Here is a 71,918-nt window from a genome sequence, read left to right as displayed (position 1 = left end):
ATACCTAGCTACGATCTTAGCTCGAAAATTAATACCGCGCAACAACTTGGAGTGCCGCAAGTTCTAATTCAGTGGTCCCACTCCTCGCCGAAGCAGGCGACGTGGGAGGATTATCAGGTGGTCGCTGCAAGGTTCCCTGGTTTTGATCTTGGGGACAAAGATCTAAAAAAGGAAAAGGAAATATCGTGGTTTCAAGGCAAAATGCAACTTTAGAAGGGAATAGTTCGATCTTGAAGACAAATATAGATGGTTCGATTAAAAGGGCAAAAGAAATTGGGGGGAAATTAAAATCCCTAAGGGTTGACGACGTCGTATTAGAAGGATTAGGGCTTAATCAGTCGAAGGAGGAAATTGGGGATTTTGCACGAGCTGGTCAATCACTAGAGGGCTTATCGCATGACACGTGTACGGTGAAGGATGCGCGTGAATTAAATTGGTTTCTAATTTTGGCCTGTCCTTGCACTGCCATTGGAGCCACCTACGTCAGCTGGAGGAAGGACAGACAACACCCTTTTTCTACTGCTGTTTTTAATGTTTTCCAGCTTTATTTCCTTGTCTTTTTTGTATGAAATTTATATGTATTGGCATGAGATTGTTTTGAGGAATTATTATGAATGAATTTAGTTTATTTCCTTCCCCCCAGCTCTCTGTTCTTTCTCTTTCCCACATCCCTCTTCATCTCCTTTAAAATTCTGCAACTCAAGCATCACAATTCAATACACAAATAAGCATCAACCCATGAACAATCACCTTCATTTTGATTCGAATATTTGAATTTTCTCTCCTTTTTCATCGGTTAAGGAAAGGGACGAAAGAACACATCCCTGCCCAAGCTATGATTGTGGAAGTCATGTCTCATTGTGTTTCGGACCTGGACGTCATTCCCGACATCTTAGTGCGGCTTCCCATTAAGTCACCTTTGCGTTTCAAACATGTTTGCAAAGTCGCTTTGTCGTTTATTTCTAGTTTGGTGTTCATGAATATGCAGTTTGACAAGTATTGAGCTAATCCTAATAATGAATCATTCATTATTGACTGCCTATCTCCTTTGTTACACCATACATTTTCTGTCATTAATATTGAGTTTGGGGAGCTACCCCTGGAGCTTGTGCCCCCTTCTCCTGCATCCATCCAAGAACTGCATCTTGTCGGCTCTTGCTATGGATGGCTTGCTTGGCTTTGGATGATGACGGTATTCTACTTTCGAATCTTGCCCTGAACATGCGAAAATTTGTTGAGGTTTCTCATTTATCCCCTGAGTGGGTTTCTTATGGCTTGGGATATGATTCTAGGGCTTCTAATTTTAAAGTTGTCATAGTCCTTTATTTGACGGGGAGAAAACACAAGAAGATATCGGAAAAATACAGAACCCCTGGGGACAAAAATAGGGTCCAAGCCTACTCCGCTAATTCGAATAGTTGGAAAATACTCGACTTGGATATTCGATATAACGTGTCACCGAACAAAAATGATGTCATTTTGCATGGGAATCTGTATTGGCTTGCGGCCATCGATGAGAACGAGGTTGTTATGTATTTGGTGTGGTTTGATGTCTCCAAATCATTGCTCAAGACGGTGTCTCTCTCCTCTCTTAACTTGGAGAAAGAGACAACAGTGCGTTTTATGGATTTTAATGGTGATCTGGTGGCAATAGTGCATGACGAAAATGATGAAAGCGAGTTGAAAATAATTTATTTTTGGGTATATGATAATGTGGAAAAGATGTGGAGGCATAATTACAATTGAGTGGCCATTGAGAGGGAAGTGGATTTTGTCTGTATCTCAAAAAATGTACATGTTACAATCTGTACATGCACATTAGAAATATGTATATGAAAAAAAAAACCTTAAAATATATATGAGAGCTAAAATGCAACTCTCCTAAATTTGGAGAATAGGGATAGATTAAAAGATGTTGACGAGATGAACAAAAAAAAAAGAGATAGAAGACACTTGGAAAAGATATTAGTTTATCGCTTTATTTTTCTATATATTTTTTTCATCTTCCACCAAGGTCTATTTTATACTACTTGTTGGAAGATTCTTGAACATATATCTACGGTTGTAAAAATTTTTTTACTCAAGCTATGACTGCGGAAGCCATGTCTCAATGTGTTTTGGACTTGGACTTCATTCCCGACATCTTAGTGCGGCTTCCCATTAAGTCACTTTTGCATTTCAAACATGTTTGCAAGGTCGCGTTGCCGTTCATCTCTAGTCTGATGTTCATGAAGATATACTTTGACAGATTTTATGCTAATCTTAATAATGAATAATTCATTATTGACTGTCTCTCTATTTTATTACATAATATTTTTCCTATCATTAATATTGAATTTTGGGAGCCACCCCGGGAGCTTGTGCCACCATTCCCTGCATCCTTTCATGAAATGCATCTTGTCGGCTCTTGCTATGGCATGTATTGTTTGGCTTTGTATGATCATGGTATTCTACATTGGAATCTTCCACTGAACATGTGGAAATTTGTTGAGGTTTCTCATGTATCCTTGAGTGGGTTTCTTATGGCTTTCGTTATGATTCTAAGCTTCTGATTTGAAATTGTCGGAATTCTTTATCTGACGGGGAGAAAACACAAAAAGATGTCGAAAAAATACAGAACCCATGCGGATAAAATTAAGGTCCAAGTCTACTCCACAATTCAAATAGTTGGAAAAGACTTGGGGCTGGTTTGGTTGTGTTTTTATTTTCATTTTCAATTTCCAACTTTTGGAAATGGGATGGAAATGCTTTATTGGTTTTTGTGCGAAAATTGAGAATATGTTTGGTTTAGTTGTTTCCAAATGTATGTATATAGGTGTGAGAATGTTGAATATAGGTATATGTATTTTTGATGTGACAGAAATTAGTTATGAGGGTTGACCTAATTGATTGAATGTTTGTCTCCTTTTTATATTATTTTAATTCTATTTATATTAATTTAAATTTATCTAAATTAATTGTCATGAATAATTAACTAAATCATTATATAATAAATTAAAATAAATTAATAGTCCAGTAAGAAAAACCCAATTTCAATGGTGCAAATAAATCCAAAAAATATGGATGAAAAACAAAAGAATGAATTGAACAAAAAAGAGATCAAAAATTGTAAAAATATTTTATTAGATATTTAAATCATATGAGTGATTAACTGTGAAACGGAAAATATTGAAAGGCATGTAATTACAATATGAAAAACTTTAGAGAATTGAAAGTATTGTTCCGTGTCAAGATGACTTATATTATAATTTATTTAGTTCAATAAATCATAGACCATCTGTTTGGAAATGAGGCGAAAAACAAATGCAAATAAATTGATACTTTTTATTGTTGCAAATTACTATGGAGACATTTTCATTATTGCAAACTTCTCTAATTTTATTTTAAGTGAAACAGTTTAATTGTTTATGGTGCAACTTATATATCTACTATATCTACTAAGTTCTGTAAGATGAAATCAAAGGGAAAATGGCCTCAAGAATGCACCAATTTATAAAGTTTACTAACTTCTGGTATACACATCACCTGTAATTGGATCTTTTGTTTTGTTTCTTTTGTTTTTAGTAATTCATGTAATTTATTTACATTAAAGAATAATATCAATTTCGATCGAACAAAAAAAATGATCAAATGATAATTCAATTTAATTTGTTGTGATGTCATTTTATATAAATGTTATAAAAAAAATATCTATTTCGGTCATATGAATTACTGTTCTATATATTAATAGAAAAAAAAGACGTGAATGAGACTAAATATATCTTTTATACTTACAAGATTCATGTAAAAGACAAACAAATTTTATTATTAAGCATAAAAGAAGACGTGAAATGGGACTATATTAAGCATCAATGCCTTGCATAAAAATAAAATCCTCAAATTAAAAAAAAAAATTACAATCATTTTGGTGTAGTAGGGGGTTCCTCCATCTCCCTTGTCCACCATTCACGATAGAAAACCACATCTTGAAATATGTATCCGGATATCACCATATTGAAGGAGAACAAAAATTTAGATGAACTTTTGCTCAAAGAAGTAGAAGGAATTTGCTGCAAGTTTCTGTCGAAGAAGGTAGTTCAAGTGGTGCACAAATAAGTTTGATGTGATTATATATATATGGTGTTAAATTGGAAGGTTGCATGGAAATTACACAAAAAAATATGGACATATTAGTAAAATTTGATGCAAAATACATCATTATATAAACAATTTTGCTGCAAATTTCTTGAAAAACTCTCATTGCTTCCTTCCACAAGCAATTGTCATTTGATTTGATGTGTATTTAATTTATATAAAATTATAATTCTTTGTAATAATCTATATCATTCTTTCATTTATATATTTTAATATAAATAAATTATTTTTATATGTATATATTTTAATATGTATCAAAAAAAATTTTAAGTATCAACATTATTTTTATATGTATATATTTTAATAATCAATTTACAGATTATTTTGGACCGTTTTAATTATATAAAAAGAAGTTATGTATATTTTATTAAAATTGATGCAAATAGATCATTGATGAGCATAAACATTTTGCTGCAAATTTTCTTGGAAAACTCATTTCCTTCCACATCCAATGACATTTGATTTGATGTGTATTTAATTTATATAAAATTATAGTAATTTTTTGTATAAATCAATATTATTTTTATATTTATATATTTTAATACAAATGGTGACTCCCTTATTTAACCTATTTGCATTTATATAAAATTAAAATTTTTTTAAGTATCAACATTATTTTCATATGTATATATTTTAATAATCATTTTACAGATTATTTTGGACCGTTTTAATTATATAAAAAGAAGTTATGTATATTTTATTAAAATTGATGCAAATAGATCATTGATGAGCATAAACATTTTGCTGCAAATTTTCTTGGAAAACTCGTTTCCTTCCACATCCAATGACATTTGATTTGATGTGTATTTAATTTATATAAAATTATAGTAATTTTTTGTATAAATCAATATTATTTTTATATTTATATATTTTAATACAAATGGTGACTCCCTTATTTAACCTATTTGCATTTATATAAAATTAAAATTTTTTTAAGTATCAACATTATTTTCATATGTATATATTTTAATAATCATTTTACAGATTATTTTGGACCGTTTTAATTATATAAAAAGAAGTTATGTATATTTTATTAAAATTGATGCAAATAGATCATTGATGAGCATAAACATTTTGCTGCAAATTTTCTTGGAAAACTCGTTTCCTTCCACATCCAATGACATTTGATTTGATGTGTATTTAATTTATATAAAATTATAGTAATTTTTTGTATAAATCAATATTATTTTTATATTTATATATTTTAATACAAATGGTGACTCCCTTATTTAACCTATTTGCATTTATATAAAATTAAAAATTTTTTAAGTATCAACATTATTTTCATATGTATATATTTTAATAATCAATTTACAGATTATTTTGGACCGTTTTAATTATATAAAAAGAAGTTATGTATATTTTATTAAAATTGATGCAAATAGATCATTGATGAGCATAAACATTTTGCTGCAAATTTTCTTGGAAAACTCGTTTCCTTCCACAAGCCATTGCTTCCTTCCACAAGCAAAGTCATTTGACATTTGATTTGATGTCTATTAATTTATATAAAATTCAGGTTTTATAATAATTTGAAACTCATTTTTCGATTAAATATATTTAATACAAACAATACATTAATTTTATACCGTGTTGATTACATTTATATTGATTATATGTTGATTATTGTTATTTATATATTTTGAAATTATATTTCACCCGGCATATTGAACATATATATATATATATATGTACATAGATAGATAGATATAGGTGGAGACATATATATATATATGTAAAGACATATAAAAATATAATTGGCCATTAATCCTCAACCCCATTTGCAAATACAATAATTTAATTAGTATTGTCGTTACCGGTATCTCGATCAGACCACAAATGACCGGCCATTGCATCGCGGAATGCCGCTTGTGTATCAATGTCTTGTTGCGATTGTTGAGGCAAACGACGATACTGGTCATTTGCTTCATTGTCGGGATCGTCAAACTCTCCCCGTTCCCCACGTTCAAAAATTGGTCATCTATGCCAAACTTCCGTATGAAGTTGTGGATCACACAACATGCGATGACAAGATCTCGTTGACGATCTAAGCTGTATGGCGGCATAGGTCCTTTCAGAATTGGGAATCTGTTCTTTAGCACACTGAACGCCCGCTCGATGACATTACGCAACTGTGAGTGACGTTGATTAAATAACTCTTTTGGTTATTCTTTTTATTGTAATAAAAAGCAAGATGATTTCATTACTGACTTTTGCTTCATCCATCTCTAAATTCTTTTTATTGTTATAGATCTTACAAGTGAAATATGTATGACTGTTGCCTCATCCATCTCTAAATTCAAAAGTCACAACATTAATCTATATATGTTAAATGCATTATACCTTTCTTCTAAGGTTCTTCCTGGATTTTTCCCAATAGTTGTTGAGGTTGTATAAAGTTCTTTTATCTATGATTTTTCAAATTATGTATAGTACCATATAGCTGTTAGTACTTGAGAAGTGAATGAGCTTCAGTCCAAATAGACACAATTCGAACTCAAGTAACAAGTAAAAATACTTTGACAATTTTCAAAGTAATGAGCAAACTTCAATTCAGCACTAAACTTTATCGAACAAGAAAATTACTCAAGATTTGATCTTTTCTATGTTAGTTTATGGGAACTGAAAACGTATCAAATCAAAAGCATAGCTACAGCCTTCATCAACCTCATTCAAGGTTTGAGATGTAAGATATGAATTAGAATGTTGTAGTATAAAAGAGAATATGTTGTTAATCATCCTCTCTCTTCCTTCCTAATTATTACTGATGGAGAATATGCGGTTAATCTATTGTCTTAATGTAATCTAAATGTGATTTTGGTATAACTTAATTCACAAAATAATCACGACAAAAGGGGCGAATGGATTAAGAAATTGCATTTATTTACCAACAAAAAAAAAATTACAAGTATGCTTAATCGCAGCCGAAAACAAGCACTAACTACTACATGAAGTTTCTCGCAGCTGAACACTATACTAATGGAGAAGAAAATTCCTATCAGCATCTCGATCACTACTACAGATTTCATATTTCTGTTTCTGCACTGAAGAAAACAACATAAACAGACGGTACGTGGTACAGAGCTAACCTTCGTTCGAGTGCCGCGCTTTCTCTTCCGGCAAGTTACGTTGTTCGAACCACACGACTCGACGTTCGTAAAAAATGGATGGATCCGTGGGTGAGTTTCAGGGGAAGAAGAAGGAGGAGGAGAGCTGGTTTTGTTTGAGAAGTCCATTAAAAGGAATGGTTGAGAGAGAAAACCAATTTTAATTGATGGGAAAGAAGCAAATAGTGGCTGACAAGAAAAGACAACTATGACAAGCCTATTTGACCTATTAAATTTGAAATTGAGAAATGAATTGGGAATGCATTCTCACTAAAAAACGTACAAAACAAACACATTCCCACATTCTCAAACAGTAAAAAGTGGGAAAAATCCCATTGAAAACACAACCAAACCATCCTTTGGATTTTCGGTATAAGGTGTCAATGAACAGAATTGATGTCATCTTGCATGTGAATCCGTATTGGCTTGCGACCATCAACGAGAACGAGATTGCTATGTATTTGGTGTGGTTTGATGTGTCCGAATCATTGTTCAAGACGGTGCTTCTCTCCTCCCTTAACGTGGAAAAAGAGGCAATATTGCATTTTTGGATTTTAATGATGATCTGAAGGCTATAGTGCATGACGAAAATGATGAAAGCGAGTTGAAAACAATTTATTTTTGTGTATATGATAATGTGGAAGAAATGTGGAGGCATAATTACAATTGAGTGGCCATTGAAAGGGAAGTGGATGTTGCCTGTTTCTCAAAAAATGTACATGGTACAATCTATACATGCATATTTGAAATATGTATATGAAAAATACCTTAAAATATATATGAGAGCCAAAATGCAACTCTCCCGAATTTGGAGAATAGGTATAGATTAAAAGATGTTGACTAGATGAACAAAAAAAGAGTTAGAAGACACTTGGAAAAGATACTAGTTTATCGCTTTATTTTTCTATATATTTTTCAGCTTCCACCAAGGTCTATTTATACTACTTGTTGGAAGATTATTGAACATATATCTACAGTTGTAATAAATGGTTTACTCAAGCCATGACCGCGGAAGCCATGTCTCAATGTGTTTTGGACTTGGACTTCATTCACGACATCTTAGTGCGACTTTCCATTAAGTCACTTTTACGTTTCAAACGTGTTTGCAAGGTCTCGTTGCCGTTCATCTCTAGTCTGGTGTTCATGAAGATGCACTTTGATAGGTTTTATACTGATCTTAATAATGAATAATTCATTATTGACTGCCTCTCTATTTTATTACATCATACATTTTCTATCATTAATATTGAATTTTGGGAGCCACCCCGGGAGCTTGTGCCACCATCTCCTGCATCCTTCAATTAAATGAATCTTGTCGGCTCTTGCTATGGCATGTCTCGCTTGGCTTTGTATGATGACGGTATTCTACTTTGGAATCTTCCCCTGAACATGTGGAAATTTGTTTAGGTTTCTCATGTATCATTGAGTGGATTTCTTATGGTTTTGGATATGATTCTAAGCTTCTGATTTAAAATTGTCAGAATCCTTTATCTGACGGGGAGAAAAAACACAAAAAGATGTCGGAAAAATACAGAACCCATGCTGACAAAATTAAGGTCGAAGTCTACTCCACAATTCAAATAGTTGGAAAAGACTTGAATTTTCGGTATAATGTGTCAACGAACAGAAATGATGTCATTTTGCATGTGAATCCGTATTGGCTTGCGACCATCAACGAGAACGAGGTTGCTATGTATTTGGTGTGGTTTGATGTATCCGAATCATTGTTCAAGACGGTGCTTCTCTCCTCCCTTAACGTGGAAAAAGAGGCAATATTGCATTTTTGAATTTTAATAGTGATCTGGAGGCTATAGCGCATGACGAAAATGATGAAAGCGAGTTGAAAATAATTTATTTTTGTGTATATGATAATGTGGAAGAAATGTGGAGGCATAATTACAATTGAGTGGCCATTGAGAGGGTAATAGATTTTGTTTGTTTCTAAAAAAATGTACATGTTACAATCTATACATGCATATTTGAAACATGTATATGAAAAATACCTTAGAATATATATGAGAGTGAAAATGCTACTCTCCCGAATTTGGAGAATATGGATAGATTAAAAGATGTTGACTAGATGAACAAGAAAAACAGCTAGAAGACACTTGGAAAAGATACTAGTTTATCGCTTTATTTTTCTGTATATTTTTCATCTTCCACCAAGGTCTATTTATACTACTTGTTGGAAGATTTTTGAACATATATCTACGGTTGTAATAAATTGTTTACTCAAGCCATGACTGCGGAAGCCATGTCTCAATGTGTTTTGGACTTGGACTTCATTCATGACATCTTAGTGCGGCTTCCCATTAAGTCACTTTTGCGTTTCAAACGTGTTTGCAAGGTCGCGTTGCCGTTCATCTCTAGTGTGGTGTTCATGAAGATGCACTTTGACAGGTTTTATGCTGATCTTAATAATGGATAATTCATTATTGACTGCCTCTCTATTTTATTAAATCATACATTTTCTATCATTTATATTGAATTTTGGGTGCCACCCCGGGAGCTTGTGCCACCATCCCCTGCAGGCTTCCACGAAATGCATCTTGTCGGCTCTTGCTATGGCATATCTCGTTAGGCTTTGTATGATAAACGATATTCTACTTTGGAATCTTGCCCTAAACATGTGGAAATTTATTGAGGTTTCACATGTATCCCTGAGTGGGTTTCTTATGGCTTTGGATATGATTCTAAGCTTCTGATTTAAAATTGTCAGAATCCTTTATCTGACGGGGAGAAAACACAAAAAGATGTCGGAAAAATACAGAACCCATGCGGACAAAATTAAGGTCGAAGTCTACTCCACAATTCAAATAGTTGGAAAAGACTTGAATTTTCGGTATAATGTGTCAACGAACAGAAATGATGTCATTTTGCATGTGAATCCGTATTGGCTTGCGACCATCAACGAGAACGAGGTTGCTATGTATTTGGTGTGGTTTGATGTATCCGAATCATTGTTCAAGACGGTGCTTCTCTCCTCCCTTAACGAGGAAAAAGAGGCAATATTGCATTTTTGGATTTTAATGGTGATCTCGATGCTATAGTCCATAACAAAAATGATGAAAGTGAGTTGAAAATAATTTATTTTTGTGTATATGATAATGTGGAAGAAATGTGGAGACATTATTACAATTGAGTGGCCATTGAGAGGGAAGTGGATTTTGTTTGTTTGTCAAAAAATTGTACATGTTACAATCTATACATGCATATTTGAAACATGTATATGAAAAATACCTTAAAATATATATGAGAGCGAAAACGCAACTCTCCCGAATTTGGAGAATAGGGATAAATTAAAAGATGTTGACTAGATGAACAAAAAAAAGCGCTAGAAGACACTTGGAAAAGATACTAGTTTATCGCTTTATTTTTCTATATATTTTTCATCTTCCACGAAGGTCTATTTATACTACTTATTGGAATATTATTGAACATATATCTACGGTTGTAATAAATTGTTTACTCAAGCCATGACTGCGGAAGCCATGTCTCGATGTGTTTTGGACTTGGACTTCATTCCCGACATCTTAGTGCGGCTTCCCATTAAGTAACTTTTGCGTTTCAAACGTGTTTGCAAGGTCGCGTTGCCGTTCATCTCTAATCTGGTGTTCATGAAGATGCACTTTGATAGGTTTTATGCTGATCTTAATAATGAATAAAATTATTATTGACTGCCTCTCTATTTTATTTCATCATACATTTTGTATCATTTATATTGAATTTTGGGAGCCACCCCGGGAGCTTGTGCCACCATCTCCTGCATCCTTCCACTAAATGCATCTTGTCGGCTCTTGCTATGGCATGTCTCGCTTGGCTTTGTATAATGACGGTATTCTACTTTGGAATCTTGCCCTAAACATGTGGAAATTTGTTGAGATTTCTCATGTATCACTGAGTGAGTTTCTTATGGCTTTGGATATGATTCTAAGCTTCTGATTTAAAATTGTCGGAATCCTTTATTTGACGGGGAGAAAACACAAAAAGATGTCGGAAAAATACAGAACCCATGCGGACAAAATTAAGGTCCAAGTCTACTCCACAATTCAAATAGCTGGAAAAGACTTGGATTTTCGGTATAACATGTCAACGAACAGAATTGATGTCATTTTGCATGGGAATCCGTATTGCCTTGCGACCATCAACGAGAACGAGGTCGTTATGTATTTGGTGTGGTTTGATGTGTCAGAATCATTATTCAAGACGGTGTTTCTCTCATCCCTTAACGTGGAAAAAGAGGCAATATTGCATTTTTGGATTTTAATGGTGATCTGGAGGCTATAGTGCATGACGAAAATGATGAAAGCGAGCTGAAAACAATTTATTTTTGTGTATATGATAATGTGGAAGAAATGTGGAGGCATAATTACAATTGAGTGGCCACTGAGAGGGAAGAGGATTTTGTCTGTTTCTCAAATAATGTACATGTTACAATCTATACATGTATATTTGAAACATGTCTATGAAAAAGACCTTAAAATATATATGAGAGCGAAAAATGCAACTCTCCCGAATTTGGAGAATAGGGATAGATTAAAAGATGTTGACTAGATGAACAAAAAAAGAGCTAGAAGACACTTGGAAAAGATACTAGGTTATCGCTTTATGTTTCTATATATTTTTCATCTTCCAACAAGGTCTATTTATACTACTTGTTGGAAGATTTTTGAACATATATCTATGGTTGTAATAAATGGTTTACTCAAGCCATGACTGCGGAAGCCATGTCTCAATGTGTTTTGGACTTGGACTTCATTCACGACATCTTAGTGCGGATTTCCATTAAGTCACTTTTGCATTTCAAAAGTGTTTGTAAGGTCGCGTTGCCGTTCATCTCTAGTCTGGTGTTCATGAAGATGCACTTTGACAGGTTTTATGCTGATCTTAATAATGAATAATTCATTATTGGTTGTCTCTCTATTTTATTACATCATACATTTTCTATCATTAATATTGAATTTTGGGAGCCACCCCGGGAGCTTGTGCCACCATCTCCTGCAGCCTTCCACGAAATGCATCTTATCGGCTCTTGCTATGGCAAGTCTCGCTTGGCTTTGTATGATGATGGTATTTTACTTTGGAATCTTGCCCTAAACATGTGGAAATTTTTTGAGGTGTCTCATGTATCCCTGTGTGGGTTTCTTATAGCTTTGGATATGATTCTAAGCTTCTGATTTAAAATTGTCAGAATCCTTTATCTGACGAGGAGTAAAAACAAAAAGATGTCGAAAAAATACAGAACCCATTCAGGCAAAATTAAGGTCCAAGTCTACTCCACAATTCAAATAGTTGGAAAAGACTTCGATTTTCGATATAACGTGTCAACGAACAGAATTGATGTTATTTTGTATGGGAATCCATATTGGCTTGCGACCATCAACGAGAACGAGGTTGTTATGTATTTGGTGTGGTTTGATGTGTCCGAATCATTGTTCAAGACGGTGCTTCTCTCGTCCCTTAACGTAGAAAAAGAGGCAATATTGTATTTTTGGATTTTAATGGTGATCTGGCGGCTATAGTGCATGACAAAAATGATGAAAGCGAGTTGAAAATAATTTATTTTTGCGTATATGATAATGTGGAAGAGATGTGAAGGCATAATTACAATTGTGTGGCCATTGAGAGGGAAGTTGATTTTGTCTGTTTCTAAAAAAATGTACATGTTATAATCTGTACATGCACATTTGAAACATATACAATTAAATGAGTTCCTTCATTTCTAATGGACTTTCCTAGACATTTGTAAAAAAAAAAAGTTCTTTCTTTTACCAATTTAATAATTTTTAGAAAATATCACTTAGAAAACCTTTGCTCTTTTATACACAGTCAGACTAGGGTTTTCAAGTTCGCTGCTCTGGAAAACAATTCACAAGCAAAGTGAAAATAATGCAAAATTCCACCGACGACATATTGTCTCCTCCTTCATATGGGGGTAGATGCCATAGCCGTCCAGCACAAGATTACAATTACGTAACCATGCAAAACATGCTAGGTTTTTTTTTTATTTCATTTTGTTTTACTAAATTGCATTTTTCGTCTAATAACTAATGGACTATATATGAAAATGCAATTAAGACTCCTAATTGCTCGGTTAATTATTGAAAGGAGAATGCACGAGAGGACTAAAATTAAGAAAATTTGAACTTTTGGAATGCAATGTGAGATAATTATAATAAATGCGACTAAATAAAAAAAGACCTTAAAATATATATATGCTAAAATGCAACTCACCCGAATTTAGAGAATAGGGATAGATTAAAAGATATTGACTAGATGAACAAAAAAAGAGCTAGAAGATACTTGGAAAAGATAGTAGTTTATTGCTTTATTTTGTTATACATTTTTCATCTTCCACCAAGGTCTATTTATATGATGCTAAAATACAACTCTCCCGAATTTGGAGAATAGAGATAGATTAAAAGATGTTGACTACATGAACAAAAAAAGAGCTAGAAGACAATTGAAAAAAATACTAGTTTATCGCTTTATTTTTCTATACATTTTTCATCTTCCGCCAAGGTCTATTTATACTACTTGTTGGAAGACTGTTGAACATATATCTACGGTTGTAATAAATGGTTTAACCAAACTATGACTGCGGAAGCCATATCTCAATGTGTTTTGGACCTAGACTTCATTCCCGACATCCTAGTGCGGCTTCCCATTAAGTCACTTTTGTGTTTCAAACGTGTTTGCAAGGTCGCGTTGCCATTCATCTCTAGTCTGGTGTCATGAATATGTACTTTGACAAGTTTTACGCTGATCTTAATAATGAAACCTTCATCATTTACTGCCTCTCTCTTTTATTACATCATACATTTTCTGTCATTAATATTGAGTCTTGGGAGCCACCCCGGGAGCTTGTGCCACCATCTCCTGCATCCTTCCATGAAATGCATCTTGTCGGCTCTTGGTATGGCATTGCTCGCTTGGCTTTGGATGATGACGGTATTCTTCTTTGAAATCTTGCCTGAACATGTGGAAATTTGTTGAGCTTTCTCATTTATCCCCTGAGTGGGTTTCTTATAGTTTTGGATATGATTCTAAGCTTCTGATTTAAAGTTGTCAGAATCCTTTATCTGACGGGGAGAAAACACAAGAAGATGTGGGAAAAATACAGAACCCATGGGACAAAATTAAGGTTCAAGTCTACTCCGCTAATTCGATAGTTGGAAAAGAACTGATTTTCGGTATAACATGTCACCGAACAGAAATGATGCCATTTTGCATGGGAATCCGTATTGGCTTGCGACCATCAACGAGAACGAGGTTATTATGTATTTAGTGTGGTTTGATGTGTCCAAATCTTTGTTCAAGACGGTGTCTCTCTCCTCCCTTAACGTGGAGAAAGAGGCAATAGTGCATTTTTGGATTTTAATGCTGATCTGGCGGCTATAGTGCATGACGAAAATGATGAAAGCGAGTTGAAAATAATTTATTATTGGGTATATGATAATGTGGAACAAATGTGGGGCATAATAACAATTGAGTGGCCATTGAGAGGGAAGTGGATTTTGTCTGTTTCTCAAAAAATGTACATGTTACAATCTGCATGCACATTTGAAACATGTACAATTAAATGAGTTTCTTCATTTCTACTGGACTTTCCTAGATGTTAAGGGAGACTAAATGAGACTAAATTGAAAAAGACATTTAAATATATATGTGAGCTAAAATGCAACTCTCCCGAATTTGGAGAATAGGGATAAATTAAAAGATGTTAACTAGAAGAACAAAAAAAGAGCTAGAAGACACTAGGAAAAGATAGTAGTTTATTGCTTTATTTTTCTATACAATTTTCATCTTCCACCAAGGTCTATTTATACTACTTGATGGAATATTCTTGATCATATATCTATGGTTGTAATAAATGGTTTAATCAAGAAGTCATAAACTACCTAGAAGTTTTCTTAAAAATTTCTAGGATATTTTTTATGTTTCATCAAAATCTAATATATTATTAGAAAAACAAATACTTTTAATACTCCTCCTTAATGTATATTTTTGGTAGAATCCGGTCTTTATGCAAAGTTCTTCGAACTTGTTACATAAAGTGCTTTAGTGAATATATCAGTAGTTCTTCTATACTGCATTACTTGAGCTGAATGTCTCCCCTGATAATTGATTCTCGAAGATAGTGATACTTAATATTTTGGTTTCATCCTTAGTGGACATGTGCCATAATCTTGTATCATTAGTGGACATTTACCATCATTGATGATCCAGTATTAATACTTGACTCTAATATCGCAAACCAAATATTTGGTTATGCATGAAACAAACCTATCATGCATAATCATACAATCAAACACCCTCTATGAATATTCTAACATATTGGAGGACAATGGGATATCGAAATTTTTTAGCATCTATCAATATAAATTTGATGTGGAAAAAATATATATATATTTATATGTGTGTGTTTTAGGAACTATACATATATGTTTTATTGATGTTATTGCCATTTTTGGCCCCACTCTCCCATTTTTTTTCAATCGTACGCATATGGAACGACGTCGTTCTGATGAGCATTGGGTTAAAATGAGGCCATTTTCTATGTTTGGGCCCTTGTAGCAATGCACATCTACTAAAGTATCACTTTTGTCCTAAAAAAAAGAAATTATTATAATATATTAAATACTAAAATGATGTTCATTTCTTATATAATATATACACATGCAATTTATAATACATCAAAACCCATATCATATATATTAAAACACTACAGTTTCCAAAAACGAATAGATGAATGACTTTGCACAACACCCTTCACATTGAATTCTTATCAAACATGTTCTAACATATATTCCATCCTACCAATGATGTCTTTTAAATTCCCAGCCTATTCAACATGTTTTCTTTAATATGACTACTGAATATAATTTTAAAATATAATATTTCCTTATAATTTGCTGATACGATACGAACAGAATTATACACAACTTTTATATTTTTGAGAGGCTCCGATCTTGGTGCATAATTTGTTACCTATCAAGCTTCTTGTTTGAGGGATGGAGAAAAGGAGTGAAGTACTCATAGAATTCTATCCCATTGTTTTGTTGATTATTTTGTGGATGTTTTCTGATTGTTTTAGTTGATTTTATTACATTAAAATTCAACATACATCTGAGCACAGATGAATCATTCATATCATCAAAACAATACCAATGTCAACAAATTTCGCCCCAATGCTAAATAGACTCTTACTCACCTATCTATGTACACCTTCCATATTCTGGGCAACTAATGATCCATCGGCACTTTCGAAAATCACGAAAAAACGAGAAATAAAATATAAACTGGGAGAGGGGTCAAGATTCCCGGTTGCAGAGGTCGTAACCAGATATGACAGAGCTAAAGGCGAAGGCGATGAAAGCCAAGAACGACATGGCGATTGATGCACTGGCCATCAAGGTGAACTCGTCTTTGCCCCAGTTAAGAATCCAATCCATGACCCTAGTAGCAGCTGACGATGATGCTGATATTAGGAGATAAGCAATAATCTGCAAGAAAGGCGAAGACAGACGACCGCTGTTTATCTCAACATCAGATAAAGTTTAGACAGTACGTTTTATTTGATAAAGCAAATATGCATGTCGTGCCCATTTCTCCAGATCTCGTAACTTGAGGGAAGATTTCAGATCTAAATATGTTCAAGATAGTTTGAGAACCTGGAGGGACAAACACCGAAAGTACAGATCCCCCTTCAGAATCTGAGATGTAATTATTCAAACATTCTGTTTTTATAATTTGATCAAAGTTGAGGGAGTGTTACTGCAATCATCTCTAGCGATAAAAATGCTTGAGAAGCTAGTTTAGATTGGTAAGAGAAACACCATCTTCCCCAAAATCCATCTGGACGAGTGGAAACATCATAATGGTAGAATGTAGAAAACAGAACATGGTTTCAGAAAATCCTGTTATTGATAGTTGTGGGAACTGCAAAACGGCAGGCAACATAGTCCGGTTTCCAGAAAATTGTGGCCTTTAGATAAGTAATGTATTGTGAGTGAGAATGATTAAAAATGTCTCACCCTCATATCTTCACTGCTATCATAAGCTCAACGACAAATCTATAACTTCATATGCATAGAAAATTTTTAAGTAGATGTTGCAGCTGAAGATAACTTGCCTGATCCATTGAGAAAGCAAAATGGTAATGTAGATGGTGCGAGAAAACATGCTTCCCCGTGCCCAAATAATAAGCCAGATCGTATGCTTGAAAACCAGAATATACAAATCCGATAACATTTACAGCTAGACAATATCTGCAATAAAAGTAGAAATGAAGCAATCCGATTAAAGGGAAAACAGCAAGAGGATCTCTAGCAACAAGAACCTGTAAAATTTTAAGCTCGCCGAGTTTGGTATGTGAAAAAGAGGAGAACCGGAGGCTGAAATTCAATTGAAAAGTTCATTTAAACAAAAACGATACTCAATTATCTTCAATCACACCAAATCCTCCCAAGCATTTATTGTAATACAAGGAATCAAGCCAAATGGCAAGTACTGTAAGCTTCATTTAGAAACAGCAAATGAACCTAAAATCAAAATCCACAATTTGGTTATCTCAAGCATGCTACGCCAGAGATCATTGATTCAGACAGGAACTTCAGTGACATAATCCACACGTAGAAACATGTGAGCATCTAATTTTGAACGCATTGAAAAATCCATGGACTTGATCGAAAAACAGAAGATTTATACCTGTACTCCTTGTATCGATCAAAAGAATCGCCACTCCAACCTTGTGTCTTATTCGCAGCCATGACTGAAAACGATACCAAACACGCGATTGCCTCAAATACTCTAAAAACCAACGCCGCCTTCCTTACTGCCATGCTCCTCTCCGACCTCCTCAATATATTTGCCACCGCCGCCCTCGACCGCCTCTCTCCGCCCACCTCATCCTCCTCTCCACCACCGTACCCCTCCTCCAATCCAGCACCACGGCGGCTGCCAACCGGCCCCACCTTTTTCACCCCAGGCGGAGGCTCCTCCCGCACCAACCTGTCAAGCCCCAATACCACCGGAGAAGTCCCCTTCACATGATTCTGGGAGACGGGCTTCTCTCTCCGACCACCCTTCCCTCCGGCAGTCGGACTAGCTGGTAAATCAGCTCCCCGGGAACTGGGCTTCTCCGAATGGGGCCAGGGGCGCCACCCCTTTACTCCGGCGCCCGGAGAACTCGCCTGGAAATTGGGTTTTCCGGGAGACGGCGAAGGAGAGTAGTACTTATCAACCGAGACAAGTGATTTGTTACTTTTATTACCGAAATTATCATTTCCCTGCTGAAAAGAAGGGTCGTCTGACCGGAGTGGCGAGTCTGATCGAAGAGGGGAGTGCCAAGAATCAACCTGACTGGTGGTTGACTCCGTGTCCGACATAGATATATGACTGTTGCTGCTTCTTCGCAGCGTTTTCTTACTACGATCACTGGGGTCTTGATTTTCCATCAAATTCTCGAATCAAAAACTCAAACACTTATGCTGCGTTCTTGATATTGCAATCAAATGCGAAAACAAGGAGTGGAAACAGAAAAGGAAAAAGGGGCCCAAAAATTGGAGAAAAGAAATCTGAAGGAAGCTTTTTTGAATTGGAAACTTTGGGAAAGAAAGATTAAAAAAGTGAAGGATTGTGGGGTTACTATGTTTATTAATTATTGGTAATGCAAATCAAAAAATACATACATGCACGAGGAGGTTATCCAGTGTGGAGACGAGCACGGCAATAATGGTGGCCTTTTCTGGGATTCCATATGTGGTACGGCAACCGGGAGAAGCGAGTTCTGTTGGGACGATCCCGAATCCATCGCCGTAGTGAGAGGATGACGGCGTGACGACGTCGTTTGCACACAATTATAATAATTTCAAGAATTAATCCCCTAAAAAAAAAAATCAAATTATTCGATATTCAATTTGAGATTGATTATTAAAGACTTGTTGCAATTTGATTTTTAATTAACTTGAACTTATTTTTTTGTTGATAAATTTTCAAATTTCCGATTGAGCTCAATTTAATCATATACAAATATGCTAGTTATGGTTTGATGAAAATTTTCATTAATAACTTCTTAGATTTAATTCTTAAATTTTTAATAATTTAAAATTATTACACTATAATATCAATTTATTTATTTATTAATTTAAAATGAAAAAAAAATGACTAATCAATAAAGTTTCAAAAATTAATCATTCATTTTTCAATTATTTTTCTCATATCAAATAAATGAAAGTGTTTAAAATTAACTTTCCGTCAAATCATACTAAACAATTTAAAATAAAAAAATGTTATCCCTTTTGATCCCCTCGCTTTTCATTTTTCCTCCAATGTTCTCATATTGAACCGAACGAATTCTTAAATTAAAAATAAGAATATATATATTTCTATTTCTTAAATTAATATTTTTCAAACAACTCAATGGCATAAAAAATAAATAAATAAACTACATGGATATTTCATAATTTGATTATGGGCCAAAAACTTTAGTTAATTAGACCAAAATTAGTTGAATTTTGCACTAGGAAAGGACAAAATGGACTTTTACTTTAACCCTTCTTGACCAAGAAGAAGGGGGTCAAGGGGATGAAGTTCCTACTTAAGAGCTAAGAATTACCACTATTTCCCACTTTGCCCTCCTCAAATTATTTAATGTTTTTAATTATCTCACAACAAAATTGTGACTATAGGAAAATAATTCATTTCCATCTTTTTGAGATACACAAAAAAGCTGTCTTCATCTTCACCTTTGCTTTTTGGTCACTTTTAAGCCACACTCACATTATTTATATTAAACAAAATGCATAGCCCACCACTAACAAATATTTCCCCTTTAATCCTCACAATATTAATTGCTTCCTCAAGAATCATTTTTCCAAATATGGGCAAATGTGTAAAAACCTTTTCTAAAGCCAAGAAATCAGTTCTAATCTTTTATTATAAATTAAAATTATATTTTGTATTTAATTTTGTATATGCATTTCATGCGTATAAAATTAACATTACCTGTTACACTTAAAATCCCTCTAAAAAAATAAAATATTATACTTTTTTTCAAAAAAAAAAAAAATAAAGCTAATATTGTATTTGCATCCTTTTCGTAAATCCTCCATTTACAATTATATCCCGTCTATTAAAATTTTTGGACTGGAAATACAGACATTGGCAAAAAATTTTACATAAACTTTGTTTCAACATTTCATATAATTTATCGACAAAGATAGCATAGTAATATTTTTATACTTGAAAGAAGGTAAATATAATATGCATACATATAAAGTCAGAGGGTTTTAATTGAAATAAAATATTATTCCAAATTATTGTCATTGGACGAAAAATAGTCATTGGTGGATGAAAAAACTAGTCATATTATCAATAATTCATACGAAATGCTGAATGAGGTATAAACTTAGAAGATTATGTAATTTGTTTTGTTGACGTCGGTATTGTCTGTTCAAACCACTAATAGGGAACAATTGTAAACAAAGAAATTCAAAAAGGGTTCAAGTATAATTTCAAAAACTTTTGAAAAAAAATATATTTCGTATTTTTAGAGAAGCTCTAAGTGTAATTAATCATTTAAAAAAATACTTTATACATGCAACCTATATATGTAGAGTACAATACAATATTATTTTACAGAAAATTCAAATTGTCCAACAGTTCAGATCTTCTATCACAAATTAGTGCGACATCTGGTGTCTACTTCAAACATGCATCTCATATCAAATTTATTTAAAAAGCTTATGAAACACACACATGGAAAGGTACAATAGCCAAAGCAACCAAAACCACTTTTTTTTTAAATGATCTCTTTTTGGAATGCATGCAAATTCCTTGCTCTTTCCACTCTCACTTTCACTTTATTTGTGGTCGTTGGATCTTTCTCTCTCTTCCAATCATCAATTCTTCTCATTTTCTTTTGGACAAAATTCTTTTTACAATTTAGAGGGTGTTTGGCTAAGTTTATAAAACTTCACAAAATATTTTAGAGTTTATAACCTTTTGAAAATTATTTGATACTTTTTTTTGTTGAAAAATTTATAAGATTTTGAAATAAAATGTTTTGAATCTTATAAGCTCTTTAAAAAAAAGTTAATTTTAACCTACTTTTTTTAAATAATTTTATAAACTCTTTAATTTTAATATCCAATAAACAGAAGTACACACATAGTTATAATTATTTTACTTTCACCCTTACGTTTTTCCCTAAAGAATAATTATTCATTTATATGATTTTGAATTCTAATAGTTGCATGTTTTCTCAGTCATTATTGCAATATGAAGAGCTTATTATGTCAAACATTCTAACATCTTATTTATTCGAACTCTTTAAATTTTATTTTTTAGATAGAATCCGACATTTTTAAACTCTTAAAATATCTCATAAGATGTAGAAACTTGTAAAATATTTCAAATAAGTTTAGCCAAAAACCCTGTTAATTCCACTATGAAGCCTGTGATTCGTATAAGCTCAATCTTGTAAATTTAAAATTTGACAAGATTAGTGAAAAAGTAACAAAAAATATATAAATTCAATTTGATTAAAACTCGTCCAGTGATTTGTATAAGCTCAATCTGTAAATTTAAAATTCGCCAAGATTAATCTGAAAGTAATAAAATTTATTGATTCAATTTGATTAAAACTCGTCTAGATTCAACTCAGTTAATAATCAAATTGAATTCAAACATAATTTCTTAAATTTTAAATAATAATAAATTTGACTCGATTCAATTGTTAGATAATAATACATTGGAGTCGATTCAACTTATTTAACGGTGCTGGAAAGAGGCGTGAATGATCAGAAAATCTAAAACAGTTTCAAGTCTACTTTTAGGTTTCATTCGTGGGGGGTCATGGACATGATGTCTTCCACTAGGATTTCTGTGTCTTTAGGTCAAAAGCTAAAAGAGAAGTGCACTACTTCCGCCTTGTAGATGGTCGAAAGTTGTGCATGTTTTTAAGCTGGATTACTGCTTTATGCTGCATGACAAAAAGTTGCCAAGAAATAATCTGTCTTCAACTTTCTTTAAACACAAAGAGCCCTTTTATGGATGTTTTGCTTAGCATTCGAATGGTTTCGTGCAATGCTGTAAGGCTCCATTGCGTTTCATGGGATTGATCTGTCTCGTACGTGTGCCAAAATCCTCGAGCCAGCATTAGCCACAAATTGCGAGCCAAGGGATTAGTCTCGAATTTAATGGATTTGAGGACAACTAAGTGAGCAGATAAACATAAAACCCTATCATGAACACATGCAACGGTATTTGAGTTCGAAAGAGCTTCAAGACTTTAAATTCCACCCATACGCATAAATTTGGTTTCTCCAAATCAGATTTAACCGGACCGAGCCAATCACATGGCTGAGCAATACAGTTGTGACTGATGATCACACGACAGATATATATACTTGTCATATGATAATAATCCAGGTCTGGCCAGAGAGAGTCCAGGTCGGAATTTCCCTGCTTCTAGTCAGCTCACAGAATTCTCTACTAAAAGGTCACTACCCTTTAAAAGCAATAACATTCAGATAAAGAAATCAGAAATTGGGGATAAAATAAGACCCTGGTATCTTTGCACTACCTCAAGTGTAGATTCTTACAAAACTTCGGGGTGGGATGGGGTGGGGGGTGTTCAAGGGATGTTTCATGCATAGTATCATAGTATAATAATCCCTCAAGTCCTGGGACAGAGATAAAAAGAAACAAGACAACATTCCAAAATAAAAAGTAAAACCTCCACATTTCTGCTGCAAAAACTTTTTAAGTGGTTTTGTAGGCACGGCTCAGTCTGGTAGTTTCAGACGATTGAACAGCACAAGAAAACTTTGTTCAGGGACAACGTATAGGAAACCAAGGTCCGCACCTTTGACATACGGCCCCAAACCCTGTCTCAACCAAGAGAGGTTAATCAATGTGCCAGGCATAAAAGCTAGATTTGAACAAGAAACTTTCGACAAGATTGACAGCATGCCAGCGATTTGTGTTACCTTGCCGTTCATTTGTAGAAGCTCGCCCTCAACCCACTTAGGATTCCGGAACCCAAATTCCGCAATCCTTCCTTGACCTCTGTAACTTGCAACCTGGAAGAGAGGGACATCACTGTAACTCGTTCTGATGAAATTGTTATTGGGGGAGAAAATAAATAAATCTTGGCTTGAGGGCGACTTTCTATTGGAATTTGGGAAGAGTTTGCCAGAAAATTTCCAGCTTCATAAGAGATTAGCTCTCAACTATTTGCTACTTTTCCGTTAGTTTAGCCAAAGTAAATGCTTTTGTCATACTACATTATGACCCTTCGGGGAGGAAATAGGATCACATACCACTCCTAGTTCATGCGGGTACAGTCCCCGGTTCGCAAGACGACTACCCTTCCCTATTTTAGCACGAAATGTTACCTGGATAGATGCAAAGCACAGGATTAGTAGAAATTTAGCAAATAAACAACAAAGTGCAAAATGAGCCAAAACCTACATACCTGTCCAGCAGGAACATTCAAATCCCCAGTCAGCTTGACTGCCTCTACATACTCAAAGAATTCCATATCAGAAGATTTCTCGTCATTATTCACATTCCAGTTACCGTACTTGCGTTTTAATTGTACGACCTCAGTGCCGTAGGGGCCGAAAGCACCAACATAAAGACCTGCATTGACAAGAAGGCATCAAAAGTGACACGGATGCTATTTCTCTGCAATCCATGTACAAATTGCTGGCATGCTGTCAATGGGGGGTAAACTCACCATCAAATGGATCTAAATCACCTTTGGAGGTAATAATACGACTAAAATTTGTGTACTCAGATAGTCTGTTCCGCTTCTGTGCCTGACTGACTGCCAGCTTTACTATTTCACGCACATCTCTGGAAACCTATAGGCAATTAGAATAGATGAAATTTGAGATTAGAAACACAGAAAATTAAGAGCTGATCAGCTGAACTATTCTAAAGAATAAGCAATTCTGCAAATCACAGTTCTCTGAACTAGACCTGCCATTCATGATGGGAGCCTCTTTTCTGGTAGAAAGCACCGTCAACCCATTTTTAAAATTTGATAACCTAATAATGTATGACTAACGACAGTAAAGACTCCATGAAAAGAAAATAAGACCAAAAACATCCCAAGAGCTGCTGCTTCAACCAAGATCATTAACTTCGAAAACTATCTAGGTGGTGTTGCATTAGGGTAAAACAAGACTGTTTACTTCAATAAACAGAAAATAACATGGAAGTCAGATTGATTGGTGTCTGAAGGCAGCTCATTTGCGTAGCAATACTTGGACACTTTTCCCTCCCTCAGAAGCACAAAATTCTATTTGGTTATTTCCATTGTTATTCAAGTACATGCTAATTCTTTTTAATGTATACCTTAGGAGAAACTTTATCAGAACTCCAGAATGCCTTAGCAACTTCAGGAGGCATAAGTTCAGAAACACCTTGGGCAGCTATTGCAGCCACTTTAACTCGAGCTGCAACATTTTCTTCAGTGTCATTATCTTGATAGCTCTTAGGGATATGCAACACGAAAGAATCCCTCTCCATATTTTCAATATCAGCTGGGACACGAACAAATTCATCCTTGCTAGGAGTATCCTCTTTATTATGCACAACCCCTCCAATGTAAAGCTTCATGTCTAAATTATTTTCATCTTCCATCACATCATTATCTCCTTGTGCAGCAACTCGATCTGGCTGATTGTTACCCATATCAGTAACTTCCTCTTCGGTGTCCTTGCTGGTTGTGTTCTCATTGTCTTCTTCGATAAACTGCTTCACAGTATCCTCATTTATATTCTCAGTAACATCAACTCTCATCACTTTAACCTTTAATTCTGGGATTTTTTCTTTAAGAAAATTTATCACACTTTTTATTCCTTCTTCAGCAGCTCCTTCCAAGTCAATGTTCTTCCCTTCGCCCTTTTCAACTTCACTCCCTTCTAGCTTAACGTCAACCACAGATGCATTCTCAGTTTCACTTGTTGATGGCCCCTTGGTGGATTTATCAGATGAAGAACTTGAATTTGCTGAATTACCTCTAAGTTGTTTTAGAAATACAACCTGGAAAGTCATAAAATATCAAAAGTACATATGAGGAGATAATTCATCTTTAAAATCAGCAGGCACATGGTGACAGGCTTCACAGGCATTAATATAGTGCCCAATTTAAGTACTTATTATGGGACCTTGAACAAATGAAGTTAAATATATGCTTGATATAAGTATTCAACAGTCTGTAGAGAATTATTGAACCAGTACTTCCATTCCATCACCCTGAAAGTAGATGGCGATAACCCTGCTCGAGGATAAGTCAAACCTTAACTTCCAGATATAATGAAAATAAGGAGATTGCATATGTATAGCAACATGAGTATCTTAGCCAGAATTTAATGCTACTGTGTTGTGAAGAAAAATTCTTTTCCGTTGGTCCACTAGAAATTGAGAAAATAGGAAGAACAATAAGGGTAGCAAAAGCATACATCAGATGCAATACATCAAAAAGTTTCTTGATGGTAACAACAAAAATTCTGGCTGTTTACCTGAATGAATGCCTTCAACGAAATTCGAGGGAATTGCATCTTTGGCACCACAATATAGGGGTCTTGCAAGTTTGGTACCATGCTCGTGCAGTTGACAAAGTTTGGTACCATATGGAGGGATTCATTTGCATGGTGCATACCATTGTTAATTTCTTAACGGAAGGGCCATATGGCCATTAAAAAAATCCAAAAAATTGCATTTTTGGTACCATACTACAGAGCTCTTTGCATAGTTGGTACCATGTTGTTCTAGTTGACAAAGAATGATACCATATATATAGTTTACATGAACCTGTTGTCTTGACTTTGTTCAAATGGTAGACTCTATTAATCAATCACACCAAAAGGGATAGGTTATGGTGCCCAAATGTCAAGTCAGCCACACGTATTGGAGGTAGGGTTAGGTTATAAGGTACTTTTTTTTTTTTCCTTTTCCCCCTCCAGCAATAACTCTATTTCACGTCTGAACCTAATCCTAGCTTGAACATATTAGGTAGGTCAATGGGCAAGCAATACCCACACTCAAACCCATTATGATAGCTATTATCCAGACCTAGACCTAGTATTTTTACATTAGACCTGCACGGCTGCACCCATACACGTACACGTACTCATAAATATTTTGGGTATGGATAGGGCCTAAACCCTAAAATACCCTTGGGAATGGTTATCAATATGGGTAAAATTTGTATTTTTTTGTTAAATCCATTAACTAGATTTACTTTACATCTAAAAATTCTTAAATTTATGCATATTTTATTAATATTTTAATACGTATTGGTGTTTTGATAAAATTTGCAAAGTTTTCAATTTTATTTCCCTAGTGACAACTCCAAATTATGTTTCTAAAAAACAATTTGAACATAACGCTATACTTTAAAAAAAATCATAAGAAAATTAAATTAGTTAAGCTCAACTAATATATAGAATAGTTAAAATTTGTTTGAATTTGAATCATAAATAATCATCAAATAAAATTTGAACACAAATTCAGATATATAAAAACATTTATGCCAAAGTTAAATGTCTTTTATGCCTAACTTTTTCTTACTAGTTCTTCAATTTTAATTTCTACTCGAAATATCCCTATTGCTTAATGGATTAATGAGAGTCTATCTTTTGAACAAAGTCAAGACAACAGGTTCCGGTAAAAGATTAATGAAGGTATCTTCTGTGCAAATAACCCCATTAATATAGTATAATTTTTGGTCAACTAGAGAAGTATGATACAAACTATGCAAACAGCCCCATAGTATGGTACCAAAAATGCAATTCTCTGGCATTTTCTTTTTACAGCCACATGCTCCTCTTGCGCGTTTTCCGTAATAAGTTAATGGCGGTATTGTGCAACTGAAGGCTTTTATATGTTACCAAACTTGGTCAACTAGAAAAGCAGGGTACCAAACTTGCAAGATGCCATATAATGTGGTTACCAAAAATGCAATTCACTCAAGAAATTGATACACATTTGTAAGTATAAATTGTATGAAAAATATCAGAAATCATTTTAAGCATCATTCATGGGGTCAGGGTGAAAGGTTCTTATATAGGACTATTCTTTTTTTTGGTTTCATTCTCATTATATTCATGTACTCTAGTTAGCAGTCAACATATTATAAAATGAAGTGTGTGAAAGCACATCAGTGCTTGGAAGCATGTAGATGAACACATCTGATGTCTAAGTCATTCAGTCCCTTGAAGAGTTACAAAATATAAATCGCAAATAGAAACTTAAAGCTTGATATAATGCTTAAGTTGGTGCAAACTAAGCTAATTAAGCTTTTTTCCGGTAATTAGCTAATTAAGCTTGTAACATCACTGAAAAATACTCTGATGTAGGATTCAAAATGTCAAGAGATAATAATTAAGAAAATAATTAAAACAGAAAACTATGACTACTTATAGTAATATATTTAAGTTACATAAAAGTCACCTGCATGTTATATGTCTCGTTGGCATCTTTAACCACAAATATTTCAAATAGTGGAGTTCCAGGAGATGATGTGACCAACTGCCTGCAATAGTTACCATTACTATAGACTTTATGCTTGTATAACAGTGAAGGCACAGACGAATATATGTCCTCTTTTCAATTTAATCACCAATACCTTGGACTATAACTTTTGCCAATAAATCTGCCTGTTCCTGGAGTAATCCGAATTAATCTCCCAAAAGGATCATCTGAATCCTTTGAGTAGCCAACCCACCAACCAACCTACAGGCATGCTATGAATTAAGTGACAAGAACTCATTTTCAGGCAACAAAATGTGATAATGATGCGGAAGAACAAGTGAAAAAGGAATAGCTTCTACATTTAACATAGGGCTTCACCACAAGATCAAACTCAAAGAATACAAGCGGAGAGCTGTATTGAAAGAACAGAAAGAAAATTGACATGCCAGATGATATCCAGGGGAAAATAATAAATGACAGCCATCACAAGTCATAAATTGAATTTGATGTTGGGAGTACTATGCCAATCAAATAATGAAGCAGCCTTCAACTATAATCTATGCTGATTAATTTGCTCTACAGCAGAATATGATTGCTGGAAAGGAAAGTACCAGGATCAGATATCAAACATGAAAGCAACTTAGAATAATCAAAGTAAGAAGAATGACACACTGTTGCAATCAATAAGTTACCAGCCCACTTGCTGTACTTCGGCATAATCTTGAAGCATCATGGTAACGTTCTTCATCAATTGCAATCTAAAAAAAACAGCAAAAGATTAATATTTGCAAAATTTACAAGTATAATACGACTCACATCAATCATTACTTTTACCTTCAACTGTGACATAATTTCAGCAATACAATCTTTTGATGTTGCCTCTGCAATCGCTATTTTCAACTTAGCAGCTTCCTGGAAGTCTTCATTCTCTATTGCATCTTCTAGTTGAAACTGTAAAAGTGTAAAACGTAACAATCAGTCATGAACCACGAGGATACAGCATGACAAATAAACTACTTCATGGAATAAAAAAATGAAACTCACAGATCCGCAAAGTCTAAAGAACGATCATTGTAGCCAATTGCTATCAAGCAACTGTGACATTGTGTCCAAAGCTCTTTTGACAAAGATCAAAACTGATCAACCATTGTAGCGTATCCTCAGAAAATGATAAGAGATTTCAATATGGTGGGAACATCCACCACTTCTGTTCAAGATTTTTCTTAAAAAATGTAACCATTAATACCAGTACAAAGATTGCCATCTTCAATAGATGAATGCGCATGTATTAGATGCAAACTTGGCAAAAATTAATTGACAAAAATCAACTCTGTGATTGCATATAACATGTAAAATTGAAGCTGTATTACGACAGTATCAGCAATCAGGCACAACCCAATTGAAAAAAATTCAAAATCAGAAAAAAAAAATTATAAGAACAAAAGAGCATATGCATGTGAGCATCGAACCTTTAGAACAGAGGCATAATTTTCAGCCTGCTCAATCTCCGAAAAATGGCGGGTCCACCTATTCCAATCCCAATCCGCAGAGGACGATGAGGACGAACAAGCCGAGGAAGAAGAAGAAGAAGAAGAAGTGACATTATTGCTGCCACAGTCACTGTAATTCTTATCGTCATCAAGATTATTGCTGCACCGGCAGGACAGCTTAGAATTCCTGCTTCTTCTGGCGAGAGACTTATTGGGCAAATTGAGAGAGAACTTCTTCTTGAAAAAATGATTCAGGGTGTCAGTGGAAAAAGAGGAGGAAGAGGGAGGACGGAGCTGCGGCGGCGGGACGGCGGTACGTCCCGTAGCCCAGGCGTTAGCCACCGCCATTTTTATTGCCTGCACTTAACCTGAGAGAAATAACAAAGATCTTTTTTTCTGGCAAGGGAGTAAAGGCAAAATAGTGTTATGGATAGAATCGGAAAAATTGCAAAATTGGTCCTTTAAGATTGGTCATTTCAACTTTGGCCCCCAAATTTTCCAGATATTTGTTTGCAGCCCCAAATTCCATGGAACTTTGCATCATTAGTCAAAAAAATATAATAAATTTAGTTATTTTCTTACTCCTCTATTAAAACTAATAGCACAACTTAGGTGATTTTTATGCGATCGTTAGCTAGTAATATTTTGTAGGAAAATTTTTTATATGACTCTCGCATACATGAAATAAAAGTCAGAACCAACCACTACAGTAGTAAAAAGAATTTTGGAACCCTAATGCTGTGTTTGGATTCGAATTTTGGCCCATTCCCGAGATGGGCCAAAAACACATAAATTTTAAAAAAATATTAGTAAATGATTTAGGCGTTAGAAATTTTGTTTACTAATGTAACTGCTGATTTTTTTTTTGGTGCATGCACATGACGGTCATGTAGTGAGTTTGCTTCCCAAAAGTATCACCAGCCACCGGGCACATGAAAATCAAATGGATTGTGCGGCTAGTTTCTGACGGAGGAGTAAAACATTGATTAATTATTATATATTTGGACCAATTGTTCAAATTTAGTATGACATTGAGGATTAATAATTAAATTCCTTAAAAGGTAGGACCAAAATTGAAATGGCTCATTCTTATGGGACTAATATTGTAATTTTGCATAGAATAAGAGGAAGGATAATTCTTGTGCTTGTTCTCTTTGGAAGATCTGTTGAGACTCTTTTTTTTTTAAGAAAAATAATTTATTTTATTCTATTTTTTATTTTGGGATCAATGAAGTACGGACCTTTTTTACTTTATTTTTTAATTTTTTTTCTATTTTTTAAAATGTATGAGCCAATCAGTGAGGCTAATATTCAGATTCATTTAACTTCTTTTTATCACTTTACTTTTTATATTTAATTTAAAGTTAATTGAATTTTTACCTATTTAAATATTATTTCTATAAAAGGCCAAATTGTATTTTTCTCCCTATATTTTTCAAAAATAACTAAAAACTCCCTTGTATTTTAAAAATAAACAAAAGAATTCCCTATAATTTCTAAAACTCTGCAAACCCCCCTTCTACTAGAAACTAACGAAAGATAGAGTGCCCTCAAAGTCATGTGGGTGGACACGACTTTTTTGCGAGTTTTAACTTTATTTTGTTGTTAATGGACAAAAATATTCCTATATTATATTTAAAATTACCATGATCAAATTTATTTATTTCAATCTTGTTTTTAATGATTTTTTTTGCACTTTAAAATTAAAAAAAACAATACATACTTTAACTAAAATTGTATTCTCCAAAAAAAAAGACAAAAGACCAATAATATTTTAAGGGGTTCCAATTCCACCAAAAGAAAACAAGAAAAGATTCAGCTTTGATCATTCCCCCTTTCATTGTATCATTAGGGACCTTTTGTTAACTTGTATAGCTTCTTTCCTGGCAGGCAAAATTCAAGAATCTGTAGGACTTTTGCAGACAAGAAGTGCAAAAGAGATGATCAAAATACAAATGAGATGAGAACAGAACAGTAAACAGTTCTACAAGAATTACACATGAACATTAGTTGGACTTGTTTTTATGACTATTAGAGCAGAACAAGAAAATACTGGTACGGAATTTGGATTAGATTCTTGAACTCCAGGTTGTTAGGTTACTAAAACCAGTCAGAGACTCAGAGGCCACGGAAAACGGCTCACGGCCAAGGGGGAGGAGGCTCTTGAACCAACACTTGCACGGGCTCAGTAGTTTCTGGGCCACGATTTGTTGCATCTGGTGGCCCTCTGGTTGCGGCTATTTCTGCGCTGTCTGCCTCACTGCCTGACCCGGCATTCTCTGCACGGACCTGGCGGAGCAAGCCCTGCAGTCTCAAGCGGTAGCTCTGGCTGGGAGGTTGATTTCTCACGTACTGAGTTGTTGTGACGACGTTGGTGGAGGATGATCTCTCAGAATCTGTGGGGATATTTGATAATGCACTTAGGTCGAGATTTGGGAAGACAGAGCAACGGCATCTCGGGCATTTCACATTTAACCGGAGCCACTCGTCGATGCACTCCACATGAAAGTTGTGAGCACATGGAAGCCCACGAACCTGCATGGTTTCTAGTGAGAAAAGCTGACAAGAACACTGAACAAAGAATCACACGTATATTTCCAGAATGACTGTCAAATTCTATGTAAAACTTGTGTTTTGCATATGGGTAGAATAATATTGAATTTTTTTATCTCAGCTTTTACCACCCTAAGCATCAAATTTAACTGAACCAAAATACAGTTACCTCATTTCCGACGTGAAACTCTTCCAAACATATAGGACACTCGCTGCAATCAGTAGGAACTGCCTTCAGCCTGAACTTTGGAAGTTCTTGAATAAGTGCCTCCACCGCTTCTCTCTACACGCAAAAATACTATTAGCAACTCTCTAACACTTATAATTTATATGCATAATTCAAACCTCCTATCAACAGACATATATATCAATACCTACAGATCATCATTGCAGTTGGTAAGAGAAGTACATCAGTTACTTCAGTTGAATCCTATTCTAGATTTCTGAAGTCAGTAACTTGTTACCTGAGCTGGGGTCAAGTAAAGTCCTGGCTGGAATGCAGCTGCATCTTGGCCCATCCCTCTCATTTCTTGGCCAGCAGCTTCGATAGCCCAGTCTGGCACTCTAACCATGTCAACAAGAACCTGATGGAGAAAGAGTTCCAGCAGGTCAAATTAGAGGAACAAATGTAGTGAAGGTTGGTACGTTACCCAAAATGCTTATCATGTATGTCGCAAGTAGATTTAATTCCTCAATTAGTCCAAAGAGAATTCTTACTGAGTTACTGTTGAAGATATTGAAACCAAATTAAAATGAAATTAATAGCACTAATTCTGAGAATCATGAGTCTAACATGTTGTTTTACCCAAATAACTTCATAAGCTAGAGATGGTTTCAGCCGACCACTTTCATCAGCAGATGCATTTTCCCACAAAATAGGGTGATTTTAATACATTTTGATATTCATTGAATTCTCTAAGCCAATTTTGAGAAATTGCTTTCTGGTAAGGTACCAGTTTAGATTTCATGGATAAGTAGGTATGAGCTTATTGCCGTAAACTGCAGAACATACCAGCTAAAGATTGTCTTAACCATCTTCAACCAAGTGTTAGAAAGACATGCAAACTAAAAGTATAAATATTAAATGCACAATCAGTTCATAGAGCTTACTCCGTATTCTGAAACTGGGATCCCTTGTTGTGCGCGCAATAGATGTGCCTGCCTTCTTGTTAACCACTAGAATAAAATGGGTACAAATCTTAGGATCAGAAGCAATTGCTATTTACTAATACAATAAGAATACATTTAATGCTAATGACGACTGAACCCAAGTTACAACTTCATCCCCATGCCGAAAGAAGATAACGAAAATAAAAAGAAGCTAGCAGACCAGGAAAAAGAAAATAAGAAAAAGAGAAGAGAAAAACTCGATGACTGGGTCCTGGAGTGTGGATTGAGCAAAACCACTACTAACCTTTCCGATACAGATGCAAGCAATGCACACAAGTCCACAATAGCTAAAAAGCAGCCAAATAAGGAAACCCCACTTCTGACCGTCTTCAGGCAACTGGAAAAGATTTATATGTTATATCTATTCTTAATTTGCAGTCTACACATACTAACTCATACTTGAGAAAGAGAAGGAAAAGAAACTTACACAATTTTTCGCACGAGTAAACCACAGGGTACCAATGATAGTCCAAGCCAAAAGGAAGGGGTAGAGTAGCGCAACAAGAATGGACAGTACAACAATCCTTCCACAAAACCGTGCGTATCTCTGCTGCCAACCAAGATCCCTGAGGCCACGACAAAAAGTAAACAAGACAAGGCTGTTAGATAAAGGAAAGAAGCCAAAGACCAACAGAAGAAATGACATCATACAACTCTGAAGTCGTTATCTCTGGGCCAATTCAGGTTGTTATTACTTTGTATCTAAAAGTACGAATTAACTATACTCAAGGCTAAATACGTCAAGAAGCACATAATCCAGATGTCATTCTAATATTTTTCCAGATGATTCTCCAATAAGGTTGACCAAGATTGACGTCAATCCATTACTTACTAAATAGAAGATTGTGTAGAGTTATAACATCTCACATGATAGCAAAATGCTGTGGATTTTAACATATAAAGCATGCAGTTGAACTGGATATCCACAATCGTGTATACCACCGAATATATTATAAATTCTACCATATTACACAAATATATCCTCAAGATCTCAAGAAGAAAAGGAGTCCTTACAATCCCATTCCAGCAGCCAACCCATTATCTACAAACATCAAGAGCCGGAAGATAAACACTGTAGTATAGTCAACCTAACAATTGGAACATGAGAACAAATTGTAATTAGGTACAACCTCAAGATCCCACAAGACTCAGTAAACTTCCAACTTAAAGGCTACTTACCACAATCCATATGTGCAATGGATACGTACATGAATGGTACCTCTTCCAATTGATCGCGACAATAATTCTAATGAAACAGTTAAGGAATTATCCAAGACCCATATAGGAATAACGATCAAATATCCATAAATTTAACCAATATCCCACTGAAGAAACAAAGAGCAAAATGGATAGACGAAAAGAAAGAAAGGAAAAAAAGAAAAAGAGAAAAGAACATTCAAGAAGTGAAATCCAACAGGATCCATTCATAAAAAGAATTATAAAATCTTGAGCATTCATTAAAAGGATACATACTTGTAGCAAGCATAGACAAGAAGAACCCATCATACCTGCAAGAAACCCACGTTCAAAAATCACAACTTTATGCCAGAAAATCAAAACCCTTTAAGCATAAAGCCCCAAACTTCAAGAAATCAAATAGTAATTATCTGCGGCTTATTGTCCCATTTTAAACTTTAAGTTTCTTCAATTTCTTGAAACGAAAACTGCAAAAATACTTCGCAAAACTTACCACTTGAAATCAACCCCTTTGATCGCCATTCAAAATATTAACTCCCAGTCCAAGATTTTATTCTCATTTCACCAATCTAAGCACTCAATGGAACTGATTCACCACTCGCAAGCATAAACAAGAAAAGAAAAATTACACAGGGAAACAGTGGACTGACTGTGTGTGAAGCACGAACAAAGAGTGTGAATTGCTATTTCATAAGGAAGAATGGGTAAAAGATTTTCTGAGAGGAATAATTCTGGATTTGCAGAGAGAAAGCAGAAGAGAGAAACAGTCTTTTCTTCTGATTCTTTCTTTGGTTTTGAGAGGGGAAGGACAGTAGAAAGATGTCTCTGTCTTTTTGTAAAATGGAAGGGAAGGGAAACAAAAAATTTAAATAATTGTATTTTGCTCATCAAAACAAAAAAATCATACATTTGCAACAAACCATCATATGCTTTTAAAATATACTAACAACTTCTGTTAAAATAAATCAATGTCTATATATTAAAAATTATATTTTTATCTCATAAGTTAATGGTATGTAGTTTTAGTCACATTTTGTTGATTAATATTTTTTATTCCACAAAATTAAAAAATATTGTAAATATAATCTCTAAGTCTAACAAATTTGATTCTATATGTATATGATTACTGCTTGGGACCACATTCGCAGCGATTTTTTAATCTTATGAATCCAAAAATATTAATCTTGTAAAGTTTGGGATTAAAAGTATAATACCCTATTCAAATAGGATTAAAAGTAAAAAAATTTCTATGGAAAAAATGCAATTTACTCCCCCTATGGTAAGGAAAATGAACAATTTATCCTCCTATAAAAGATAAAATAACAATTTACCCCCTTGTATTATAAAAATTAGAGCAAAATACGTCCTAAGTCCAGCAGTGCATTACACACGCCCCATGTACATATAGGCATAATTTTTTTTTTTCGGAAAAAAGTAAATTTCATATATGTGAATAAAGATATAATACAACAGTGTTCAAGTGGTAGCTTCTCCCTCGACAGGCCAAGGGATACGACCATAATTTATAAAACGCACTAGTACTAACAGAACTTGACAAGTTAACACTAAGAATACGTAATCTGACATCCTCAATAATGACACTAGCGACTATAGTCGGAGATCTCTCAATGTTCTCGAATCGTCTCAAATTGCGCTCCCTCCAAATGTAGCAAACACCAAGTAATGTACGGTAGGCCATATTAATGATGTATTTTCCTCTCCATTTCCTAGTGGCCCATTTAATATTGGTGAGCCACTCTCTGTTAGGCCAAAGAAAACGTACAGCACGCCGAATAGCTATTAAGCATCGACGACTATACTGGCAACGAAAAAATAAGTGTGAGTATGTCTCCATGTTGTCCTGCCGACATAGGATACATCCCCCAAGGTGTAATAATCAATGTTTGTCTGTCGTGGGCAATTTTTCTAAGATAGCAAGCCAAAAAATAAACATGTGGCGCAGAATTTTGAGTGGTCCCACAAGTAATGAACACCAGCCTACTTTCGGACCAGAAGGCTCGAATAGGTTATATAGGACTTGAGTCGTAGGGCATCCACCCGAGCATCTCCAAACGATCCGATCGCTACCTCCATGATCATTGGTAACGTGAGCACGATTTCTAAACATTCCCTATCAGTGATCTGAGGCCAATGCCACTGCCTTCACGAATGTAGCAAGATGTGTTCATGTAGTCCCGTGAGATTGGGCCCTCGTGGGAATCTCACAATCAGAGGGCCAAGGTGGTGCCATGGACCCTCCACAAATAAAAGTCTCGTCCATCCCCTATACGATATTCAACCAATGTTCTAAGTCAAGCCCTGAGTCGTATGAGCTTTTTCCAACCCCATGAACCTCTAGTCTCTGCAACAGTCCAGATAGAAGAGTTGCGTAAACGTCCTTGGTAAAGCCATTGTACCCAGATAGACGTTCTGTCACAACGAATGATATCACACAATTTCTTACACATAAGCGCACGGTTTAACACGCCTATATCCTTCAATCCTTGTCCTCCTTCGACCACTAACTTGCACACTTCCGTCCAAGCCACCTTTGCATACCCACTACTCCCCATTTCCTTCCAAAGGAATCGTCGTAGTCGTTTCTCAATCTCCTTGATGATTTGTTTAGGAAGCATGAAAGCCGAAGCCCAATAGATACTAAGTGAGGTAAGCACAGATTTGATAATTTGTACTCGTCCCGCATATAAAAGGGATGTCCCCTCCCAACCCGTAATACGTTTCTCAATTTTTTGCAGTAAAGGCAAACAATTAGGTATAGTAAGTCTCGAAAAAATCAAGGGGAGACCTAAATACCTCATCGGGAGTTGCCCTTCTTGGAACCCAAGCATCATCAACAGTTCCTCTTTGATGTTTTATGCCGATCTGGAGAGAATGAGGTGACTCTTCTGGAAATTCAGTCGGAGACCCGACCAGTAGGCATAATTTTTACCAATAAAAATATTGTTATATAAATTTAATTTTATATATTAGTATATATTATAAAAACAATATTTAATATATTAAATATTATAGATTTAATTACATAAAATAGTATATATATATTTATTTATATTTTCTCTTTCTTCTTTGTCTTCGTCGGGCTTCTGCTGCAGCTGCCCTACCGCCACCATCTCCCTTCCCCCACCCCTCTGTCGCCCCCTTCCCCCTTTCCTCTGGCCCTCCCCTCGCCCCCAGATCCGTCGCCCCCTCCCCCATCGCCACCCCCTTCCTCTAATCCTTTGTTGCGCCTAGATTTGCCCCCCCCCCCCCCTCTCCCGACCCAGATCTGCTCTCCCTGTCGTTCTCTCTCTCTCTATATATAGACACTGTATATATAAATAATTTTTATTATAAAAGTATAAATATAATATATTCAAATTTAATTATATATAATATATAATTTTGATTTATAAATTTAAATTTAAACCGTTGATTTGAATAGATAAAATTTACACCATTGATTTGTTAGTTAAATTTGGATCGTAAATTGATCAAGATCGAAAAGTTATTAAATAAGGATACAAAAATTATCTTAAATTTTAAATTTAAAAAAATAAAAAAATAAATAAAGAAAAACGAAACCGTATTGTTTTATTTTTCATAGGGGTAAATTGTTCACTCCCATTAACACAGGGTAAACTGCATTTAACCCCTTTTTCTATTGATGGGACTCAAATATATATATACTTTTTGGACTCAAATTTATGACCTTACCATTTTGACTTTCATTAATATTATTTTTACTATTTTTGATGTAATTTCAACTTCTGATAATAATAAATATATGCTTCTTTTTTTTTTTAACACAAGCAAAAGAGATTATATTATAGCAGATCAATAGATAGTACAGTAGGAAAGGCAGTGTGCCTAATAGAAGCAAAAAATACATCATTGTTAAGTACATCTTCAGCAAAAGAAGGCACTGTCCAAAATATTTCCATCTCAGTCAAAATTGCCAAACAATCCCCGAATAGAGGGATAGTAATATTCAAAATATTTTCTTTATCTTGGCTTCAGCATTTCTATATATCTTTATAAATTATTATACAAGTAAAATTTAATTTTAGAGTAATATTTGATGCCAAGATGTCATTCTCTTGAATGAGTTGGAATAAGATAATATTACAAGCAAAAAATATGCTGAGAATTAGAATATATTCTTTATATCCAAAGTTCGTTATTGCATGCTGACATTTCTTGACGTTGGATTCATATATATAAATATCGCATATTTTTATAAAATTACTGGTACACTTTTTAAAGGGTGTTAGTGTAATACATCATAAGAGGTGTTTGTGTAAAATTTCGCCATTACGTTAAGGGTATATCTGAAATTTTGCAAAAGATATAGGATGTTTGTGTACTTAGATTTGATTTTAGAGGATGTTAATGTAATTTAATCCCACGAGAAAAGCTTTTGTTAATCGAACAAATATATTTTCGAAATCTTTCAAGTTATGAATGCGTGTAATTTGATGACAAGGCTAGATAATTTGCCGTACCAATAGAGTTGTTAAGACAGTCGTGAGATGTTGTTGCTGAAATCTGTTGACGTCCGAATCAGTATTAAACTCGAAAAATTAATATGGTTGAATAGGAATAGAATTAACGAGACCATGTGTCATTTCTTGGTCCGTCGTTTGATGGACTTATGGTGAGCGTGTATCATCATCCAACATTAGATGGAAACGAAGGACTTGATCTACATGTAGGATGAAAGATTCGTTTTCTTGATCTCTTTTTTTCTTTTTATGGATGGTAAAGTATACACTATAACGAAATACAGTATTAGTAACAAAATGTCAAGAATTTTTTTTTAAAGTTGTCACTAAAAGTATATATTAAGTGACTATAATTTTTATTTTGTCACTATATAATTATAGTAAAAAATATACATAAAGTTGTCATTATAAATAATTAGTAATATATTATAGTAATAACATTATTTGTAATTATTAGATCGTCACTGTATGAGTGACATTAATTGTCTTTAACAACTTTTTTGTCACTATTTCTTTAATAATTTTTCTTGCAAAATAATAGTCACTATTAAAACTATGAAGTTTATTGTTGTGGCAAATTAAAAATTTTTGTCCCTAAATATATATATATATATATATTTTGTAATAATATTGAAATTATAAAGTGGTGTTTTGTTGATAATTTTTTTTTTAAGTGGATGCATTTATTCCTTGTGGGTATAAAACTAACATCAGTTATGGTTTGCAATTCATACCTAAAATCTCCATAAAATCTATCTAATTTAGGTTAGAATTTTCAAGAGTTTGATGACCCGCTCAATCTTGCATTTGTTACATGCATCAATAATTAATATTCATGGGTATAAACTACGTCGAGTTTTTTTAAAATTTAATACAATTATGAATATATACTTATTATTAATATTTTTTGATAAGAAAAAATATAATTTATTTTCTGTGTTATGGAAAATGAGCAATTTATCCATCTGTGAAAAATAAAACAACAATTTACTCCCTTATATTGTCAAAAATTGAACAAAATAACCCCCCTCGGCCCAGCAGTGCATTACACGCATTTTCCGTACATCTGAGTATATTTTTTAACTAATAAAATATTATTTTATTTATATATACTTAATTTAATATATTAAAATATATATTTATATAAATAATATATAATATATTAATATTATTTATTAGTATATAGATATATATAAATATTTTCCTTCTTCTTCGTCCTCAACTCGTCGGACCACCCCGTCCCCCCGCCGCCCATCTCCCTCCCCTCGCTTCGCCGCCGACCTCAGCCTCCTCCTCCTCCCGCGCTGAGATCCTCCTTCCCCTCCCCCTCCGCTTCCTTTTCTTCCTCCGCCCTCTCTCTCCCCCTTCGCCTCCTTCTCCTCCTGCCCACGCCCAGTCTGCCTCCGCCCAGATCCGTCCTCCCCTTGGTCGCTGTCACTGGCTCCTCCTCCACCTTTGTTGGCGTCTCTCTCACTCTCACTCTCACTCTCTCTCTCTCTCTCTATATATATATATAGACTATATATATAAATACATATATATATATGTAAATAAGTTTATTATAAAAATAGAAATATATATATTCAAATTTAATTATATATAATATATTATTTTATTTTTATTTATTTAAATTTAAACCATTGACTTAAAATAGATAAAATCTACACTATTGATTTATTATTTAAATTTGGTTAACTAAGGACATAAATATTATTTTAAATTTTAAATTAAAAAGTTTTTTTTTAAAAAAAAGAAAAAAGTGCATGTGGTAGACGAAATGTGTTAGGGGGTAATTTGCTCTATTAAATTGGCTTTTTTTTTTTTTTCCCAATAAGTAAATTGCTCATTTCCTATAACACAGTGGATATATTGCATTTAACCCTTTCTGATATATGACAGAATTATGTTCCTTTTGAATAATAAGATGGAGACATCAGCTTTACACTTTAATTTTTTTTTCATTATTTCAAAATTAAAAAAAAATAGAAAATCTGATGTTATGCGATGTCTCGTTTTAATTTTTGAAGAAAAAAATGATGTTGTCCAAGGTCCAAATTTATAAAATTATGTAAAATTATAATTCTTTATTTTATTTTTTTTAAAAGTTTAAGATAAAATCTTGATATATCATAAGAGAAGTTAATAGATTGAGTCCATTATTAAACGAGTGTTAGTTCAGAGAGAGTATCGGTAATTTATCAAATAATTAAAAAGTAGATGTAATTGGATTACATCTCAAGAAAACTAGAGAATAATTTGTATATATATATATATTATATGCACGATTTTAATTATGAAATATCATTTTACACCGATTATGAATGAATAATTAGACACGAGGGCTTCCCTTCTGCTCTAATCCACCACCCAAATAGGTTTGGAGAGAGAATCGTTGGTTCCAAACCAAAGCGGGACCTAAGTGCACGAAATCTGTGTAATTCTTGTGCTGTTGTGACATCTATTTTAATATTTTAAACCAAATATTTTGGTTGATAATATTCAAAACCCCTCAATTTTTTATTTTTTTGTAATACCATTTTAATATTTAACTGTTGCCCAACAACTAGTCCAAGCCATTAATATTTATTAAGTTTTTATTATTTTTTTATGATAAAATGATCAAAATGCCCTTGTGAATTATGAATTATAATTTTACTTATATCTTAGAATTTTCAAAAAAATTATGGACTAAGTAGATAATTTTTCAAATTTTTTTATCCAGCTCGTTGAATTTTTTTAATTTCTTACTTAAAAATAAAAAAATACATCAAGGGCAAAATTGACAATACCAAACATCCATCCAAGAATTATATAACTTCATTAATATCAGGGGTGTATCGATATTTTTCAAATAATAAGATGGTATTTATAATTACTCCAAACTTCAGATGTGCTCCTTAATTTAACCTAAATTTAAATGAATTCATATATAATTCTTTTTCTTTTTTTAAAAAAAAGAAGAGTGTGAAAGAGTGAAAGCAACCTTTCATTTATAAAGTAGATATGGGTGGATAGGATTAGGGCGGCAAGATGGGCCATCCACCAGTAACATATTATTTACATTTTTTTACTCATATAAATTAATAATTGCATGCTAATATATGAAAATTAAATTAAGTTATAAGTCATTTTCAAGAATGAGTTGCCACATTTGTGTGCATGGGCTGATGGACCACACCAAATATTTACTAACATTTAAGTCCAATTTTTGCAGAGGTCACAATCCATACAAGTTATAAGATTTCGATTATTTAATTAAGCCCACCAATTATTTGCTCAACCAAAATGTAAATATTTGCATTTGAATTCTTGATTTTGGATGAGAATTTTAGTTATGACTTTTAGGGGCTCGTCCGAACTTGATAGTGGGTCCCACCAAAAAATGGGTAAAATTGGGTTGATTGTAAATTCTGACTTTGACATGACAAACAGTTAAAATCGTTTAAAATTGTTTAAAAAAAGTATCATAGTGTTTGAATTCGTTTTTTTGAGTATCTTGTTGTATTTTATGGAGACAGATAGAGAATAAGTATCATATGTTTAATGTTGTGTTTTGAGAAATAAAAATTACTATTCATTGTAAAATCATTGTCAGATCATGTCTTTTTATATATATTTATGTATGTGTGTGTGTATATATATGTATGTATTTATGCTTTAGGCTGAAACAGTTAAAAACAGTCAAATAAGGTATTTCTCAATGATGGCAAACATTAGGTATGTTTTGACTCATTTCGAAGATAACTTGAAAATGAAAATAAATATAGTATATGTCTTCCAACGTTACGACAATTCAAACCTTAATAAAATTAAACGTGTATGACTAGCTGCTTGAGTGGATCAAACAAAATTCCCTCGATAGATCTGTTTGAAAAAATAACGGGAGTGATTTGATCTTTTGGATCTTCGACATGATAATTTCACGTCAACTTAAACTCAAAGTAATCCCTATATGTGTAAAATATAATAATGACAAGTTTAGGGTACAATAAGTCTATGTAATAAGTCATTTAAAAGCTAAAGTGATAAAGACCACTCTAGAGTCTAGGTCTGTTTGTACTTATGCGACTAACTTAAATTAATATCAAGTGCAAACTACTAGGAGAAGAAAAAGGCTTTCTCTATTGTAGCGTTCTGCTTTTGGACGAATCTTTTAATTTTGTGCTGGAAAGATGACTCAGGAGGGAGGATGTCTTACGACCCCGCCAGTCCCTGCAGTTTGGCTTCAGTCCCGTAAGGAGGAGCCATACAGGTTTGTCCTATTAAGGGGGAGGAGCCCTTGGGGATTATAAGACACTCAAGCTCCTCGTTTGTAATCGATGTTGGCAGTAAATATTTCTACGAACAGCTATATTTCATATAGAATATCTATAAAATAAACTAGTAAAAAGCTTGGAGATGGAAAAGGTTGAAAAGTAAAAGTAGTACTAATATTTACTGGAGGTCCTTTGTACAAGGATCACAATGCCAGGCTTTGATTCTGAACTGTGACTTTGGACAAGATTATGAGTATCTCTAAGAAACTCAGTTGCAGTTTGGGGGATTTAAGCACTTGTAGACTGCAGAAGCCGGCTGTTTGTATGTCGGTATGCTACTAGCATCGATGAACCTGACTTCGCCGGGCCTGAAAGCGAGATCTGTATGCCTGCAAATAGTGGCATGATACCGTTAAATACATATCAAAACAAGTTTCAAATCATAAAACAAATATGGTGGTTAATTGCAAAGAGCTTCCTAGGAATTAGCGTGGTGTGATCCTGTTGATGTATATCAAAACAAGTTCGAATCCTAATACAAAATACTAAGTAGTTGTTAGATCTTTTATGGGAGTTAGTGTAATTACTGACTGTGTTTCCTCCCAGTTTTCTTGGGGGATTAGATACAGAATAGTTATGCTCCTTCGTTTTTTAAAATAGAACAATAATATCTCATCAAGTTTCTAAACATTACAACATGTTAAACGGGATGGGTGGTGATATAAACGTTATAAACTTTGATGGCTGTAAACATGTAATATTAGTCCTACCAAATATGCATCTTCGCAAAACACTTGCCTTCGTAATTCAAGCCCAACCAAACCAGCTTGCAGCACGGACAGATTGTCGGAATCTGGAGACACTATAACAACTGTGTCCTCAGAGTACTGTGTCTCAAGAATCGACATGAGTTGTGTCACACGAACAAAGACATCCTGAACGCTTTCGTTTGGTGTTCCGTCGTCTATTGGGGGTGGCTTGATATTCGGGGAAAGGCTGTCTGAGGCATAGACCTGAACACGGTTTCAAGAAGACAAGAAAACTGTTACTACGGCTTGCTTTATTCTACAACTTTGGGACAAGTGTTTAGACTTGAGAACAAGAGTAAGCTGCAGATTTCACAAGAAAACAATACTGTTCAACTGGATTTTACACGCAGAGACGCAGAGTAAAATGTGTTATCGTATATGGTTTACACTGAGTGTTAATACCGAATTAACGACTCTATAAGATCTGGTGATTTTTGTCCATTAGAGGAGTTGCATTACCTCAGAAATAGAATCTAATTTTTTCCCTTCATATGCTCCCAATCCGCGAGCATCCAAGAAGCTGTACTCAGGGACTATATGACTGCAGAAATATATAAGCAGGGTTTAGAAATTACTAAGACACGACAAGCAAGTACCCACATTAAAAATTCAGGATGTCCTTTTCAGGCCAATAACAGTATCTTCTCCAATTTTTATGGGGACAACAATCTAAGTGATAGTCCAATGATATATGGATCACCAACTCTGTTCAGAAACAATCTGAAATAGATAATATGATGACTATGCATATCTAATGGAGAAATTTCACTGATAATTTGGGCTGCTATAAAGGAGAAATGAATTGTCTGAAAATCACAATTCCAGATTCATACTTACAGTGCCCAAGATTTGGAACTTCTAAGAATATGTTAGGATTAATAAGAGTACAAGAATGTGATGTACACCTAGACGCTTCATTAATTGAGGAGAATGGACCAATGCTTTCTGTAATATAATTTTAAGATTGTAATGAATTGAGGATAACAAATATCTAAATCACCACTTCACTACATCCATACTTAGCAAATCAAGCAATCGCCATCATCCTTGCCACATCCAATCTCTGTAGCTAATTTAAAGCTGAAGCCACTAGAGATGAACTACACCGAGTCACTTTTCAAGCATGTAACAGAGAAGAAAGTATTTTCGCATCCGAACCTAGTAACGACTTGCATTAGTCATTCTCTATCCCTAGATAAATACAATCTGTGTAATTTAAGACAGAACACAGAAACCTAAGAGAGTATTTGGCTAAACTAATTCATAGCATCTTATAAGCTCTCATCATATAAGATGTTTTTAAGAGCTTATAAACTCACCCAAACACCCTCTAAGTCTGTCTTGGAAAGTTTGCGAGTAGTTTTGTGGAAACCTGAGATCAACTATGCTCATGGGACTTTTGGACAGGATATGAAAACACAACTGAATTAAACAATCAAACGAACAAATTGCTTTATGAAGAACCAGTTGGGTACCTTCTATTGACTCCATTAACAGCAGCAATAATCTCAGCAGCCTGATAAGCCCTCTGAGTTATAGAAGGCCAAATCCAACAGTTCCCTTCACATGCCCCCATTGACTTCAAGTCCAATGCAGCCCTCACTGTCTGCTTCTTCCCCTTTTCCGATAACCCATTATCCACCGACGTTTTAGCCACCGGATTAGTGTTAATTATACCCAAGCTCTCATATTCAGACTCCCCTGCTCTCACCAAAAAGTACCTGCCCCCACCCCACAAAAGTAAAACTACAATGTTCAAGCTTAAGACCATAAAAAAGATTAACAGAATTCATCATTCAAGTTGATTTTTTCCATATATGCTAATTGACAAATCCCCCACCAAAATCAAGAACCATAGTTTTCAAGCATACAAGGGACTGCAAAGGATAACAAAGCAACCAAGAATACTTTCAGACAACTGGTTTTCATATGACAGGTGATAAATCTTGAATCTTGGCTGAAATGGGAAAATAAAAACTCTGTGACTAAGCTAAAAGACAAGCCACATTTACCTATGAATTGAAAAAAACTTGAATTTTTCTGTTACATGGCACTAAATTAACAAGAGAAACTCATTCTGAACTTAGTATGTCTAGGCTCGAACTTTTCATTAGTCAAACTCTATTCCGTTGAAAAGGACTCCTACGGATTGATAACACGCAGCTAAATTACCTGTTGGTGAGGCGAACTGGTGGCATTTGGAAGAGGCCACGGGCTTCGGAGACTGGTAAAGAGATGAAATCCGCATAATGTGTTGGATTCTCGATTTGAGGGGACGCTAGAAATGGTGTCAGAGCGATGGAAAGTGAGGCCAGAAGGCCACGGCGGTTGAGGGACACGATATGGGCTTGTCTCGAATTCGATGAAAATGGAGGATGAGGTGATGAGTTCTTGTGGGCTGGATTTGGAGGGTTTGAGTTCGAGACTGCGAAGGTTGTCGTGGCAAGCATTATGGTTAGAATTATCCTCTGCTGAAAACTTGGAATTTTTCAGGGTCTGTTTGTTTGTTGTGTGACGAATGGAGGAAAAAAAGAAATCTTTTTCGTTCAAGGTTGTGGAAGTAGGACATTCTTGTGGAGTTCCCTTTGTTTGCTTGATGGACGTTTGCAATAATTTTTAGGGATAATTACATGGTATCTATTTGAAATTTAGTGCAATTATATTTAACTTTTTGTAGTTTTAAAAATTATATTTATTAATCATGGCATTTATTTTTATCTAATAAATATATTATTTTATTGGTCAAAATATACTGAATTTGTTGATATTAGCAAAAAAGTTGAATAAAAATTCATATTTATTACTCACTTATTATAAGTCAAATAAATTTTTTCTAAGGTATATCTTTATCTTTATAAGGGTATTTTGTCATCAAAGAGTTGTTTGACTTGCAATAGATCGGTTATAAGTCAATTGAGGGTAAATATAGATTTTCATTCAACTATTTTGCGAATATCAGCAAATTCGGTAAATTTTGACTAATGTAGGGATCTATTTGTTAGATAGAAACAAACATCAGAGGTATTAAATAAAATTTTTCAAACCACATGAAGTTTATCTGTAATTACACCAAATTTCAAAGGTCAGCGTAATTATAACTATTTTTTTTTGGTGGGGGATGGGGGAAATAAGCTATGGAGAAAGTTATAAGTTAAGTAGCAGTGAAATTTGAAAGTGGTTGAAAATAAAAGTTCAAAGTTTAAAAAAAAAATTAATTCTGAGTGTTTGAAAAAATAATTTAATATTTACAGATTTACTAGTATCTTGCTAAAATTGGTAGGAAGCTGCTTGAATCTTTTAGCTTATATTACCTTAATTTAAGTTGTTTCAGAAACAAAAATGATAAAAGAACACTGTTATAAACAATAAATTAATAAATGCTTATTTTAAACATTGAAAAATGTTTCCTTAATACGAAAAACTCGCGCCCTTTCCTCATATGGAAGATGAAATTTTGATTCTTATTTGTCGCTTAGGTGCTATTTATGGTGATACTCCACTTGAATCAATCAAATTAAGATGACATGCAAGATTCGGCGTTTTAGATTTAATAAGAGATGTAAAACCTAGATCTAGTGTTGTAAAGTTCGGACTAGGTTTTTAGAATAAAAATTTTTGGACCTCAAAATGCATAATTGATCGAGCTGTGCCAGCTTGGCCTAGGACCGAATCGGCCCAATAAAATTGTGGGTTAGTTCGGCCTAGGCTCGTGTCAGACCTGGTCGGTCCTAGGCCAAGCCTACTGGTGCCATTTTTTTTTAAAAAAAATAATACATGACATATAATTTTATTTTATTCTTTTAAGTTGACTATTCTAATAATTTTTTTTAATATTTTTGAAATTCTAAAACTTTTATTTTTATCGTTCTATCTCTAAATTTTTAGTACATTACACTCTTTGTTTAAATTTTTTCAAACGTTTTCTGAAAGTCCCTTTTCGATTTGTTATTACTTAAGTTTATTATGATAAGCTTGTTAGTAAACTATTATTCAAATTTAATATGTAGCCTTTTTAACTAATTGTTTTCTAATCATAAATTTTTGTGTGATTTAATGATTTATTTCATAGGACAATCATAATCTTAAATAATTGTTCAAGAAAAAATCTTAATTTTATTTATACTAATATATAAGAGAAGATATTTTTCTCTCACAAATTTGTAGTTATGACACCGGCGGTGCCAATTTGATTGTTATACCGATAGTACCCTTAAGTTTATTCCTTTTTCTTTGTTGCTTCCTTTCTTTCTTTTATTTTTTTGAAAATCTGATGTGTTGGTTTATATATATTTTTTCTTATTTCATAATATATTTTAAAATATAAATATTATTTATTATATACACGTATGGACAACGTGCCACGGTGGCTAGTTAAATAAAAAAGAAAACTCTATTTTCACTCACAAGTAGTGTTACCTACATTGCGGCACCAATTTTTGAAATTACAAAAAATGTACATATATATTTTCAACTACCCCTACTTGAATTCTTCTTTTAATCTATATATCTATATTATCTATTTATACTAATATGAAAATTTCACTCACAAATAGCAATTTTTAAAAACAGTGTTTTCCAAATTTTCTTTGTGCCAATAATATTGCTAAATTAGTTTATTTTTAATTAATTAATTATTTATTTATTTTAAATATGATGTGTTAGTTTATATATCTTATTCTTATTTATAATATATTTTAAAGCATAAATAATTATTTATTATGTGCACGTAAGGATGTCGTGTCATAATGGCTAGTTCTATTAAAAAAGAAACAGGCCCATCCTCGCTTGGTCTGGTCTTGGGCTAGGTCTGATTCGAGCTCCAATCAGGACGATCCATGATAGACTTGAGTTTGAAAAAAAATCCAATTTAGACCATTTAAAGGTTCAAAATCGACTATAAATAATCCTGAACAGTCATGAATCGAGCATGTTGGTCCATATCAGTTCTGAACCAACCCCAACCACCGTCCATTCTAACTCGGACCCCTATCCTAGTTAATATATTGGTAAATATATGAATATTCTGTATCTTTCATTCATCTTAATATTGAGTTTCATATATTATCATAAAATCGACGTACACCTCATAATCCATCTTCTTAATTTACAGTGACGAGTAGGGATCCGTCAAATACTCCGCCTAAATATAAGTGAATTTTGTCAGTTTCGGACAGGGTATTCAATTTTAAGAATTGCTCCGTACTGTTCTTGACAACTGGCTGTCCTGCTCCATTGATTTCTGTCAATTGCGACCTACCTAACACCACTGCATTTAGCTAATGAAAATTTATGGGTTCAGAATTTCCAACCTGATTGACTGATGATTTTCTTCACCAAATTCACCTGATTAGAGTGTCATTGGGGGGGGGGGGGATTGATAATACCCACAAATTATAGTCAATGTCATCGATCTGATTGGTATTCCATGGATTGAATTTTCAATATGAGTATTATATATACATAATTTAATTTCGTTTTGAAATATCATATACAGTCCCCTACATTAAAGGAAATTTTAACTTGGACCTAATTCGGCGAATCTTAAATCAATCATATGACAAGTACAATATAGGTGTTGTGTGGTTGATGTACAGTTCAGGAAAAGTGACCAATCATATAGCAACCGTATCATACTTACTTTGTGATTGATTTGACTCGACCAAACTTGATTTGGACTAAAATTTTTTGGTACATTAATGGTATTCAATTTATTATTCCGAAATTTAGTTTTTAAATTAATTTTGGCCTCGTGTAACTCGACGTTAATTTTTTTTTTCCGTTGCTATGAAGCTATTTTCTTGTAGTGTAAGTCTGAATTAATTTATTAAAATTCTAGTCAAATATAAGTTAGAAACTCATATTTTTTTGGATTGAATTTATAAGTATTTAATATTTTATTAAATATTATATGATACTTTATGAATTCTAAAGTATATTGTAAGGTGTAAAAATTCATTAGTTAATCAATCAATCCCTAGAAGGTAAGATTTATAAGCATATTTTTTTAAATAAATAAATAAATAAATAGTTGTTAAGGGAAATTTATTTTTTTCTCCCAAATTTTATCATATAAACAACAACCCACTTTATAGAATTTTGAATTAATCAAATTTATATCCTGAAGTTAGGGGACGAACATTACCTTTAAACCTTTTAGGATGGCCAATCACAATGCAAGCCCTGATTTAATAAGTCACATGCCTGGCCTGTGACTTTTTTCGGTGATTGGCTCAACTTTTCAACCAAATTTGTACCAAAATTGAGATTTTTTCAGTTTTACAAGACCAAAATAGATACCTAGTAACTTAAGTGACTAAAACGAGAATGGTCTGAAGTTAGGGGGTAAAAATTGCCTTTAAGCCATTGAATATTATTAACAAAATATCAAATACTAATTTTAATGCTATCAGTAAAAATATGTATTAGGTAAAATATTATATGATTATTAGTGATAAAACTTATGTATAAAAGTCACTAAAAAACAATTAGTGACACGTCTATTGTGACAACTGTTATTTATTGTCACTAGACCATTACTAATTATATTTATTGACAACTTTGTGCACATGATTTTGTCACTAATTCATACTAATAATAATTTTTACAAAATAATAAAATTATTAAAATCATGAAATTTATTATTGTGAAAAAATAAACATTCTTGTAACTAAATTAATATATAAAAGAGATAATTACACTATCATCTCCTAAGGTTTGGTATAATTACACGTAAATCCATAGTTTGAGAAATTACATCTAGCACCCACGGGGTTTGCTCCTGCCTAATAAATTATATATTTCATCATTAATCAAAATTTACTGAATTTACTGATACTAACGAAAAAAATGAATGAAAATTAATATTTACCCTTGATAGAATTAAAACTGACTTATTGCAGGTTAAACAATTTTTTTGAATTAACAATACTCTTATAATGGTGAAGATATACTTCCTCACATGCATTAACGTGTGAAGACGTATGAAGCCAATTTGATCATAAAAAAATTGCTTGACCTGCTATAAATCAGTGATAATCAGGGGAAAATATATTTTTTTTTTATTTTTTTTGTTAATATCAGCAAATTCAGTAAATTTTGACTAGCGAAAGGACTAATTATTTATTAGATCGAAACAAAACCTCAGGGGTGCTAAATATCATTTCCCAAATCACAATAAATCTATGTGTAATTACATAAACATCAGGGGAGGGGAGCATATTATCCCTATATATAATTAGTGACAATGTTAAAATTATCACTTGATTTTTCTTGCCACTAATTTTGTATTTTTTTTCCTAGTGATAGTGAAAAGTAAATGTCTTTATCTTTATTTTAGTTAATGATGCCACTTACTTTTGTATAATCGAACTATTACATACATAATATCAGACGACTTTTGTATTCGTGAAGGTTTAGATTAAAAAAAAAATAGAGATAAATAAGTGTGTGTTGAAAATAGATGGTATATTTGGATTTGTGTTTTAAGGTAATCTATAATATTTTTAAATAAGTGGTGTATGTTTGATGCTGGGATTTGGGAGATAAAAATCACTGTTCATTGTTAAATTATATATCTTTTCTGCTGGTGTAAGCAAATTTTACGAAGTTCATTAACCAATTGATCTATTTGTTGGATGGAAACAAATATCAATGATACTAGTGTAGTTTTTCAAACCACTACATGCGACCTATATATGTGTAGTTATATCTAACTTCAGAGAAAGACAGATATAATTATCCCAAAAGAAAATTCCTACTTTAAAAATTATTATTATTATTTTAAATTTAGAGTTGAAAATGCAACATCAGTAGTATTCAGGCAACTTGGTGCATGCTTGTCTTGAAATACAGCAAATGTATGGTGACATAGTAACTAGGATAGGGGCTATATATATATGAGTGCTGCCCGGCATTGGTTTCTGTAACTTGGTCTGAATTGGAGCAGTTCACTGCACTAAATACTTTAAAAATTCCAAAGAAAAGGGATCAAAACTGGAGAATGTCTGAGATTAATTGTTCTCTGTAATAACAAGACAAAAACCGCCCATCAATTTTCTCTTTTGGTTTCTGTGCTGCTGCTTGGAATCTATTCTCTAGTGACGCTCACATTGGGGGGTTCTTGTTTTCAACGCATTACATATATTAATCATTTGTATGGTCCTCAAATTTTAGAATTCGGGTTTGATCGAATTTAAATTATTTATAAAATAATTATAACATACATAAAAAAATAAAATAAAATATTTATTGTATAATTGATTTGATTTTGTCATATCTAATTTAGATAAAAAAAAAATTCTTGATTTTCTTGGCTTCAACAATCTTGTCTAGTTGTACATTCATTTTTGTGCCAAGGGGGTGTTTGGCTAAAATTATTTCAAAAAATTTATTATATATATATATATATTTTATGTTAAAAATAAAATTTCAAAGTGTTTGAATAAAATAAGAGGATGGAGTTTGCAAAATATTGGTAATGACAAAATTTGTAATTAATTTGTTCCATGTCATTAACCCTATTTTCAGGGTGCAAAGTGCAAATTACACACCAAACAAACAAAGACTAATGCATGAGAGATTAAAGAAACTAAAATCATTATTGTACTTGGTATTATTAAGTGAGATTTAGATCTCTCTGACATAGATATCTATCCACCTCCTGTTCTTCTAATAAGACAAGATGAACATTAAACAAAGCAAAACAAACCACTGAGATTCTCTGCCACTTGCTTTAATAAGATTAAAACTGAACCTGCTCAGTTTTTCTAAATCAAGCATTATTAGTCAAAAGTAATAACATTATTAAACAGAAATTACAAGAACATGTTTTTTTCCCTATAATAATGTCCTTTTCCAACACCAATAAGAGAAGCATATGTCTCTCGACCACTTTGTCCTGATCTCTCTCTCTCTCCCCCTCAAACATGAAAATGGACAGCAAAAGAGTCAATCTCAACACTACTATTCTTTCCATCTTCTTGTTCTTATTATTCTCATCTTTTACTACTGTAAGTTTATGCTGTTTTCTAGTCTTTTTCTGCTGTTTTTTGGCTTGTAATGAACAAATCTTGTCTCTTACAACTGTTTTTTTTTTTTTTATGCTTTCTTTGTTGTTTCTATTCTTGCAGGTTTGCTCATCGGATGCAACTCCAAGAACCTCAATTTCTTCAAATCCATTTACACCAAGAGCTTCGGTTGTTAGGTATTGGGCCAAGCACATCTCCAACAACCTCCCACAACCCTCATTTCTTCTCTCCAAAGCCTCACCATTGTCACCTGTAGAATCAGCATTTTTCACTAAACTAGCGGCTGAGAAGGCCCTCTCCGCCCATCTCTCCGCCTTCTGCTCCGCCGCGGACTTGTTCTGTCTCCACGGCTCGAAACCCGCCGTCGAAAGCCACAAGAGTGATGCCAATTTTGCCTTCTACACCAATAAGAACTTTGCCAACTACGGAAATGCCCGTCTCGGCGGGGTTGATCAGTTCAAGAACTACTCCGATGGGGTCAACTTCGCTACAGGCTCCTTCGCCCGGTATAGCCGGGGCTCCACCGGCCACCACGAGGGCTTCGCCAGCTATGCTAGCGATGGTAATGTGGCGAGTTCGAACTTCACTTCTTACGGCTCCAGCGCCACCGGTGGTGCTGGAGACTTCAAGACCTATATGCCACGAGTCAATGTCCCCGACCTTCGTTTCACGTCATACGACTCGGACGGCAACGGCCACAAGCTCACATTTGCTAGTTATGCCGATGACACGAACTCAGGCAACCAAGGCTTCGCCGGGTACGGCAAGAATGGCAATGCGGTGCCCGTCGAGTTCACGAGCTACGGTCAGACGTCGAACGTGGTCGGGTCGACGTTTACGGGGTATGGAGAGCTGGGGAACTCGGCTAATGACTCGTTCAAGGGGTATGATACTAATGCCAATAATCCTAGTAACAATTTCAAGAACTATGGTGTTGGTGGGAATGGGGGTTCGGACACTTTCACTAACTATCGAGATTCGGCCAATGCGGGCACGGACACATTTCAGTCATATGGGAGGAATTCAAATTCGGAGAAATCAACCTTTGTGAACTATGGGAATTCGTTCAATGTTGGTTTTGATTCATTCAAAGAATATGCAAAAGGAGGAGTTGATCAGACGGTTGGGTTCAAGATTTATGGTGTGAACAATACATTCAAGGAGTACGCTAAAAAGGGTGTCACATTTGCTCAATACACTAAGCCGGGGTCTACTCAGGATGGTTCGACGATGGTCAGTGGCAAAATGGTGAATAATGGCGTGGAAGAGGGCAAATTCTTCCGCGAGAGCATGTTGAAAGAAGGGACGGTGATGAAAATGCCCAATATTCGAGATTGGATGCCTAAAAGGTCGTTTTTGCCTCGGCCCATTACGTCCAAGTTACCATTCTCGACTAGTGAGCTAGTCGAGCTCAAACGAACTTTTCACATAGAGGACAACTCAACTATGGAGCACGTTGTGATGAATGCCCTGGCTGAGTGCGAGCGGGCACCTAGCACCGGTGAGAACAAGAGGTGCGTTGGCTCAGTGGAGGATATGATTGACTTCGCCGTGTCGGTCCTAGGCCACGACGTGGTGGTCCGGACAACGGAGGGCGTGAAGGGGTCTAGTCAAGATGTGATGATAGGAAAAGTCAAGGGGATCAATGGTGGAAGGGTGACAAAATCAGTGTCTTGCCATCAAAGCCTGTACCCTTACCTACTCTATTACTGCCACTCAGTACCAAAAGTTAGAGTATACGAGGCTGACATCCTTGAAGTAGAGACTAAGACAAAGATCAATCATGGGGTCGCCATTTGTCATCTGGACACGTCGATGTGGAGCCCACGCCATGGTGCTTTCTTGGCGTTGGGGTCTGGCCCTGGCCTCATTGAGGTTTGCCATTGGATATTTGAGAATGACATGAACTGGACCACTGCGGATTGATGCACCAGATTATCATTCTTGATGATTTAAATTATTTTGAGAGGGTGTTATTTCTGTCTTGGCATTGTATTTTTGAGGTTTCTTGATAATGTGAGAATTGCCTATCACTTTTTCTTGGTTTCATACATCATTAACCATTTATGTTAGTAGCCAAAAGTTGTTTCTTACATGTTCAAGAACATCTTAGCAAAGACTTTGGTTTTTGAACTGGTGATGTAGACAAACGCTCCACATTAATTACGGACAAGAAGTTTGACTAATGAAGTGTCTTTTTAGAGTAAAACTGTGAGAATGGACAATATATCGCATAACGAGTCTACATTCAAATCGCAAGTCTCATCTTCAATCTATTTGTTTTTTAAATAATGGATTAATCAGAAGAACTTTACATTAAAATAATTACTGATTTTTTTCAAAAACTAACAAAGCATCCACTCCAAATTTAACCTCATGTTGTATTGATACAAGGGAGAGTGAATAAAGGTGCATCATTTTGGGCTAAATTATACTTTGCACCGTTACAGTAATTCAAATAGACACTTTACGCCCTGAAAAGAAAACAATTCATAAAAACATACACTGCACAAACATAAAGGCAAACTGTTTTTCAGAAATCCTCGTCACTGGAAGGGACTCAAACACATATGTCAAATAAGGAAAATTATGGTCCTCTATTTAGAGAATAATATTTTTGATTTTGTAGGAATTAATTTTTGAAATTTAGTTTTGTAAGTTTAGAATTTTAATAATTTTAATTGTTTTTCGGGTCAATGTACTTGGAAAGTTGTAGGTGACTTTCACATACTCCAATCAAATTGCAATTTAGCTCAATAGATCAATTTGTGCAGATTTTTTTGTAATTTAGTCATATAACTTTAAAATTTTAGCAATTTTAATTTTTTTTCGAGTTAATGTATCCAAAAATTGCATGTGGCTTCTATATGACCCAATTAAATTGTAATTTTAGTCCTATAAAATAATTCGTGTAGGACGCCTAACTTCCTAAGTTACAGAACTAAAAATTGCAATTTAATTTGGTTTATGTACAAGTTTCATGCAATTTTTCAAACAAAATGACTAAAATTACCAAAATTTTGATATTACAGGACTAAATTGCGAAAATCAATTCATGTAGGATTAAGAATATCACCCCTTAAATTACAGGACCAAAATTGTATTTTTCCCGTTGAATTATGCCTGCAAAGTCGATTATAATTCAGGTGGATCTCATACAATTTTTACATGATTTATAAATTGCTGATGGATCTCACTCAATAAATTCAAAAAAAAAAAAAAAAAAGGAAAGAAAAGAGAAAGAGTTGGAAATGAACTTCATAAATTTGTCCAAGATTGAACACATTTGATTGTTTTGATCAGTACAACAGACCAACAGGTTCTATTCACTCCCATGCCCGAATGCGCATGTTGTCCATTGGTAGACAGTTTTTGCAGCAAAAGATGGTAAAGGAAAAGCAGACATTATGTCCAAATGTATGATTCTACGACTTTGAGTGCAGATAAAGAAAGGAACCCCACATATATATAAATGTTCCCTGCAAAACCATTATATTGATGCCCAACACACACACACACACACACACACATATATATATATATATATATATATATTTTGCAATATGAATTTCATGCTACGGAACAGGAAATACCAAAAGTTATTTATTTTACTTTCGCCCTATTAAATGTATCTTTTGTCCCGTAACTTAGGTCATTTAACGTTTGAATCCTTTAACTTTTTAAGGTAGTATATATTGGGTGCATCTTTTTAATTTTTGGCGATTTTTATCATTTTCTTCGCCGGAGTTCACCTCCATCAGCGAGAAGAGTGTATTACAACCAAAAAATTGACTGAGATCATAAAAATTAAAAGATACAAGACCAAAATATTACCTTAGAAAGAAAGTTAGGGAACACAAACGAGTTTATAAAAACAAGTAGCCCAGTTTTAAAAAATCAAGTGAGATGCATATGAAAGTTTCTGGAAGGATGAACTCCAACAGAAAAAAAGAATTGGGATTGCAAAAATTAAAAAAATACAAGACCAAAATGCTAATTTAAAAAGTTAAATGACACTATAAAAATCAAAGTTTTTTCTACACATTTTTGTTGCTTGCAGCTAAAGTGAGGCTTTGCTTTGTATGTGATGGAGAACTTTTAGTACTCTTTTCTTGTAGCAGGCAATGGAGTACATATGCATTATGAAACTGACTTATGATTCAAGTTTTTGTTTCACTTACTCTATTTAAAACCAACTTTGCTTCCATCTTTCCTTGAACTACTTTTACATTTTTGAGTAATCTTCTCACAATTATATATATATATATATATATTAAATGTATAGGTTAAATCAGAATAATATAGATCTTACTATTAAAAAAAAATATTATGAAATTAGGTGTAGTCATATATAATTACATTTATTATGTGATTGTTTAGTTTTCTTAAATTGTATATTAGTTACATGACATATAATATAATGCACTTGTCATGTGAGATTACTTAAGATTTTTTAGGGAAAAGTATTATTTTAGTCCGCTAAGTATGCCTAATTTTAATTTTAGTCGGATAATTATGTCCATTTTTGTCTATGTCCAGTAACTTATGAAATTGCTTACTTTTAGTCCTCTGGCAGATTTTCAGACAATTTTACTCCTGTGCAATTTTTGAAAAGCAGTTTTAGTCCATATGCACCATAGGGGTAAAATTATCCGAAAATCTGTCAAATGACTAAAAGTAAGCAATTTCGTAAGTTACTGGACCTAAATAAAAATGAACATAGTTATCGGACTAAAATAATACTTTTCTCGATTTTTTGAAAAACATGATTTGGTTTAAAAAAAAAAAATCACTATTAATATGACATTACCAATGTTGTTTGATGCTTTTACACCTAATATGGATACTTGCAATTATCACGTGCAATTAATGCACGTGTAAAAACATATATTTGATGCAGTACTGCTACTGATATACAAAAAATCGTCAAATATTAACAAGAATTTGATTAGTCAAAGTCCCTTATATTTGTATAAGAAATTATAATTTAATAAGATAAGTCATTTTTCATTTGTATTTTTTAAATCTCTATTGCTATTTTTGTTTTAATTACTATTTTATATTTGCAATATGATCCGATTAGAAAAGAAATTGAGTTTTCGTTATATTACATGACCACGTCTTAAAAGACATGGTAAATTAGTACTATTAACCACAGTTAGACAAACCAAAGCAAAAACTTAAATTTTTATCAGGAAAAATTATTTTTTTGTTCTTTAATTTTACGTTCTATTATATTTAGTCCTGTAAGGATGCTTATTAACTAATTAGTCCTGTAAGTTTGTAAAACGATGACAACTAGTTCTCTGGTGATCGGGAATTTATTTTTTTGTCAGAAAAGGTGACATGGCAGTTGAGTTGTATAATTTTTTTGGTGATTTTAATATTATTTGGCTTTAGACATGACTTGGAAGCCATTTAGGACATGTTTTGGAAGGAGGAAACCTCTTTTTTCCCTCCAAAACTCATTACACCTAAAAGGTACAATTGGATAATTGGTCGAACAATCCCGCAAAAATTGACACGCGTGCAATTTTCGACATAAATTTTAAAAGTTGTCGACATATATTTTTAAAGTTAATAAGTAATTAGTACTATAAAATCATTCGACATATATGATTATATAATATATATATATATATATTTTCGAGAACCACTTCAATGGAAATTTTATTAGTTTATAAAATGAAGAGGGTGTTTGGCTAAATTTTTTTAAAATATATTATAAATTTCTATATCATATAAAATATTTTAGGAACTTATAAGATGTTGGATTTTATTTTAAAAATAAGTTTCTAAAATATTTAGATAAAATAAGATGTTCAATCTAATTATAAGATGTTAGGGTGTTTGGCATAATAAGATTTTTAATTGGTAAAATGACTAAAATGGCATGCACACTGTTATAATCAATATATTTTGTTTTAAAAAATTTTAAAACGCTTTTATAAACAGTACACATTAGTTTAATTCCAAATAAAAATTTAATAGATATTTTTTTTACAATAACAAAAAAAAAATTATTACCTAAACTTTTGAATAAAAATAAAATATACATCCATGCTAGTCGAATATTAATACAGATATATAATTGATATTTTCTTTGTTAATGCAATGATTATCGCTATTCCTATAATTTATAATATTTTTTAGTAACTATAATATTAATACCAATTTTTTTTTATTTAACTATAATAATTTATTATGAAACAATTAAATATTTTTTCTTTTCCGAATGTTAGAAAAAAATTAAATAGTGAAACAAGTTTTTTTAAATCCTAGAGAGAGAGAGTGAGGAGAGTGTGTGTGAGACAGAGAGAGTGTGTGTATGAAAGGGGATATTTTTATCTAATGACATTAAATCGTAGAGAGAGAAAAAGTGTGTGTGTGTGAGAGAGAGAGAGAGAGAGAGAGAGGACGTGGAAGCCAGGGATGCCCCTCTGTTGTAGCCGATTGTCCGTCCCGCCAGCGAGTTCCAGCTATCAATAAATCTCTTGAACGTAATAACGAATGCCAAGTACACGAAGGAGATTAACTAATTGTAGCAACAAAGAAATTCGATCCTGGAAAATATTGCTGCCTAAGAACTCGATGAAGGAGTGCATCTGGGTGCTTCACAACTCTCCATGCTTGTTTAGCCAGCAACGCTAAATTATATTTCTTAATCTTCGAGAGCGTAGACCTTCCTCTGTTCTACTTATTCAAAGTTAGCTCCAAGAAATCCAGTGTACTATTTAGCCGAGTTAACTATTCCAAAAAAATCTAACTGTCCTGTTTTCAAGCTCTGCCAAGAAAGCGTCCGGAATACTGAACCAACTCGTAACATAGGCTGGAATGGCTTAAATTAGTGTCTTGATTAAAACTGTTCTTCCTGCTTGGGACAGCTTTTTTATCGCTTAATTATTCAATTTCTTCTAAATTCTCACCTTAATAGTGGAGAAAACTTCACCTTTGAACTTATCAATGATTGTGGGGAGCCCCAAGTATTTTTTGTGTTTTATTGCTATCTGCACTCTGACGGTACCCGCCAACTCTTCTTTGAGGCCAGCTGCTATGTTTTTACTAAACTCCATTGCTGATTTCTAGAGGTTGATCCGAAGTCCCAAAGCTTTTGGGTCAAGATACTCTGCACACAATGCACAGCTTCCTTTGTTACCTGACAAAATATGAGTGTGCCATCTCTTAAAGTGAAGTCCCACTATTAATCAACCCAATTCGAGGTCTACGGGGTCGGCCCAGGAAGAGAAGTGGGGTGCAAAAATCATATAATTTGATGGCCATGTGGTGCAAGGTATCAAACGGCAAATGCGCTTGGTTGATGATACTTCAAATTCTATATCAGTAGAGATCGTCAGGTAGTCTTGCCGAGAGCCATGAATCTCCTAGCTTGGAACTGTCAGGGGTTGGGCCTTCCTTGGACGGTTCGGACTTTAACGAAGCTTAAAATTTCTCCCCAAAACCAAGTGCAAAGCTAGGAGATGTGACAAGATGAAGAGCATGGTGAACTATCATGGAGTCGGGGTGGATTCGATAGGGAAAGGGGGCAGGCTTTTCTTGCTATGGCGAAAATACGTTGATGTTTGGTTACAATCATTCTACGTACACCACATAGATGTTTCAGTTTAATCAGATGATTGTCCAAATCAGTGGCGCTTCACAAGTTTCTACGGGCATCCAGACGCTGCAAGAAGGAAGGAGGGACGGAGTTTATTGAGATGACTCTCACATGTACCAGTGTTGTCGTGGCTGTGTGTGGGGGATTTTAATGAGATTGTGGAGCAACACGAGAAGCAAGGGTCCCTGGCGAGAGCAAACTAGCAGATTTGAGATTTTCATGTATACCTTCAAGATTTGGGGTTCCAAGGTAATGTCTTTACTTGATGTAATTGTTGTGTAGAACCGCACATAGTGCGAACCCGTTTGGATGGAGCTTGTAGTGACGCACGATGGGCAGCGATATTTCCTAAGGTTCTTGTTGTTAATTATGAGACAGAATGTTTGGACCATGATACTATTGGAATTGTGCTGGACAGGGTGCCGATCAATAGGCAGATTCGTAAAAGGTCTAGATTTGGCTTTGAAGCAGCTTGGGTCTCTTCTCCAGAGTGTGCTGACGTGATTCAGGAAGCTTGGTCGTCCATTCACGAGGCTAATCAGCAGCTGTCAATCGTAGAAAAAGTTCAAACTGTGGGCTGCAGGAGCAGCTTATTATACTGAGAGCAAGGCTGAAATTGAAAAGCTCAATACTCATTGAAAGAGTGGTGTAGTAAAGAAGAAATCTTGTGGAAGCAGCAAGCCAAAGCCTAGTGGTTTACAGCAAGGGACCGAAATACTAGTTATTTTCATGTTAAAGCAAATGAATGGAGCCTTCGGAAAGAGATTAGAAAGATTAAGGATGACAAGGGAGAGGAAGTACGTACTATAGAAGGAGTTCAAAAGGTGATCTTGCAATATTCGGGGCTCCATTTTTTCGTCTACTCGACCCACGATAGAGGCAATGGAGGAGGTGTTAGGGTGCTTAGAGAGTCTGGTCACTCCTGCTATGAATGTCGACCTTATGAAACCTCTCACTTTGGAGGAAATTGCGCATGCCTTGAAACATATGTATCCCCTTAAGTCGTTGGCACCAGATGGTATATCTCCTATCTTTTTTCAAAAATATTGGTCTATCGTTGGGTATGATGTTTGTGATTTTGTTCTTGATTTTCTTAAATATGGCTCACTTAATCCCCTTTTGAATTTCACGCAAATAGTGCTCGTCCCCAAGTGTCCCAATCCTTTGGATATGTCTCCAGTTTCAATCCATCAGCCTGTGTAATGTAATCTATAAGCTTGCTTCCAAAATAATAGGAAACAAGCTCAAACCCTTCTTAAATACCTTAGTCTCCACCTCTCTATCGGCCTTTGTCCCTGGACGCTTAATCATGGCTAATGTGCAGTTAGCTTATGACCTTAATCACTTTCTTAAGCACAAGACTTGGGGGATGAAAGGTCATGTTTCTGTGGAGTTGAATGTCAGTAAGACCTACAATAGGGTGGAATGGTGTTTCCTTGAGAGGATTTTGGGTAGACTAGGCTTTCATCATCCTCTTGTGGCTCTTATTATGAAGTGTGTTACCACTATGTCATTCTTGTTTTTACTTAATGGCGAGTAATTCAGCCTCCTTCGCCCGAAACGAGAACTACGGCAAGGGGACCCGTTGTCTCCGTATCTGTTTCTCTTTTGTGTAGAGACTTTTAGTGGGTTGATTCGTAGAGCAGAATGGGAAGGAGTCATTCAAGAGTTAATTATTTTTTTATTATAAAAAAAAAATTATTTTATCATAATTATTTTTAAAATAATAACACAAATATGACGAGTCGTGATTTCAAATCGCGACTCGTCATTAAATAAAGGGCAAAAATGCAGAATTCCCCAAGTCGGGAAACAAAATCCCGACTTCAAGTCGGGATTTTGAATCCCGACTTGGAGTCGGGATTCTGAAACCCGACTCCAAGTCGGGATCCTGAATCCCGACTTGAAGTCGGGATTTTGTTTCCCGGCTTGGGAATTCTTCCTCTTTTTTTTTTTCGTTTAAATTATTATTATATAATTTAATTTATATATAATTAATTTTAACAATATACTAAAATCCAAAATTAATAAAATTAACATTGCATTAACTTAAAAAATTACAATTAAGGGTACAAATGTAATAGTTATTTATTTTGTACAATTGTAAAAAATTACATTAAATGTATAAATGTAAAAGTGTATATTTTTGTACAATTGTAAAAAATACAAAAAATATACAATTAATCCTGGCTACCCGGTACTGGCACATCCGATTGTGTTGAAGAATTTCTTTGTTGTGCTTGTTGTCGTGCACGCCTTTGCGCCCAATCCATCTCGTTGTGAATACGTGTTGTTTGATTTCGACCAGGGCGCGAAGAGATGCGAATAGTAGGATCGTGGACCAACTCAAATCCTGGTACATCCCAATAATCTTCGGAAGGTATAGGTTCAAATGACTTAGAATATGTATTCTTATAAGTCATTATATCATAATAATCCTTCACCATTGATGCAGCATTAATCATGAATGCAGCGCATACCTTTTGAGCGTGACTGCAAGGTATACCAAATTGAGTCCATTTGCCGCAAGAACATTCCCGGTTCGCAATTTTGACAACATGGGTGTTGACTCCATGTCCACCGTGACGTCTTGTAACAACTGAGGCGGACTGTTGGAACTGATGGTATTTGGTGACGGTATGTTCAACAGAATTTTAATGCCAACGTGTGAACATCTTATATACAAAATCCGTCCACAGTTGGTTGTTGGTCAACATTACAGTACTTCTTGCTAACCTCTCACGGAAATAATGGACTTCGCTGAAACGTCATCTCAGCAATTGCTGTCAACGGTAGGCGGCGAGCCCCTTTCAATACTCCATTTATGCATTCCGACATATTTGTCGTCAGAATTTCGCATCGCCATCCACCGTCATGTGATGCTGTCCATTTTTCCTTGTCGATCCTATCTAACCACTGAAACGCCTCGAGAGACTGTTTCTTTATCTCCTCCATAGTGCGATTGAATTTTCTGATCTGATATTCAAAGCCAGCTCTCCAACAAATATCCTTCAACACAATATTTTTGTATTTACTGTTGAAATTGGAACACACATGTCGCAAGCAATATCGGTGCACGCCGTTAGGTGGCACGAAATCCGGACATTCACGTACAGCTCTTGTGATACCAGCATGGCGGTCAGAAATAAGGCAGATACCCCATCGCCCTCGTATAATGTGTCTGCTCAATTGTCTAAGAAACCACTTCCAAGATAAAAGTGATTCTTCATCGACAACAGCAAAAGCAAGAGGAAGTACCTGTTGATTTCCATCCATGGCAGCAACAATCAACATCTTGTGCTTGTACTTTGTGTATAGATGGGTCCCATCTACACTGATAAGGTTGCGACAGTGTTGGAACCCTTCAATGCACGGCTTGAACGCCCAGAATGCGTACCCTATCACATATGCACCGATTGATGTGTCGCGGGCTTTATGTTGCCATTCAACAATCGTTCTTGGATTATATTTTTGGAGAGCTCCCAAGTATTTGGGTAGCTTTTGAACGGAGCTCTCCCATGTGCCATAAACCATCTCACGTGCCATTTTCAAACTGTACCATGCCTTTTGATATGCTATATCGTATCCGGTATGGTCTTTCACAGTCTGGATGACATGCTTGATTCCGTACGACGGGTTGCATTTTACATGTCCTAACAATAAAGAAGCAACATATACTCTATCTAAATTACTATGTTCGAGGGACATTTGATTCAATATACATGTATGGTCCCCTCTGTATTTTGTTATTGTCCACCTTCCCATTTTTGGTTTGTAAATGCCTCGTAGCTCCCATCTACACCGCATAGCTGCAAAAAATAAACACGAATCAGTCGAATAATTTTGTATGCTTAGACATATACGACAAAAATATATATATATATATACCTTCGGTGGTATGCCTACACAATACTTTCCACTTGGTCTTTGAACTCTCAGGTACCCAATACTCGCGTCGGGCATATCGTATTGAGTGATCTTTCACCGCCTCGATTAAAGCTTCTTTATTTTTGAAAAGCATTCCCACATCACGTCTGCCTTCGTTTTTATCATAAAATTTTGCATACCTTAAGTTCGGTACATCAATGGAATCCACTGGTACCTCCGGGAATGTTTGTTCAAAAAATGGTATGGAGCGGTAAAATGTTTCCTGAGAAGTTCGTTGTGGCGTAACCGGCTGAGAGGATGTTGACGTACCTTGTGCAACATTCTCGGCGACAACATTTATGTCAACATCTTCTATTCCATCCTCAGGTGGAATTGGATAATCCACTTCATCCGGTTCGGAAGCTGCATCTGATTCATTTGCCAGGCTGTCCGCAATAGGGTCTTCTGGCTCGGCAATGTGTTGTGCAGAAGTTGGTATATAATGGGAGGTGGATGGAGTATGTGAGTGGGTGGGCTCTGTGTAATTAAGTTCAATATTATCGAGCCCTTGTGTGACAGACACCACATTCGGAGTATAACAATCTGTATCATAATGTGATGTGCCTGCACCAAAATCGGGGTTAGAAGTACCTGCATCGAAATTAGAGTTATAGGTACCTGTGAAATTTTCGTAGTTGGAGGATGACGGAAATCCTTGGCTCGATAACATCGCCATGTATTCCCCCCATTGTTGACTCATTTGTGAGTTGTCATCCACCAACTGCCGGGAATTGAAAGCTCCCCAACCTCGGCCAATTTGTGGAGCATCGTCGTGCTGGATTTCCACCGTTTCGACGAATATTTCCATTAGTGGAAATCCAGCTGTAGGATCAGTAAAGAATGACAATGTATCGTCATCCTTTATTGGTATCAGTGTTTCCTTAATTCGCCCTAGGTATTGGCACGAATGTTTTGCAGAAACATTCAACGAAAATCGGGAGCTATCAACACCAATTTTTTTGTAGATTTTTGATAAAAATTGATCATAACTGGATGAACGAGGGATCCTCATTGCTGCAATGGGCGTCTGATCATATGTAACAGACCATCCATCGCTCGATAATTCGCCACCAAAATACAAAAAAATCTCAATGCGAGAAGATGAAGAAGCCATTTTGTTGCAAGTTTCTACGTAAAAATGAGGAACAAGATATGAATATATTGTAAGAAAAATCTCAATGCTTGAAACTAGATGACGGAAACAAGGGATGTACGCATATATATAGGCGGGTAGTAATGCATTTATTCAGGTAGGTCGCCTACCCGCCTTTACGAAGGCTGGTACACGACCTATAAAGGCTGGCAAAGGCTGGTATGTACCAGCCTTTAAAGAGACATATATATGTACATATTATATAAATATATTATATTAAAATATATTATAATAATATATACATATATAATAATATATAATATATAAATATTTATAATATAAATATAATATATATTATATATATAATATATAATATATAATAATATTATATGTATATATAATATATGTATGTATAATATATATTGGGCCAGCCCCCTTTAAAGGAGGGCTGGCGCTGCCAGCCTTAATCAAAGGCTGACCGCGGCCAGCCTTAAAATTAAGGCTGGCGCTGCCAGCCATTGATGCGGCCAGCCTTTAAATTTTTTTTAATTTTTTTTTAAATTAAAATTTTCCCCCACCCTCATCCTCCATTATAAATTGGACGGATGAAGGTGGGTGAAAACTCACTTCATCCACCAGCAAAAATTTTCACCCACCTTCATCTTATACCGTGAGTTTGTCTTCAATTTTTTTTCCACACAAATGGATAGACGATCAGTCTACGATCCTCGTGATAATACTGTATTATCTCAACAAGCCCAACATAGGTCTGACGATATTGCAGATGGTGACCTAGACGCCGTACTCATTTCACGGCGTGCGGATGGTACCTTTTGGAGCTACTTTAACCAAAATAATATGTCCGAGCGTGTACAAGAAATCCTACACCAAATAGGATTTTATGGAGTTTACAGGTGCGGACACCTTCAATTAAATCAACACTTCAACACTGCATTAGTGGAGAGGTGGCGATCGGAGACGCACACTTTTCATTTTCGTGTAGGGGAAGCCACAATTACCCTACAAGATGTACAAATAATTTGGGCACTCCCAATAGACGGCGAGCCGGTGACTGGAATTGATTTCGACCGCACAACACAACAATGGCAAGAATATTGCCTTACTTACATAGGCTTTAGCCCGGATGCAAATGTGTTGAAGGGCTCGAGATTACAGACATCGGCAATTACATCTCATTTGGCGGCGGTCCAAATTACTTATAATACTCCCCAGGCTGTCGTCGTTCAGTACGCACGTGCCGTTGCATTACTTTTATTTGGGGGATTGATGTGCCCAGATTCCTCAGGTAACTATGTCTCATTACTATATCTTTCAAAATTAGAAGATATAGAAACCGCGAGAAACTATAGTTGGGGGAGTGCTGTGCTGGCATTTTTATATCGCGAATTGTGCAATGCCAGCACAAAAGGCAAAGCGGCAATTGGTGGAGCGCTGCAATTGCTACAGGTAAAATTGACTTAAAAAGTCTTACACATTTTTTTTTTTTTTGCTATTGATATTCATTAATAACACATATTTGTATTGTTCGTGTAGATTGGTCACGGATTACGCCACTTTGTCCTGGACTTGGTGCCCAACGGCTATTTATGGGCCAAGTGCAAATGGACAACAATCGCTGGCTCCCAGCAGCACCATATGGTGCTGCTTGGAATTGTCAGCACACTTTCACCACTACAGTTCGGGGAACTATACGAGTCATACGAGAAATTTTGGATGAGATGCAGGCGAATCAGGTAACTAAATTTTAATATTATTCGTATATTTATACCGTGAATTAAATTCATACTAATTTACATTTTTGTTTTTATTACAGTTCATATGGCAGCCGTATGACATGGACTCGGATGTCATTATGGCTTACGCCGATGAATTGAACCCCCAGTTGTGGAGGTCATCTGTTCCGTTGATATTCTACGCAATAGTTGAAATGCATCGTCCCGAACGAGTTGTTCGCCAATTCGGGATGAGGCAGAATGTACCAAAATCGACGGATACCCGTGATATGAGCCTCCATCAGATTTCCCGTAAAAATCACGCGGGCGCAGATTGGTCTCTGCAACACATACAATACATCAATAGATGACAAAGACGATATGACACGGTTGTACATAGGCCACTCATTTCTAATAGAAGGGAAACAGAACGAGGTTATTAGGAGTGGTACTACAACATAACTAGAAATTTCGTGTCATCATCTACTGATAGACGTGTGGAAAGCGGGTACCAACCTGGAGAAGCACCTATGTTGCAAGTTGTGGTACGTTATTATATAATATTACATGTTTTATTTTATATATATTTTTAACAACACAAGGCTAATTATTTTTCTACACTTTTCAGGCAAATGAGGTGAATGGCCTTGAAACTTTATGTCGATCTAGACCACCAAATATCGAAGGATATAGTCAATTGGTGGATAGATTTGAACATGGGTTACATATTATCAAGGAGGCTATAACCCAACAGCCACAACAAATTGCTTCTCCATCCGATGATGCTCCCACAACATCCCACAGGCAAAGAAGAAGTTCTAGCCGAATGTCAACTGGTTCAGTTGAACGTCGTGATATTGGGGTGGATATAGCTGGTCCTTCTACAGTATATCCGCCTCAAGATTATTATATGCCTCAACCATCTCAAGGTGATTGGTTTCAATCGACTCCATATATGTCAAATCAAACACAAGATTTTTCTCTTGACCTTGGTCTTGATTTTAATCAACCATATACACAAGGATATAATATTTCACCAATTCCATTTCCATCATTTGGTGCATATCGTGACAATGTGGAGTCAAGTTCTGAAACATCAAGTCGATTTGTTGGTGAAGAAAATGAGGCGCAAAATGAGCCAGTTCAAAATGTGGGCGAGGAAATTAGAAGACCTCGACGTCAACGCCATAGACAACATTGTGGAACGGGTGGACATTTTTGATATTTGTAATTGTATACATTTAATGTAATTTTTTACAATTGTACAAAATAAATAACTATTACATTTGTACCCTTAATTGTAATTTTTTAAGTTAATGCAATGTTAATTTTATTAATTTTGGATTTTAGTATATTGTTAAAATTAATTATATATAAATTAAATTATATAATAATAATTGAAACGAAAAAAAAAAAAAGAAAGAATTCCCAAGTCGGGAAACAGAATCCCGACTTCAAGTCGGGATTCAGGATCCCGACTTGGAGTCGGGTTTCAGAATCGTCGGGATTTTGTTTCCCGACTTGGGGAATTCTGCATTTTTTCCCCTTTATTTAATGACGAGTCGCGATTTGAAATCGCGACTTGTCATGTTTTTGTTATATATTTAAAAATAATTATAATAAAATAAATTTTTTTTTATAATAAAAAAATAATTAACTCAGTCATTCAAGGGGTAGCCGTCTCTCGGTCTACTCCTCCTATTTCCCATCTTGTCTTCGCTGATGACACACTTATTTTCTGCCAAGCCACACCGGAAGCACTATCTCGTCTTCAACTTATCTTGACCTCCTTTGATAGTGCTTCGGGCTGAAAATTGACAAAAACAAATCCGCGATAGTGTTTAGCAAAAATGTGGAGGAGGGGCCCTAACTCGGATTGGTAGAAATCTTGGGGATGTCGATAGAGCTTAAGCACGATAAGTATCTTGGCCTTCCAATGGTGCCTGATCTTTCCAAAAAGGAGCTGTTTGAGGAGATCAAGGAGCGTCTATGGCTAAAATCACATAACTCTCCTCGAAATATTTCTTTTTAATGAATGAAAATACAAACAAATTTGGATGAAAGTACTGCGATTTGGTATGATCTAATTAAATTTGGTTATATCTCTTTACAATCCACTTTCTCTAATAAATATATTTGGATTTATTATTCAGAAATGTATAAAAAATATGATGATGTTCGTATTCAAGTGGTATGAAACTAACATAGAAAAATACATGGTTCATTTTAAACTGTATTTATGTTCATATAATTTTTTTTTATTTATTTAACACAATTATAGTATTACGATTATTGTTACCAGAAGTGGCGTGCGAATGTCTATGACTATAAGTATGCGAGCAAGTGAGATTATTATTACCCTTAATGTATTTAATTTTCTTTCAATGCAAACAAAAGAAAAATGTGTATAATTTTGTTAACAATGTTTATATTTGTATTTTTTTGTAAATATTTAAATTTATGTATCTCGAATCATATATTTATTTAGATATATATGTACATATATTTCATTTTTTTTATATATATATTTTTACTTTATGCTTTGCATTATATTGACCAAATATGTAACTCAAATATATTGTATACGTTCATATTTTTATCATAATTCTTTTATTTGTTCACACATCGTATGGGCGTGTACAGTCACAGAAAAAGAGAAAATTAGTGACAAAAAACTACAAATTACAATTTTAACACTATCTAATTATATATATTTTTGATAACAAAAAGATTTATTTTGTGATAATAATATTTTCTATAGTTTTTTTATCATAACTATTTTGTGAAAACTATAATTAGTAAAAATTAGTGACAAAAAACCGTGTATAAAGTTGTCATTGTAACCAGTTAGTGACATTAATATAATGCGGGGAAATAACATTTTTGGTCTTATTTGTTATGAGATTTTCACTTTTGATCCTATAACTTTATAAAAATAGTACTTTTGGTCCCATGACACTTTTTCATTAGATATTTAATCAAAAAGACGACGTGCCCGTTAACTTCATGGCACCATAAAGTGCTATGTTTAAATAATAATGGGACTAAAAATGAAAATTCCATAATCAACTAGATTAAAAGTATAAAGATTCTAATTAACAGAAAGGTGCAATGAGACCAAACGTGCAATTTTCTAGTCATGAGATCAGATGCATTCAAAAATCGTGGGTCCAATTGATATGGACTACACTCAAAGTTTGAGCCGAAGCAAATGTCAATTCTAAAGGGAGGACCCGCAAAAAAGGCGTTAGCGTTTTGACGCCCAAGTTAGTATAGGATTTAGGAGAAAAATAATCGCAAGAAATAAATGTAATGAGAAATTGTGATAGAGCAAGCAATTTCAGGAGAGAAATCATGCTAAGAGTGCAATTCGAATGCTAAAACAAGAAGGAAAATTGGTTTTCCAGATTTTGGAGGAGTCCTTGTAGACAGATTGAAGGACTGAAGAAGGCGTCCCTTCTTGAAGGTTTGTCTATTGGGGGGATGCTGGCTGAGGGGCTCTGTTTGTAAGCTGCATTTCCAAAAAAAAAGAGGAAAAATCTGGGGATAAGACACAATCTTATCTCCTACTTGACTTGAGCAGCACGTCTTTAGTTGGGGGAAGACTCCTTTTACATAAGAACTCCTACTTCTACAAGGAGTCTTTCTAGGTTAAGGAGTCTAACTTCTCGAGGGCGCTGCTCTTTTTCTCGGCTAGGTTTGGAAGATGGGTTTGAGATCTGGTAGGCTTTTACCAGGCTTCCTTCTTGGGCCGAACTGGGCTTCCCTCTTAGTTTGAGCCTGGTGTACTAGGTTTTCCTCTTGGGCTTAACCTAGTAATTTTTCAGTGGACAATCGTCATGATGTGGGCCTCATAAGATATTACGGGCCTCTTATTTCTTTCTTTTTTTTTTTTTTGGATCGTTTGGACCTTTTTGATCAATCTATTTTTATGCACATCAAGATCAAAAGTGACAATTCCACGACGAGATCAAATTTAAAAACCCGAAATTACAATACTAAAAATATTATGTCTCCTATATACTGTCGATCAAGTGCATATACCATATAAATACTTTTGCACATACATACATATCCACCACTGGTACATATTACCATTATTTTGCCTAATCAGAAAAAATACGTAGGTGAGATATGCGATTACGTATATGAGACGCGTCACAATATGATGGACGAAAGCGCAGACGCGTTCACATCATAAATCATGTTGGACTACAGACAAGTCGGTGCAAACGCGGGGCTCAAGCAATTGGTCAACTTTTGAACACTCCGAACTCATGTACGATGGAGATCTCAAAGTCAAGCCAAAAATTTGGAATATAGCTTCGTACAATCAATCGTACATCGTATTATACAAACGTAAGATTTTTACCAAACCGTCTGTTATTATTGTTTTTTTCTAAACTTTAATATTCGATTTGATTTCAATTTTTTTTTTATCGTCAAATCGAACTAAACATTAAACTTTAAAAAATATATATTATATTATAAATATTATAAAAAATAGATACTTTAATATTTGTATTTATAATAGTAATTAATAATTTTATGATTAAATACATACTTAATTAATAATTATTGCTTAAACAAATAAAATTATATATTTTTTTTCAATTTTTGATTAATTCGATAATATAATAAAACAAAATAAAAATAAATTCAATTTTCATTGAATCGAACCAAACATTTTAATTTAGTACGTATTCAATATGCTATTTTAGCATAACAAAATTTTAGTTAATCGAAATTTCGGTTGGATTAAACCGAAATGCACACTATACTATTAGCAATTTATGCTCAAATGTTGATGAAC

The 71,918-nt window shown here is 34.4% G+C and overlaps 6 protein-coding genes and 1 pseudogene across 7 annotated transcripts; 2 read left to right on the top strand and 5 right to left on the bottom strand.

Moving 5' to 3' along the window:
* Positions 1 to 1,164: 1,164 nt before the first annotated feature.
* Positions 1,165 to 1,746, top strand: LOC105157403 (F-box/WD-40 repeat-containing protein 1-like). The gene has a single exon (XM_011073816.1). The coding sequence runs from the start codon at positions 1,165 to 1,167 to the stop codon at positions 1,744 to 1,746; it is 582 nt and encodes a 193-aa protein (XP_011072118.1).
* Positions 1,747 to 16,371: 14,625 nt separating this feature from the next.
* LOC105157203 (CASP-like protein 4A3) lies at positions 16,372 to 19,034 on the bottom strand. Its single transcript, XM_011073538.3, has 3 exons — positions 17,952 to 19,034; positions 17,377 to 17,512; positions 16,372 to 16,747 (listed from the first exon to the last, which is right to left on the bottom strand). Exons 1-3 carry the CDS (start codon positions 18,698 to 18,700, stop codon positions 16,556 to 16,558), a joined length of 1,077 nt encoding a protein of 358 aa, XP_011071840.1. The 5' UTR covers positions 18,701 to 19,034; the 3' UTR covers positions 16,372 to 16,555.
* A 3,759-nt stretch (positions 19,035 to 22,793) lies between these two features.
* On the bottom strand, positions 22,794 to 29,622 carry EX2 (UvrB/UvrC domain protein (DUF3506)). Of its 2 annotated transcripts, none has more exons than XM_088878914.1 (11): positions 29,204 to 29,622; positions 28,569 to 28,685; positions 28,427 to 28,492; positions 27,889 to 27,995; positions 27,714 to 27,813; positions 24,612 to 25,301; positions 23,989 to 24,115; positions 23,725 to 23,891; positions 23,570 to 23,644; positions 23,237 to 23,329; positions 22,794 to 23,134 (listed from the first exon to the last, which is right to left on the bottom strand). In XM_088878914.1, the coding sequence occupies exons 1-11, from the start codon at positions 29,570 to 29,572 to the stop codon at positions 23,033 to 23,035; spliced, it is 2,013 nt and encodes a 670-aa protein (XP_088735040.1). In that variant the 5' UTR covers positions 29,573 to 29,622; the 3' UTR covers positions 22,794 to 23,032. The 2 variants fall into 2 exon arrangements, with proteins under 2 accessions (XP_088735040.1, XP_011071839.1); XM_011073537.3 differs by having other exon boundaries at positions 27,714 to 27,795.
* Positions 29,623 to 31,154: 1,532 nt separating this feature from the next.
* LOC105157200 (E3 ubiquitin-protein ligase SIS3) lies at positions 31,155 to 34,983 on the bottom strand. Its single transcript, XM_011073536.3, has 10 exons — positions 34,638 to 34,983; positions 34,417 to 34,455; positions 34,127 to 34,193; positions 33,962 to 34,035; positions 33,375 to 33,513; positions 33,192 to 33,284; positions 32,888 to 32,953; positions 32,242 to 32,361; positions 31,947 to 32,060; positions 31,155 to 31,759 (listed from the first exon to the last, which is right to left on the bottom strand). Exons 1-10 carry the CDS (start codon positions 34,664 to 34,666, stop codon positions 31,364 to 31,366), a joined length of 1,137 nt encoding a protein of 378 aa, XP_011071838.1. The 5' UTR covers positions 34,667 to 34,983; the 3' UTR covers positions 31,155 to 31,363.
* Positions 34,984 to 43,054: 8,071 nt separating this feature from the next.
* LOC105157199 (Phosphoglycerate mutase family protein) lies at positions 43,055 to 46,241 on the bottom strand. Its single transcript, XM_011073534.3, has 5 exons — positions 45,884 to 46,241; positions 45,187 to 45,432; positions 44,171 to 44,252; positions 43,701 to 43,915; positions 43,055 to 43,291 (listed from the first exon to the last, which is right to left on the bottom strand). Exons 1-5 carry the CDS (start codon positions 46,159 to 46,161, stop codon positions 43,171 to 43,173), a joined length of 942 nt encoding a protein of 313 aa, XP_011071836.1. The 5' UTR covers positions 46,162 to 46,241; the 3' UTR covers positions 43,055 to 43,170.
* Positions 46,242 to 52,562: 6,321 nt separating this feature from the next.
* Positions 52,563 to 54,770, top strand: LOC105157198 (polygalacturonase 1 beta-like protein 2). The gene is made up of 2 exons (XM_011073533.3): positions 52,563 to 52,719; positions 52,840 to 54,770. Exons 1-2 carry the CDS (start codon positions 52,636 to 52,638, stop codon positions 54,661 to 54,663), a joined length of 1,908 nt encoding a protein of 635 aa, XP_011071835.1. The 5' UTR covers positions 52,563 to 52,635; the 3' UTR covers positions 54,664 to 54,770.
* Positions 54,771 to 62,376: 7,606 nt separating this feature from the next.
* On the bottom strand, positions 62,377 to 65,393 carry LOC148788600 (uncharacterized; annotated as a pseudogene).
* Between the last annotated feature and the right edge of the window lie 6,525 nt (positions 65,394 to 71,918).

The sequence above is a fragment of the Sesamum indicum genome, linkage group LG3 (genome assembly GCF_026168435.1).
Source record: "Sesamum indicum cultivar Baizhima isolate 11 linkage group LG3, ASM2616843v1, whole genome shotgun sequence".
NCBI classification, from domain to species: domain Eukaryota; kingdom Viridiplantae; phylum Streptophyta; class Magnoliopsida; order Lamiales; family Pedaliaceae; genus Sesamum; species Sesamum indicum.
Note: the sequence above shows the minus strand (reverse complement) of the source record. Positions and strands in the feature narration are given on the sequence as shown.

What these genes read in the sequence shown, in the direction of transcription:
- LOC105157403 (XM_011073816.1), top strand. Translation starts at nt 1,165, where the DNA reads ATGGCTTGCTTGGCTTTGGATGATGACGGTATTCTACTTTCGAATCTT.
- LOC105157203 (XM_011073538.3), bottom strand. Translation starts at nt 18,700, where the DNA reads ATGGAAAATCAAGACCCCAGTGATCGTAGTAAGAAAACGCTGCGAAGA. An exon ending in GATCGATACAAGGAGTACAG is followed by an intron (nt 17,513 to 17,951) that starts GTATAAATCTTC and finishes CTTTTATTGCAG; the next exon opens with ATATTGTCTAGCTGTAAATG. An exon ending in TTGCTTTCTCAATGGATCAG is followed by an intron (nt 16,748 to 17,376) that starts GCAAGTTATCTT and finishes CCTTTCTTGCAG; the next exon opens with ATTATTGCTTATCTCCTAAT.
- EX2 (XM_088878914.1), bottom strand. Translation starts at nt 29,572, where the DNA reads ATGGCGGTGGCTAACGCCTGGGCTACGGGACGTACCGCCGTCCCGCCG. An exon ending in CTGATAAAGTTTCTCCTAAG is followed by an intron (nt 24,116 to 24,611) that starts GTATACATTAAA and finishes AATTGCCTATAG; the next exon opens with GTTTCCAGAGATGTGCGTGA. An exon ending in TGAATGTTCCTGCTGGACAG is followed by an intron (nt 23,645 to 23,724) that starts GTATGTAGGTTT and finishes GCATCTATCCAG; the next exon opens with GTAACATTTCGTGCTAAAAT.
- LOC105157200 (XM_011073536.3), bottom strand. Translation starts at nt 34,666, where the DNA reads ATGGCGATCAAAGGGGTTGATTTCAAGTG. An exon ending in TCTATGCTTGCTACAAGTAT is followed by an intron (nt 34,194 to 34,416) that starts GTATCCTTTTAA and finishes CTGTTTCATTAG; the next exon opens with AATTATTGTCGCGATCAATT. An exon ending in TTTACTTGACCCCAGCTCAG is followed by an intron (nt 32,061 to 32,241) that starts GTAACAAGTTAC and finishes TTTTGCGTGTAG; the next exon opens with AGAGAAGCGGTGGAGGCACT.
- LOC105157199 (XM_011073534.3), bottom strand. Translation starts at nt 46,161, where the DNA reads ATGCTTGCCACGACAACCTTCGCAGTCTCGAACTCAAACCCTCCAAAT. An exon ending in GTTAATGGAGTCAATAGAAG is followed by an intron (nt 44,253 to 45,186) that starts GTACCCAACTGG and finishes ATATTTCTGCAG; the next exon opens with TCATATAGTCCCTGAGTACA. An exon ending in AATTAGATTCTATTTCTGAG is followed by an intron (nt 43,916 to 44,170) that starts GTAATGCAACTC and finishes AACCGTGTTCAG; the next exon opens with GTCTATGCCTCAGACAGCCT.
- LOC105157198 (XM_011073533.3), top strand. Translation starts at nt 52,636, where the DNA reads ATGAAAATGGACAGCAAAAGAGTCAATCTCAACACTACTATTCTTTCC. An exon ending in TATTCTCATCTTTTACTACT is followed by an intron (nt 52,720 to 52,839) that starts GTAAGTTTATGC and finishes CTATTCTTGCAG; the next exon opens with GTTTGCTCATCGGATGCAAC.